The 70,589-nt window shown below is 34.6% G+C and overlaps 9 protein-coding genes and 1 non-coding gene across 10 annotated transcripts; 5 read left to right on the forward strand and 5 right to left on the reverse strand.

Moving 5' to 3' along the window:
- The first annotated feature begins 14,254 nt into the window (after positions 1–14,254).
- Positions 14,255–20,226, forward strand: LOC110726672 (calcium uniporter protein 6, mitochondrial-like). The gene is made up of 3 exons (XM_021906144.1): positions 14,255–14,931; positions 19,345–19,796; positions 19,892–20,226. Exons 1-2 carry the CDS (start codon positions 14,527–14,529, stop codon positions 19,792–19,794), a joined length of 855 nt encoding a protein of 284 aa, XP_021761836.1. The 5' UTR covers positions 14,255–14,526; the 3' UTR covers positions 19,795–19,796; positions 19,892–20,226.
- Positions 20,227–20,522: 296 nt separating this feature from the next.
- Positions 20,523–24,065, reverse strand: LOC110726606 (amino acid transporter AVT1A-like). Its single transcript, XM_021906081.1, has 12 exons — positions 23,861–24,065; positions 23,028–23,317; positions 22,733–22,947; positions 22,606–22,629; positions 22,352–22,532; positions 22,035–22,254; positions 21,803–21,938; positions 21,702–21,721; positions 21,461–21,606; positions 21,336–21,379; positions 21,195–21,254; positions 20,523–21,091 (listed from the first exon to the last, which is right to left on the reverse strand). Exons 1-12 carry the CDS (start codon positions 24,034–24,036, stop codon positions 20,999–21,001), a joined length of 1,605 nt encoding a protein of 534 aa, XP_021761773.1. The 5' UTR covers positions 24,037–24,065; the 3' UTR covers positions 20,523–20,998.
- Positions 24,066–27,488: 3,423 nt separating this feature from the next.
- On the forward strand, positions 27,489–28,319 carry LOC110726624. Its single transcript, XM_021906095.1, has 2 exons — positions 27,489–27,962; positions 28,188–28,319. The coding sequence occupies exons 1-2, from the start codon at positions 27,489–27,491 to the stop codon at positions 28,317–28,319; spliced, it is 606 nt and encodes a 201-aa protein (XP_021761787.1).
- A 23-nt stretch (positions 28,320–28,342) lies between these two features.
- LOC110726625 lies at positions 28,343–31,154 on the reverse strand. The gene is made up of 4 exons (XM_021906097.1): positions 29,949–31,154; positions 29,715–29,858; positions 28,662–29,543; positions 28,343–28,570 (listed from the first exon to the last, which is right to left on the reverse strand). Exons 1-4 carry the CDS (start codon positions 31,152–31,154, stop codon positions 28,343–28,345), a joined length of 2,460 nt encoding a protein of 819 aa, XP_021761789.1.
- LOC110726674 lies at positions 31,149–32,686 on the reverse strand. Its single transcript, XM_021906145.1, has 2 exons — positions 32,241–32,686; positions 31,149–31,899 (listed from the first exon to the last, which is right to left on the reverse strand). The coding sequence occupies exon 2, from the start codon at positions 31,889–31,891 to the stop codon at positions 31,190–31,192; it is 702 nt and encodes a 233-aa protein (XP_021761837.1). The 5' UTR covers positions 31,892–31,899; positions 32,241–32,686; the 3' UTR covers positions 31,149–31,189.
- Positions 32,687–32,778: 92 nt separating this feature from the next.
- LOC110726676 (pentatricopeptide repeat-containing protein At3g24000, mitochondrial-like) lies at positions 32,779–37,221 on the forward strand. The gene is made up of 3 exons (XM_021906147.1): positions 32,779–32,998; positions 33,527–36,115; positions 36,206–37,221. The coding sequence occupies exon 2, from the start codon at positions 33,633–33,635 to the stop codon at positions 35,631–35,633; it is 2,001 nt and encodes a 666-aa protein (XP_021761839.1). The 5' UTR covers positions 32,779–32,998; positions 33,527–33,632; the 3' UTR covers positions 35,634–36,115; positions 36,206–37,221.
- On the forward strand, positions 32,795–32,866 carry TRNAG-UCC. The gene has a single exon. It is a non-coding gene; the product is annotated as a tRNA-Gly (tRNA).
- Positions 37,222–37,354: 133 nt separating the features above from the next.
- Positions 37,355–47,032, forward strand: LOC110726675 (exocyst complex component EXO84B-like). The gene is made up of 7 exons (XM_021906146.1): positions 37,355–38,130; positions 40,591–40,688; positions 41,544–42,594; positions 44,192–44,680; positions 45,762–45,950; positions 46,254–46,390; positions 46,611–47,032. The coding sequence occupies exons 1-7, from the start codon at positions 37,978–37,980 to the stop codon at positions 46,771–46,773; spliced, it is 2,280 nt and encodes a 759-aa protein (XP_021761838.1). The 5' UTR covers positions 37,355–37,977; the 3' UTR covers positions 46,774–47,032.
- A 1,030-nt stretch (positions 47,033–48,062) lies between these two features.
- Positions 48,063–54,714, reverse strand: LOC110726677 (mitochondrial import receptor subunit TOM40-1-like). The gene is made up of 11 exons (XM_021906149.1): positions 54,383–54,714; positions 53,780–53,861; positions 53,557–53,656; positions 53,352–53,447; positions 53,193–53,243; positions 52,598–52,663; positions 52,269–52,370; positions 50,937–51,005; positions 50,768–50,851; positions 49,426–49,521; positions 48,063–48,531 (listed from the first exon to the last, which is right to left on the reverse strand). Exons 1-11 carry the CDS (start codon positions 54,513–54,515, stop codon positions 48,475–48,477), a joined length of 936 nt encoding a protein of 311 aa, XP_021761841.1. The 5' UTR covers positions 54,516–54,714; the 3' UTR covers positions 48,063–48,474.
- Positions 54,715–63,225: 8,511 nt separating this feature from the next.
- On the reverse strand, positions 63,226–67,002 carry LOC110726678 (tyrosine-sulfated glycopeptide receptor 1-like). The gene has a single exon (XM_021906150.1). The coding sequence runs from the start codon at positions 66,729–66,731 to the stop codon at positions 63,474–63,476; it is 3,258 nt and encodes a 1,085-aa protein (XP_021761842.1). The 5' UTR covers positions 66,732–67,002; the 3' UTR covers positions 63,226–63,473.
- Between the last annotated feature and the right edge of the window lie 3,587 nt (positions 67,003–70,589).

The following is a 70,589-nucleotide window of genomic DNA, read 5'->3' on the forward strand; positions in this document are numbered from 1 at the left end:
TTTGTAATAATTTTATTAATATGTGATTTTCACAATTTTTTTCATTACCAAATTAAAGATATTTAGTGATAAAAAACTGCAAATAAAACGATGATATGATATGAACTTATTTTTTCTGATATGATCTGATCTAATTTTTTTTTTCCAAAATAAGTAAATTTTTTTTTATTTTTTTTGAGAAAAAAATAAGTAAAAATAAAGTGAACTAAACAAGATTTTAAAAGGCAAAGGGTTAGTGTGGCTAAGGGTTTTTTTTTTCTTTTCAATAATTTTTTTTTTGTTGTTGAACAATTATAATAATACAGACAAGTTATACTTCAATTTTGTAAAAAAAATATTCACTAACATTAAGGATTATTTACAATGGCCTAAAACTAAGGCCTTTGTTTGTTGAGAGAATCTTGACCAAAAATGATTTATTTGACCAAATTATAGAGTTGACTTCATATAATTTGATGCTTTGGTCGTTAATTTGGTTTTAAAAAAAAGCTGATCTAGTTGTGCTTAACCTTTCAAACTTGTCTTAAATCTTATGTTCGTATTAGTATAGGTTATAACTTGTTTTATTATTATTATTATTATTATTTTTTTTATTTTTTTATTTTTTTTTTTTTTTTGGGGGGGGGGGGGGGTGGTGGGGAGGGGTTAAGGTTTGAAAGAGAACTTGTTTTATTACTTAATTATATGTGATTTCACATCTTCATATAACTAAATAAGTATATATGTTAAAGTTTACCAAATACTTTTGTCTAAATAATCACCAAGTCAAAGCATCTAACATGTACAATAATCTACTTAAAACTCAGCAAATTCTAGCTTATAATGGGCAACAGGTTTCAAGCCAAACTGAAACTTTAACTCAACAAACATACCAGAAACAAAATAATATTGACCCAACTCAAACCACCATACAAAATTGAATAACATGCTATGTCCGAATCAAATGACATGTTAGCTTCATTTATTTATAGATAGATAGAAGAGTAGAAAATTAAGAAAATGCAAAGTACAAATTGTAAACCTACTTCTAATAAATGTAAATAATATTATGGTGTAAAACAAAGTATCTTATAATAGTATAGTGTTGTATACCAAACAATCACATACACTAGCCGTCTCCCCGAGCAATGAGGATCTGGTTAACAAAGTGGACCCACCAACAACCCATATGATAGAGATTTGGGTTAGCCAAGGAAAGCAAATTGTTAAGAGTATAGACCACAAAATCAAATCACAAAAACAGTAGTTAGTTAGTCTGTTAATATATAGTATAACTCGATCAAACGTATTCTAAACAAATACAATACGTTAATATGAGATTGATGTTAAGTGTATGTAAATGGACCAAAATTAATACGACATAACACCCAAAAAAAATTATATCACGCAACTTTTATCCCTAGCTAAGTATCTAGTCCTCAAACCTTTTTCTTCCTCTTTAGCAAATTAACACATATAATTAAGGAACAATGTACCTTTATCGCTCCTCCCTCTTTAGCAAATTAACACATATAATTAAGGAACAATGTACCTTTATCGCTCCTCCCTCTTTAGCAAATTGTTAAGAGTATAGACCACAAAATCAAATCACAAAAACAGACCATACTATAACCAATAATACTCCCTATATTTTATGATATTAGACACGTTGATATGGTCATATTTTAGGAGTAACGTTAGTTCGTTATATATTTGTATATAAAAACTATATTGTAAAATTATAATATAAAGTATTGGGGATGGAAAAATTAAATGAAGGAGTTTCCCACCGACACCACAATATCACGTTCTGAAATTTGATAAGAAGGCGGCAACCCCAGCAAACGGTAGTTAGTTGCTCTCTCTATCTTATGTGAATGTGAGTAGTAGTGTGTGTGGTCTGTGGTGGGGGCTTTGCTAACTATAAACCTTTCATTCATATCTTTTCTCCCTATTCATTCAATTCCATGTGGGTGGATCCATCCTTCTTCATCTATTCACTTTCTTTTTCTTTATTATTTATACTTCTATGTCTTACTATTTACCCTGTAAGTCTGTAATTAACTGTTTAGAAGTACTCCGTATGTAGTAGTTAGTCTGTAATTAAGACATGACCCTCTTATAATAGTCAAACCAATTTTAAAATTTTATACTCATCGTATTATATTATTTATTGAGTATTACTTAACAACCTTAATGAAGGTATATATAATATATCTAATAATCTAATATACAGAATAGTAAAACTAATCATAAACGAACGCACAATTATTTTTTATTTATATGGTGTATATATTACTTCAGTTTCAATTTGTATGTGACTTTTATTTACAGATAGAGTGACTGATTAATATAGTCTATATTTATGGACAGTAAATTAATTAGTTATACAATGTATACAGGTTTCTTTTTCTAGATAATAATCAGCCCACCTTTATATGGAGTAATTATTATATACTCCTATGAAGGTAAAGAAAGGGAGGTTGGCCTTAGAAAGAATAAATGGCATGGCCGGAGTACGTGGTCACATATAGCATTTAACTCGATCGTATAGAGATAATTGCTTAATAGGATGTTTTTGCATGCATGATGTTAGAATGAATATGTGTGACAACCTAGAGTTAAACATCGAGCTGAGGTTGGACTTCATCATCAGTATACTTGGCCGTTCTTCTTTTGCCTCATTTTGTCCATCATTTATTCATGTGTTTGCTATATTGCCACATATACTTGTATAATATACAAATTATACACCAAATAATATCCTAAAAAGTAGTCACGTTTTACATGTATAAAGATACATATAGCACATTTATTGTAATGAATACTTTGTGTAATGAGGTTTAAGTTGTAATGATGAGTACATCAAACCGAATCAAATATATTTAGGTCAGATCGATCAAACTCAAATATTTTAATTTAAACGAGTATAACAAGTTCTTTCTAAATTTTGCGTCTTTTCTATTTCCAAAACAATTTTAAATGCTTTTTTGGTTGGGCATAAATGAATAGGAAAAAGAAAACTTTCTCAAAAGTAAAAGATTAAGGTGTTGTTTGGTTGAAAAAACCTAGTAAAAGTAAATTTAGTTCTAAAAGCGGTAGTCACTTCTCACGCCATAGAAGAAATTATTTACCTGATCTTGCACGTACTGCTCAAAAATCAAAACTTTTAGTAAGAACATCTTCTTCAATTTATGCAATCAACTTCCTTAAACTCAAGTCAATAATCTAAGTACATTGTTAGTGTGTCTGCATCTTTATTCTACTCCCCTAACAATATTCAATTGTAGTCGATCATATGATACATGCAATGCAACTAATGCAAGGCGACAAGGTTAATTACATAAGCTAATCAATGATTGAGCACACTAATTATAATTACATACAAACATTAATTAGTAAAGGTGGGTTTGCTAAACTAGTCAAATAAGTTAATGCAAAAAAAAATTTATAATATAAAAAATTGGCAACAAAAGAGTTTTGTAGAAAAAGTGAAAAGAATAAAGAGTGACACCCATGATTATAGTGAACTCTTTGCTCTCTTTTTGGTTTTACAGTTGGATCCACATTTTGTTTGCTTTTTTTTAGCTTCTACGAAGTACAACATACTACAAAGAGTTAATTTATGGTTTAGTCAGACTTAATTAATTAAGAGCTATTTTTTAATTAAATATATACACACATGCTCTTCTAAAATACTGTAGTTCTCTTCCCTCAAAAAAAAATTAAAAATTAAATATTCAATATATAAATAGATATATAAAAATTACAGAAAAAATTTGATTCTCTTAGCATCATAATTTGAAAAATCTCATCAAATGATTTGCTGGTCTGGACTTTCTTATAATACATGAACTATAAAATTGTGTAAGAGTTTGTCTTTTGCATGTTTTAGAGTTAATTGCACTTAGGCATGTCCATCTCCGTTTCATGATTTTCTATTTTTAAGTATCACGAAGAATACATTTCGATTCTTATAAAATGTACGAGCTGATATTTTTAATCTAGTTTGTTTTATGCTATACATAACAATTGATGATAGTGCGTTAGTTTAAGCTGTTCTTTCTTAAATCAAAACAAATTTTTGTAGGTCTAAATAAAGATCTAGTTGATTTATATTATAACCAAATATCAAAACAAATGTTAATGTGTTAGTTCAAGCAGCCCTTTCTTAAAGCAAAACAAATTTCGTTGGTTTTTTATTCCTATCAAATCAAAAAATTGAACTGATCATATAGTTATGACAAGTCAATCAAATAGTAAGCACGTCACATAAGTTATATATCTAATTAAACTATCTTGTTTAACCTTGAATAATCATTCATTAAAAGTTTGCAATTGATCTTATATTATTACCAACCATTCTATATTTTTTTAATATATAGAAATTATCAAATCAAACAATTTGAAAGAACAAATAATTCACCGAAAATTTCAATCACACTTCTTTTATCACTATAAAATTCAGATTCATACTCTATCTCGATACATGCCATAATTAACTCGTAACTCGTGATAAATATGTATATAGAGATACAATTTGTGGTATGAATTCCTTACTCTACACAAATGTCTAAGATGTTTAGATTTTTAAAATCCCCAATGGTCATACGGGGAGAGAAATGCTTCTTTCACTCCAACCAAAACACAACTTTTACTTGTCATAGAAAGTAGAACTAGTACAAGTACTAAACTTCCAAATCAATTAAATTAAAAAAAAAAATAAAAAATTGGTTATTAAATTTGTATAGGTATGTGCGTGGATTGGATCTTCGATCATGGTTAAAAATTGAATAGCTAGCCACTCAACAAAGGCGTTGACTTTTCTCAGCACCACATCAGTTATCAGTACATGTTTGATGTTTGTGCATCATTCTTTTTAACACCTGATTCCCTGACATTAATTACATACCTTGCTGGGAATTGGAATAGTGTATCCCAATAACAAGGCCATTTTTGCTAGTGGTCATTTCTTAATTTGGATCTTTAGATTTCCTTAATTATTCACTTTAATATTCCTAATTACAAAGTAATAAATAATGTACTAGATTCGTGCTAAAATCTTGAAACGAGCATGTTGAGGGGTGCATGCATTACAGTTTATTTTGTGATCGAGATTGGGTGACCTTTCCAGTTTCAGATTGTAAATTCGATTTACTTAAAACTTTTTGTATTTAAATTATGGAATAAGAATATTTATCAAGTGATCAATGCATGGATATTTGTATCATGTACTACATATTTTCCTCATGTATTTAATTAATTAATTATACGGGAAAAAAAAAGGAATAGAGTGACAGGTGATGGAACTTAATTGAATTTTATCACTTCAACCTAAAATTGGGAACTAGAAGGTCCCTATTTGTGAGGAAGACAAAATTAGCAAGCATGCACAAAATCAAATTATTTTATTTTGGACTATACATTACATATATGCATTATTACATTGTAATAGAAATATATAAGACAGTTTCCTATATTTGGCATGATTGTATTTAGCAGTTAGTGTAACAAGAAAAAAAATAGGGGTTGATTTTACAAATCAGTAGACTAATGGCACTAAAAGATTGTACGTACAATGGGGTCTATGAAAAATTAGATGTGTCAAAATCAAAGAAAAAACATATGCGGCAATATATTGCAACATGTAGCATGTTGCTGTGCATATACAGTTACATTTGTCCTGGCAAGTGGCAATTTTTATAGCAATGTAGTCATATAGATAGCCCCATCCATCACCAATTCGGTTGAACCTTCGCTATCGAGCTATCTCCATTGAGTTCGGGTTGATTATTCATATTTTCTCTGTCCCGTTATGTTTGTCCCACTTTTCTGTTTAGATAAATCCTGTTGTATTTGCCTCGTCATGATAAAGTAAGCACATGACAAAGGAGCGGCCTCACATGCAACGAATCCAACCATAATTTTGTATAAATGAAATTTAATTATGATCCGGGCAAACTTAAAAGGACGGATGATGGATGAAGGGGGCATTAGACGGAAATGGCATTAGAAGAACAACCCCTTTTCCTTTTATGCTTGGACCTTATATCATTGAATGAATTTGGACCTCAAATACTCCATATAACTTGAAGGGTTGAATTGGCCCGGCCGGCTCAGCCCAATTGATCAAACATATTTGGGTGGGTTTTGGGGGGAGCATCCGAGCATGGGAGGACAGATAGGTGTACCTTCAACCAAAACACCATTATTGGATAAGATTTTTTGTAGGATAAGAATAATGGAGCATGTTTAGAAGCAAGTATATATGAATATTAGTTGGAAATGAATTAGACCAAAAAAAAAATGGATAGTATTGGCACTGCTTTCAAGTCCTAACGTCAAGTTTGTCTAACATGTACATTAGTACATTACAATTATTTTGGAACTAACCAATGGCCATACTGGCCAATGGGTATGGTGTCCTTATCTATTTTCTATCAATTATCAACCGAACTTTTCTTGTCGCGATTTTAATTTTTCAAGTAAAAGACAATATATACTCCATGGAAACATTATTCGATAATTATTGGAAAAATGAGTGAGGTAAAAACTTTATAGAAACACGTAAATTTGAGTATTGAGTGTTTGAAGGATCATAGCTAAAAGTTATAAAGTACGAAATTCATGCTTTTACACTAACTCTGATATTTTTAGTTGCAATTTTGGGGTAATATTTAAGAGATATAAAATGTTTTAAAGTTACTACTAAAAAAAATTGGAGGTAATACTTTGAATCATTCCTGTGAAAGTAGTGAAAGTGAAAGTGTGAAACAAATTTGATAAAGTCCAAAATGGAAGGCAGATCTTGTGTCCAATATTTAACAGAAGTTGGGCTGGGCTCTGTTAAGGAAAGTTCTAATTGGGCTTCATTAAGTCACAAGCATTGAATTTCCTAATTGTGTAGTTGTGTCCATAAAAAACTTATGCTTGGTTTGTTGTGTAAAGGTCTGATCTCATTTGGGTCAGCTCTTTTGGTGGATTGGGGGGAACATGAATTGGGCCTGTGAAGGGCGTCTAAACAAGTCAAGTACCAGTAGTAAAACATTAAGTTTTTTTTTTAAAAAAAAAAAAAAAAAAAAAGTGGAAATTGTTGTTGGTAATCTAATATGCTTGCATAATTAGTTGATAAAATCATAAAATAAATAGAAATCTAAATAAATAGCCACTCACATATTTTATTCAAAGGTGGCATTAATATACAAGCAGTTGACAATCTTTTATCCAATCTTGAACTAATAAGGGAAATTTGAACACCTCAAATTCACTAATTGAACTTCATATTATGTAGAAATGTTAATACAAAATGTTAATACATATTGAATTTATTTAGGATAAACAATTTTTTTAAAAAAAAATATAATAATAATAATAATAATAATAATAATAATAATAATAATAATAATAATAATAATAATAATAATAATAATAATAAAAATATAAATAAAAAAAAAAAAAAAAAAAAACAATACTATGTTGAAACCAAATTCAAGCCCAACACATGGACCCAAATTGCTACTCTTAACATCTCATGAGTTTTTTCAAGGGCAAAATAAGGGGGTTGGGTTAAGCCATGACATCCCCATGGCTTGTGTGAAATACAACTAAACTAGCTTGATCTTATGGCTCTAGTTAAATTCTAAGTCTATTAATTTGAACTCTTCAAAGTGAATTTTCTATCTTGAACAAAACACTCTACTCTCTCCGTGTTTTTTTAAGTGTTACACTTTTCATTTTCGGCCGTGTTTTTATAAGTATTATATTTCCTTTTTTGGCAAAAAACTACATTAAAATATTATATCTCTATCCTCTCATGGTTCCCACCCAAACCCACTACTACTTTTTTTTACGAATTTTTCACCAAATACCACTAAGTTTAAGCTTAATTCACCGTATACCACCAAAAACTTTCTAATACACCATATAACCTTCAGTTTTATGAAAATGTCACAACATGCCATTAATGACTAACGGAGGTTCACACCGTTAGTCATTAAGGTTAATAATGCCACGTGGCACTCAGTAATTGGTCCAAATAAAAAAATTTAAAACAAAAACAAAAATATGTAAAAAAAATGAAAAAAACCCACCACCCACCCTCCAAGCCACCGCGAAACCCTAACCCTTACCCTAGGCCCACCTAAAACTGGTCGGCCGCCACCCTAAACCCTCGAAATCGGCCGGCCAGAACCCCCAAATACAAACAACCACCCCGCCGATCTAAGTCCAACTTCGAAATCACCCCTTGACCCAAATCCTACCCCCGAAACCACCATAACCACCACCCTTAAAACACCATCCAGCCTCGAAAAACCCCTCTAACCTTCGCAAATCACCGAAAACCTCCATCCCGGCCTCGATTAACCCCTCTAACCTTCACAAAATGGCCGAAAACCTCCATCCCATCCCCGATTAACCCCTCTAACCTTTACCACGAAACTTGCCGAAAACCACCACCACGAAACCCCAAAACTGTAACACCCCAATAATTCTCTCTTTAAACCTGTGAACCTGAAAAATATTCAAGAGAATTACTAGCGTGTTACCGCCACGTGTTCAAACGTTAAGGCTTTATCAGAAAATAGCAGCGGAAAAACTAAATCAGTTATAAATAAGTTTCAAAACCAACGAATGAAACCAAATTAAGTCATACAACTTGGAACCATTAAGGCCCTTATTCAAAACCCAATAAAAGTAGTAAGTGATTAAATTCAGTGTTCAAATAAATTCAAACCCAAAAGAAATAGTGTCGAATAAAATCGAATTAAAACAAATTCAAACTTGCAAAAGAAATAAAATGCAAACAACCAACTCTCTACTCAAGATCCCACAACCCTGATGAATGCTGCATGTGTAAGAACCTGTGGTAATTCTGCTCCCCAATATTACAAGTGTAAAAATTAGATCGTCACAGGGTCATTGAAAGGCGAAAGCCATGACCAAAGAAAGACACACAAAGCACGCAATCAGCAAAGCTGAGTACATACAAGCTACAAAATAAATTAAGAAATCCATAACATGCTACTAATAATCAATCATCATGCATCATTAAATTATAGACTCAACACACGACTCAACTATTTATATTACTAAGACTCCATTAATTAATAATAGGTAAATCATTATTTTTATTCATTGGATTACGCAATAGACAAGGTTGTCCAACCCATGCTCCATTTGGAACATCAATAAAAGAAAAACCCCATGCCTCCTTTTGGAAACATCAATAAACATCCAACGACCACGGGCGCGACTCCGTGACCGTAGTTAGTATGAGATCTCACCTAACTCCTAGTTTTGAAAAATATTTGAAATAAGAGACTCGTAGATCAGACGGCCTCGAGAAAAGTACACGGCTAATACCCCATGTACCCCAACCCCTGATTGTCATTACTCCAGAAGTGCACCAATCCAGAGTTTTATTGCTCATCCATCTTGCACTTTACGTGATTTACAGATTTAGACTTGGTGATGACTCATATGCATAACAATACAGTCAATCCAATATCAATTCAATCAAGTAAAACAACTTTTCAATTTCAATTCTTGATTTATTAGTGGCAAGCAACATTTATTATTTATTCCTTTACTACCTCAGTGTATAAACACCTTGAGTGCATAAGGCACCCCAAAACCTTAACCTCGTCTTAGAAGACTTAAATTCTTCCTTTACTCATCCTGCTTGCATAATCATGAATGAGTAATAAATTAATCATTACACCAATCATATACCTTTGCCTCTAAGCGCACCTTGCATAATTAGAGCACAAATAATACTTGCAATATAAAATAGTGCACGTCATACGAAATTCACAATGTATAACCAAACAATTTAACTCAGTCATCCCTATACATGATACTAAGTTCTCGATCCGTCGTCCTTAAACATGCACCTAAAAGAAAGGTTTCGTAACTTGTACGTACCTTGAGCAAACGAATTGGTATGTCACTTTACTAACTAGAAATCACCTTCAATAAACTCCTCTCCTAAGCCAAATAATAACATCTCAATCAATACCCAATCAATCAAATTTACAACAATACTAACTTACTTTAAAACCTTCAAAATCCAAATCAAACAACACTTTAAAACCTTCCCTTTAGATAAAATTAAAGGCTTATATATAGTTCTTTAAATTTTTCTTCATAAAAACCTTAAAATACACTCTTATACATGAAATTACAGCAAGTTCAAAGTCTAATAAAAATCTGAAAATTATATAAAAAAACCCCTAAAAATCTCCCTTTTTAATGGGTGATTAAACCCTCTTTATAAAACATCAAAAGTAGTACTTAGAAACTATTTCCAACACTTAAAAATTCAATAAAAACATATATTTATGCTTAATTAACTTTAAACATAATTAATTTTATTAATCAAACTCAAGGATAACATTTTAAGTATAAAAAAAACTTTGTTAAAATCAAAAACTGCCCGAAAATCATATTTAGAGGCTGAATTTGGCGGTGCTCACCACCAAAGGTAGTGAATCTTTCTTAAAACGTTGTTTTCACATGGAAAACACTACTTTTTCATCAAAATCGGATGAGTTCAGAATCTGATCGGGATTAAAACGGGATTAATATTAACGAACGAAAATCTAAAAATTAAAACACGAATCTACGTGTTCAAAATAATCTGGAATTAAGTTAAACTAATCAGTATTTATAATCACAAAAATTTCAAAACATCATTACTATAAAAGCCCTAAATCAATTGTTCATAAAAACCCTAAAATCATGATGTTCAATAAATTGAAACCCTAGGTTTATAATTCATAAAATATGAAATTTATAACATAAATATAATCTGAAATTTATAATCTTTATACCATTAAAATATAATTTGATACTAAAAATATAATCTTTATACTAAAATCAAAACCTAGAACAATTAAATTAACATTAAGCAAAATAATGAAACAAAGGAGGATGAAAATAAGACTAACCTTTTTGTGTGGGAAATTTTTTGGAGATTCATGAGGTATTTATAGGAGAGAATTATTGTAGGGTAAAAAGAAAGATTGGGCCTCATAAAAATAATGGTTCGATTAAGTAAACAAATGGGTTAGGCTTGTGTGATTGGACATAAATTGTAGAATAAAGGTGCATAAAATAATTTGTTCAAATAATTTTCGACCCAGATTAATAATTTGAAACTTTTGAAATTAAATTATGAAAAATAACAAATAAATATTATAAATAAAATAAATTTTCATTTATAAAATATTTAAAAATACGGGGGATTACAAAAACACCAAAATCGAAACCCTAAATTTTGGTTTTAGGGTTTCGGCATACGTGGTGGTTCAATGGGGTGGAGATGGCATCGGGACAAGGCGAATTCGTTCGCCGACGCGAGGGAGGGGGGTTTCAACGTCGGCCGGTGTTTAGGGGACGGTTTTTCGAGTGAGGGAAGAGTTTTTGAGGTGATTCAATGGGGTTTTCGAGGGAGGCACGACAGATCAGGGGAAGAGGAGGAGCGCCGGCGGAGGTCCTGGTCGGATTCCGCACCGACGAGGGGGTTCGTTGGTGGTGGCTGACAGGGGGTGTCGTTGGTGGTGGCTTGCTGGGGAAACGTTGGTGGTGGTAGGTTTTTTTTTTCTTTTTTTTTATTTTTTCAATAATTAATTAAATAATTATTTTAAAATGAAATTATTTAGAAGGGAACACATCACAAGCTGCCACGTGGCATTATTAACCTTAATGACTAACGGTGTTAACCTCCGTTAGTCATTAATGGCATGTTGTGACATTTCCATAAAACTGAAGGTTATATGGTGTATTACAAAGTTTTTGGTGGTATACGATGAATTAAGCTTAAACTCAGTGGTATTTGATGAAAAATCCGTTTTTTTTTATTATGGCTTTGATTGGTAGTTAGCTTATTGGGGGTATATTAGCTTATTTGACTAACTTTTGCTGATTGACTAGTCAAACAAGCTAATACAAGTGTTTGGTAGTAAGCTTATTGAAAGAGCTTATTCCACTAAATAAGCTCTTTTTGAAAAAGCTCATTTTATGAGTTTTTTCAATTAACTTATTCATGAACATCATTTTTGAAAAAGCTCTTTTTGAAAAAGTGAATAAGCTCTTTTTCAATTAACTTTTTCATGACAAGAGCTTGGCATGAACATGACAGTCTGGCCCATATGAATAAGCTAATTGAAAAAGCTCTTTTTGAAAAAGTGAATAAGCTTTTTCAATTAACTTATTCATGACAAGAGCTTGGCATGAACATGACAGTCTGGCCCATATGTTAACCCACTTTTTATAACCAATCCTAGTAATTACTACGGTGCCTGTTACCTTGGCACTTGTGCTGTTTTAAAATAATTGACACAATTTCTATAGACTCAATTTTTACATGACCCATTTGAACATGAGATACATTGACATAGCCAAACCATGCTCATCTTTATTATAAAGGAAATGTTTAAGACTAAAATATTAAAAACTTCTTTTAACACATTATTGATGAAGATTTCATTTATTATATAATGATTATAATCCATATAAAATACAATCATAAACTATATGATTGAGTTATTTTTGAACTATGTACAAACTCACTATTATGGCATCCAAATTACTACTCTTAACATTCCATGAGTTTTATTTAGGGGCGAAACTAGGAGGTTGGATTAAGCTATGACATCCCCATGGTTTATGCTAAATACAATTGGACTAGCTTGATCTTGATCTTGATCTTGAGCTTTGTGTCTCCAGTTAAATTTTGAAAGTCTTTTAATTTGTGAACTCTTCAAAGTGGATTTTGTATCTTGAACAAAATAATGTATTTTATTTAGAGGTGAACATGAGTCGGGCTATTCTAAAAATGACCCAACCCGATGCAAACCTACCTCAAGTTCATCATAACTATGCTAGTGGCCCATGGACGACGGTGCATGAACATCATTTTCAAAAGTTGGCATGAGCTTGACATGAACATGACAGGCTGACCCATTTGTTAACCCACTCTTTAAAACCAATTTCCTAGTGATTAATGTAGGCGCATTTTTTACATGACCCATTGAAGCACGAAGTACAGACATAACCAAACTCCCGAACCCATGCCCATCTTTATTATTAAGGAAATGTTTAAGAGTAAAATATTAAAAGGAAATATTAAATGTACATTGACACATTATTGATGAAGATTTAATTGATTATATAATCTACATAAAATACAATTATAAACTATAAGACCGTTATTTTTAAACTATTTACAAATTCACTATTATCACGTCCAAATTCAACTCATTTATAACCATAGCTTCAAAATTTACTACTCTTATTATTCATTTACAATATTCAATTATATTTAATTAACAACAGACAATTGACGAAACACGTTTACAATCTGTCCAATCGATCCAAAAGGCAATCTATATGAAAAGATTGAAAACCAAGCATTTGATCATTAAACAACTTAATTAACAAGATTATTGGGCCACCACTCCTTTAAACAATAATGATTACGAGTAATCAGATATCAGAGTACTCAGTTTTCAGACTAATGACCCTCTCACCCACTAGGCCACTTCTTCTTCATGTGCTATCCTTCATTCCTTCCTTTGACTTTTGTTATTTTGTACAGTAGTTGGGCTGAGTTCTTTGACTATCGAAACTTCCATTTCTTTTTCTTTTTTTTCAAAGTTGGTTGTGTTGTGGACCTTATAGTGATATATTTTTTTTTTCAATAAAGCTCATAAAGGAAAACAACAATTCAATCAAATGAAATTTTCTTTGTGCAGGGTGTATGGAGTATAGTAATGAACATGTAGTTGTTTTGTGATGAAAATATAATTATTTCGTAAAGAATATATAGCTGTTTTATAAAGAATAATTTCATCAATCCAACTTTGAACCAATATGCCCCAAATCTCTTTTATTAATGGGTGTGTTTCCATTCATTATTTTTTATGGCTAATTAGAGTTTGTCATGTCTAATCTGGTAAAAAAACTTTACGGCTAATGAGAGTTGACCATATATGTCCAATCGGGTGTACATATACATATACTCCGTATTTCGTATAATATAAGATTAGATTTAATAAATTCAGGGGATGAAAACACATCTTTTAATTTTTTTAAAAACTATAATTCTCCATAACTTCTCATGCTTATTTCTTTTGTAAATTTGTTATGTCCCAAGATTTGGCATAGTGTATATTTTTTTCCCTTTAGTCTTTTTCGACCCGGAGACCTTGCCTTTTTTTACTCTTAACTTTCCAAACTAAAATAAATATTCCATAAAATTTAGCTAAATTAAATTAATAAACAAATTAATCAATCATAAAAATATAATATTATAAAAAAATAAATAAAAAGCTTTACTTTCCTTATAAAGAAATAATCAAAAAAATATAACCCCACTCATTAAAACATACATTCTCCCAACTTCTCCACATCTTCCTCATCAACTTCAATAATAATCATCCAACCACCATTTCCAATACCAAGCTACCTTCAATGGCAGATTGAAGATAACCTAAACATAGGAGAGAGAAAGTAAAAGAGAAGAGGAGAGAGAAAGTGATTACAATGTGGAGGTCGTATTTTCGAAGAAGTTTAACAATGGCGGCGACTCATCGGAGTCGTCAAACGCTGTACACTCCGGCGCGTTTTCCGGCGGTTTTTTCGGCGTCGAGAGACGATAATCGAGAAGAAAAGAGGTTTATGGCGACGGCGAGTGGCGGAGCAGAGAGAGAAGCGGCGGTTTCGTTGGGAGAAGTGAAGAAATTGATGAGATTAGTGAATGTTGAAGCGTTGAAGACGAAGCTTGGAGAAGATGGTAAAGAAGTGATTGGATATTCAGAGCTTTTGAAAACTTGTGAAAGTATGGGAGTTACGAGATCTGTTGATGAAGCTGCTGCTTTCGCGAAAGTTCTTGATGAAGCTGGTGTTGTTTTGCTCTTTCGTGATAAAGTTTATCTTCATCCTGATAAGGTATAAATTTTGAAACCGATTTTGATGTGTTTTTTTTGGAATTTTGATTTGTTCTTTAATTTGTGTTTATTTTTGCTGGAAATTTGAGTGATTGTTTGTGGTTGATGATTATATATTGAAGAAATGTGTGTATTGGTGTGTTGATTTGTGATGTTGTATTGTTTATTTGTTTTGTGTGTGGAGAGGAATCTTGTTTTTTGGAATTATGTGTAAATATCAATTTTGAATGGATATGGAGAAATTGGATAGGTATGATTGAGTTTGAGATGATTTTAAGCATATGGAAGATTGTTGTCGATTTCGGAAGATTTGGTTAGAGGTCTGAGGGTTGATTATGGGTGTGAATCAAAGGGTTGGCACAATAAGAGTCTTGTCTTTGATTTCGAGAGTTGAAATTACCATTGCTATGGTACAAAAATGGTGAAGATGTTGGCAATTGAGAATTTGGTTGATACCAAAGTCATGTGAGTACATGATGGCAAGCTAAGTTGGGGAAAAGAAGAAAAAAGAATGTCCAAATGATGGTAATGAAATATAGGAACCAATACAACTCAATTGAGGATGCAAGGCATGCCAAATATATGATCGGCTGCACAATCTAATATACTGTGAGGTCGTGAGGGTGCTTTCATATTTAGAAATTTCAATATTTTTCCCTATCAAATTGACATAGCCAATTCTGTTTAAAAAAATTTCAACTCCCAAGCTTGAATAAAAGTAAGCCCTGCTTGTTAAGGCTACTTTAGCCATTCATATGCCTCATATTAGGGGTTCTTTTTGTAGCCTACCTATGTTGGCATCTTCTTTCACACATAGCCTGCAGGATTACACAATTGCACCCAAGGAAAGGGAGGTTAGCGTGTGTTGTAAAATGCAGTATTCATCTTTGTGTATCTGAAGTCACCATTTCAAAGATCCAGTTATTTGTCTGTATTGCTTAGCACAGGATGAAAAGGTTTTCAGGAGCAATGCTTTTTCGAACCTCTTTCTCAGAACCTTTTGAAAGACTTAAGTTAAGTTTAGAGCGTACCTCATCTTGATTGAAAATTTTCCAACTTGACATACTGAATCTTAGGACATAGGACTAATAGGAGCCAGTAGGCTACAATTGATGTTATCCCTGTATTACAGAATATTTTTTGACCAATAAGCAATCTAAAGCCTAATATGTACTCCGTGCTTAAAACTTTGTCAACTTGAAAGCGAGGCGTATATATATCTTAGGCATGAGGAAATGAATTTAGAGCTTCTCTATCTATGTGCTAAGTAGCAAGCCCGTGGGAGGGTTTCAAGTAAGACTGAAAATCCAGGTGAATTTCTAGATACTGTTTGAGTAGAATTCTTATTAAGTTGTTTGGTCATTTGTAATTTTTTTTTGATGATTAGTCCCGATTCTTGTGTAGCATTTAAATAATTTGAGGCGATTATCTGTTATGCTGTATACTGGATCTTCACCCTTTCAAATATTACAGAGATAAGTCAGAGCGGTATAAAGGAATAAGGAATGCAGCCTTTTCCATTTATTGCTTGTACGTTCAACATGTATTTTGGATCTTTTTATTGGGGGTGACGCAGGGGTTTTTTTTTTTTTTTTTTTTTTTTGGGGGGGGGGGAGGGTGGTGGAGTGGGGTCATCAAATAGAGTTTGAAGGTGCTGTTGACAGTTAGAATATGGATGATTTCTAACTAACTGTTTTTTGCTTGACATAGTGATGGTGACTGATAGGTGGTGTGTTACATGATCTTGTTAAGGTTTTATGCTACTGCTAATTAAAGAGGGAATGAAAAAGGGAGTCTAAAGTTGACTTTACTGAAGCACTTTTAAGCTAAATCAGATGGGTATACTCTTTCTTAAAATCTTTTTGAAGAGGTATCAGATTCCCATTTCTAATTAAGAATCTTGGATTTTACTATGTCATTCTTAGGTGTTATAACTTAGTGCTGTTAAATAAGGTAGGTGGGCTTTTTTTGGGGGGGAAGGGGGGGGGGGGTGTGGCAGAAGTTATAAAGTGACTTTAGTTCATCACTTTTGAGCAGCAACACATGTGAAAACTTTTGGTTTGGATCCTTCTGCAGGGGAATCAGATTCAGCTGTGTAATTTAGATTTTCATTTCGTGGTTAGTATTTTTAACTTCTTCCTAACAAATATTCATTAAATAATCTTTGCTTTGTAATTTATACAGGGTTTTCTTTTTGAAATATTTAATATAGTGATAGGGTCATAGGAAAAATGCAGCACTTCGGGTATTGGAGTTGTTTGCTTATTTGAGGGGATATCTGACAATGATAGTGCATACAAATTCTTCTTGTCTTTTTAATTCGTATATTTCAGTCAATGTCTTCACATTAGTAAAGGGTAGGATATGGAGATAGAAAGGTATATGTTCTTAGATATAGTGAATCAAATAAAGCATTTGGTTTATCTTTTGCCTTTTCAAATCCCATTTTATTTAATGTTTGTGATCATGAGTTTTTGTTATTTATAGGTAGGGAGAGATTTGTATACCAAGATTTGACAGCTTTCTCTAAATGTCATTTCTTTCTTGATGGATCTGATCCTCCTATTGTCCGGTATTGTATACCAAGATGTAAACAGCCTTCTTTATCACTGCCTTACCTTTGGTTGACACCAGAAGCTGAAAGTGAAATACAATCAGGATGCCAAGCAGTGTCAGCAGGAGTTGCCTGCTTTAGAGATTTCATACTCTTCCTTTCTAGAAAGTTTTCTCACTCCTAGGAATTTCTTCTCACCTACGCGTTTATATGATTTATTTCGTCCGTTTATGACTGTAAAAACATCAATGGTGTGCAAAAAGGCTGAGACTATATACATACAAATCCCTTTGTTTTCCTCTTATAAAATATATTTCTCGTTTAGAATCACATCTTAAGTGAAGTTGCTAAAGGGGCATATATTGCTACATAGGCAAATTTATGACGCTATAGTCCAGTAAAGCATATGTAAATTTTATGTAGTTTCTTGAACTTGGATGTATCCATGAGTCCATGACTCCATGTTTTTCACTTAACTCAAAGAGAGATCAGTTTATGAATATTCTAATACTTGGCATTGTCTCTAAAACAATGTATGTCTAATGGCTTGTACTGCTAAATTCTGACATGGCTTGGACCGAATTAAAAGGAAGAAGATGGTTGTTTTTGTGTATAATTGAGAATTACAGATTATAACAAGATGATACAAGCATTTTAGGCTTGTTCTCTACCTCTCTTCCAGAAAATGTAAAATTATCATGTCCTCTCTCTCTTGGCATTTACTTAACTAGCCTACTATCTTAGCTAAATAATATTTCTACTCCCAACGTGTCTCTGACCCCCTTATATTGGTTCTTTCGCCGTGCTTAAAGGGTTATGAACTCGCAAAATCCTTAAAGCCCCTAATAATCACTGATGGCAATTTTGTATTTTTAGCTTGTGTTTTTGGGGATTTTATTTCTATGTCCATTGAGTCCCATCAGTGAGTAAATTAGGACCCAAATGCACTCTTGTTACGTTACAAGAATGTGAAGCTTAATAACATTGAAGCTGTTCTCTTCAAATTTGTACCTAGGGGCCTAAGGTTCTAACTTCTAACTTTTGCGTATTTCAGAGTGGTTATGGGAAATCAAATATGCCATCTGTGTTCATATAATTTTTTATCTGAGCTGGAAGTTGGATCCATATGGTTTGAAACTTAAAGTAATTGATGGAAATATATTCTAAATTAGGATTGGGATATCTGGAATTCTGGATTATACGGCTTAGAAAATAGGGCCCCAAAGATTATTATTAATTCACCAATGTCAAGATTTTTTAATTTTCCGTATGTCATATTAGTGCTTTAGAGATGATGCTTTCAACAAATTTTATAGGCTGATGCCGCTGATCAGCAGAAGCTATGACACTAGTGTTCTTGCTGTTACATACCGTTTTCCTTAACAAACAACTCTCAATTTTCCTTGATCACAGATTCTCCTTTGCATTTGATGGACCTAAAATTACAAACGAATATGTTAATCCTGTCCCTTCTGCTTTTATAATATTCCCTCTGAGAATTCCTGTGTAGAACTTAATTGGGAGATGAGATGGAGTCTTGAGATTTAAGAAGATGCATTTTTGTATTTCAACTTTGTCTCACCCTTCCAATATACCGTATTGATAGTTGCTATACTATAATTCTTAGGTTTGTGGGTGTTACTTATTTCAATTATTTCCTTTGTACTCCATAAACACTGATGTTTGATGCTTTATAAGTACTAAATCCACTCTGATGTTTTGGCACTGTTATAGTTTTATAGATATATGATTTGTAGTCTACAAGAAAAAGACTAATTTGTCAAGCAGCAAATTTGATTCTCATCTGCTTGCTTTTACTGCATCCCTCTCCCCCTCCCCCCTCTTTTTTCTTGAATCCAGGTGGTTGAACTAGTTAGGAGATCAGTCCCACTTGCCTTAACTCCGGAAGATGATCCTAGGAGGGAGGAGCTGCAGAGGTTGCAAGAAAGGAAGGAAGAGATTGACAGGAAGGCTCACAGGCAGGTTCGTTTAATGCTGTGGTCAGGCCTTGGTGTTGCTATATTGCAGGTTGGGCTTTTCTTTCGCCTTACTTTCTGGGAATTCTCGTGGGATGTGATGGAGCCAATCGCATTCTTTACAACAGCAACCGGCTTAGTGATCGGTTATGGCTACTTTATGATCACCTCAAAAGATCCCACGTACCAAGACCTGATGAAGACACTCTTCCTTTCAAGGCAGCGGAAACTGTTCAAGAAGTACCAATTTGATATTGACAGATTTATAGAGCTGAGAGATAAGTGCAAAAATCCTCTCGACAAAAAGCAGATCAACGAGAAGTTAGTACTGTAAAGGTATTCAGTTTCTCTTAACCTGTCTATGTAGCCGGAAGTACTTTCAAGACCTGATTTTGTCTGTCTCATTAATTAAATTTTTGCTGAATTCTCAGATTGATCAATATCTTCTACGGCAGAAGAGGATTGTGGACATATTGATGCCAAGATACTTTTTCGCCAAGTAAAGAAGCCCGTAACTAATATTGCAATTCTTATTTGACCTGTCTATCATCCTTGATAGCAGCTAATCATATTGCGCCATCAGCAAGAAAGCTTTTGCTCTTCTGTCCTATTTTTTCCCTTAGGCAAAGGACTGAGCCTCAAAAAATTTGTAATGGCTTACCCTGTTGTTCCTATTGATAGAGGAGTCTAGTATCTTTCCTGTAGTGGTGTACACTTGCTAACATTAACAGATTTATCTTCAATGAAAGCTACCATTTTGATATCATGTCTGGCTGTTTTTCAAATGATCAATCGCGCCAACAATTTGTGTGGTATAATTTGTTTATCACAAATACCCATGAGTAAAACTTGTGATCTAAAACAGCTAAATTCTGATTGACAATGAAATTCTACCTTTTTTGTGATCTACAATATTCAGGCTAAATTCTGTTTATTTGCTCATTAAAAAATTAAACATCAACTATTGATGCAAATAGTAATATCTCTGCTGTAAAAGCTCCGTTGTAATGTTAAAATTATAAAGTATCAAAGTGCAACTAATAGAAAGCATAGAGAGATGAAAATAATAATAGCCGTTCATAGATCTTGAGAAGGAAAGAACACATTTTTTGCCTTCAATTTCAAAAAATATTTGAAGTTATTCAACTATCTCGTTCATCACTACAGCAGCCCGTAGGCTACCAATACTACTTCCAAAATTCGTACTCAGGAGATTCAAAGATGTTCAACAAAGGGAGCAATGTTCAAAACTCGCTCTCTAATACCACCACAAAAAAAAAAGGTCCTGAGATGCTAGTCTCCAAATTCGGAATGAAAGTTGTAGTTGCGAACTTTACATGGATAATGTTTTCCTTTGCAACAGGGTGCTTGAGCCTTGCAGCCCTGTTGTGGCTTTAGACAAAGAAACTCTCCTTGAATTCTAGTCCTAAGTCATTCACTTCGTAGACAGAATTAATTGGAAAAATATACACACTTGATAATTACATTTGTTCTGGTTAAATTATGGAAATATCATCAGGTGAATATTCTTCAGTCTATCAATAGCTGTTGATAATGTTGTAGATTGAAGAATACGTTCCAAGTACTGCCACGGCGAGTCCCATCACCACGACTGCATAACACATAATAATCTGGAACACACAAAAATTAAGTCAAGATTTTCATTATTTTCTCTTACGTAATTTGTACTTGGATCAAAAAACATTTTGTACATCAGAAATATTAGTTATATACCTGTATAAATGACAGGTTGTTGGCAACTTTTATGTAGCCGAGAGCTGGAACTACAATAGACTGCATTTACAATCAAATAGTATAAGATCGGAAATTTATTAAGATATTAAGCAAATTTAAAAGGTATAATCATCACCCTACCGTTAGTAAGCACAGTAGTGATCCAGTAAAGGCCATCACATAACCTGAAATTCATGTTGTTAGTAAAGGGATATTTATATGTGTTGGTTAGTTGCTAAAATGATTATGGCTTTTCAATAACATACCGAAAAAGGGAACCAGAAACGCTACACAAACACTTGAAACGACAAGAGTAGTTCTTAGAGGAATTATGCACCAGCAACTGTTGGATAAATTTGGTGGCAGCAACTCTTCTAGACTCCTGGCCAATGGATTTAGCAACAAAGGATACATACGCAATTGTTAAGAGAAAACAATTTTACATTTCTTAAGAGAGGAACATCACAATTCATAAATTTATAAGCAAGTCAAAACTCGAAAGGATATTTGAAGAAGGGGCTCAGAACCTGAAATAAGGATAACAAGTAATAAGTTGTAAGAAAAACAAACATTTCTACACATTAATGAGATCATAAGTCGAATCATACAGTAGTCCACAGGGCAATTGTGGTGGCAGGAGAGTTTGCTGGTAGGTTAAGGGTGACTTGAGAGTCAGTGTCCTTGCCAAACATGAGAAACCCCGATACAGCCACAAGAAGATATACTGAGATAGACAATGCAAAACTGCATTGGAAAATCATAGAAATAATTTAGACTTGTTAAGAAGTGAAGTGCAGAAAGCACCAACACATTCAGCATATATATACAAACCAACCATACATTATTGTCAGTGCCTTTTGAAATTTCTTCTTGTCTGTCATTGAATGATACAGGTTTGGAAGGACAGAATGCCCAGAGTAGCAAAATCCGAACACACCAAAAGCATAAGGAATGCCATTCCACTTCACTAAAGGCCCAGTTTGATGAAATCCAATGTTTTCTGTAGTACCAACTAAAAGCAATGACAGTGCTATGCAGACTACTCCAAATACACCACCAACTGCAAAATGTTGAAAATACATTTCTTAAGGATGAGAATATACATTGATTGTTGCAAAGAAATAAAATTTTGTTTACGATTTTTTATGTTAGTGTACCAGAAACAAAGGAAATTTTCCGAAAGTCCCTGAGATAGCAAATTGGTAGAACAATTAGAGCAGAAATTATTCCAAGAGAGTGAACCGGGCCAAGGTAAAGATCACCCCAATGCAAGGATACATTTGGGAATAATTTAGCAAGATTAGCTGCTTCCAACATTATGAATTCCACACAACTGAACTGCATCCACAAAACAATCAGTAAAGCAGAACATCCCAAAAAAACCTTGCAAGAATGCAAAATTCATACTTACATATAACTCGATATAGAAGATGATCTGCAAATTGCATTCATAAAAAAAGTTAGTCAGATCAGAAGAGCATAAGAAACATAATAGATTTTAAAACAGATACATCTAGATAGATGATTGTGAAACTCACTGATACAAATATGCGGCCAAAGTTTCCAAATGCTGCTGCTCCTAGGTCAGGAAAAGTGATGATTTCTCTGTTGATCTCCATGCATCTCCTCAAGAGATAACCTGTGAAATAGCTAAGTCCAGCATACAGAAGTAATAATCCTACACTCGCCCAACCTCCTTCTTGTATCGTTGATGGCACTGACAGAAGTCCAATGCCAACAAATACACTGAACCCTGATAAATATATGAACCAATCTCTTCATTTGACCAAGTTCAATCAAACAGATAAAAGGAACAGAATTTTTGGTAATTACCATTAAAGACAGTTTGTGTGACATTGCAGCCGTAAGTAATCTGCTCACCAGAAGGATGAAAGAAGGATGATTTGCCTACAGATGACCATGTTAAAGTACTGGAGTATTTGTCAAACTGCTCTTTCGACGTATCATTAGGAGTAAGAAAAGGCGCCTTAACACCAAGATCTTGATTGCTTTGACTTATATTGGTTATGCTTTGTGTTATACTTTGAGTTATGTCTTGTGCTTGTCTAAGAATGCTAAGGCCATTAGGCGATGCAGCAATGGAGAGCGAGTCTGTGGTTTCTCTGCATCATATCAACAAAACAACAGATTTTCCAAATATAAGATTATAAGTGAATCTACAATCAACCAGCCTTAGAAATTTATCATCCTTTTGATAAATTACATTTATTCAAGTACCAATATCATGATAAATTCAAATGCACCTTTTAATATTCTTGACATATAAAATCATACAGGAACATTTCAAGGTTTGCACAACCAGGGGACATTTTCGAGGAAAAATAACTTGATATTGGATGCTTTTGTTCATCTCTAAGACGGAAAAACTACATATATATGGTATCGATTTGCATAATGTAGACACTTGTAATCATATTTAATCAGCTTATAATTAACTAGACATCATAACATTTTCTACAATTATATTGGTCCAAATTCCAAAATAATCAGCATACAATGTACTGTAAAATCACAACACATGATACAATCATTAATAATGAACAACATTTATGCTGTTGTACAAAAAAAAAAAGTAAAAAATGAACAACATTTATAATAAATATGTAAAATTAAAAAAACACATGAGAAAAAATTGCACGATGTACCTATAACTCCGAGGCCATTGATCCAAATAAGAATGATCACCTCCTGCATAATAGTTTGTATTATCTCCATCGTTGATGCTCGAGGAAAAATCATGATCATCATTTAAATCACTCATCATTTCATCATTATTATCAAATTCTTCATTATCATCTACTTTAAAAATAAATTCACTCATTATTTCCAAAATAATGTGAATTTATTTTGATTACTAAATTGGACTAGAAGTCTAGCACACAATCTGCAAAAACGGAAAAAATTGTATATATTGTCAACTAATATTGTTAATGGGGTACAAGAATGTAGGATTGTTTCAACAAAAAGAAACATTCAAGATCAATAAAATAAATATAATTATGCATTGTAAAATATTCTATTTGACCACTTACGTTTGTTGTGGCTCTGCCTTTGATTTTGCTGACGTATGATGGTAGGGTTTAACGAGGTTTAGATGTATGCATTTTTATTTTTATTTTTACAGAAAATATTTGCATTGGATAAATATAAACCTGTTTCATATTTTGTTTTTAACGAGTATATCATTTTCCATCTAAGGAATTTTTATTTCTGTTTCGGAAAATAAACTTTTAAGAGTGAATATAAATACCCGGTGCACCCAAGTGTATAAATAGTTTCACACAACGAACATAAGCAGTATCCCGTATAATTTTTGGTATTAAATCAAAGAATTTCAAGAATTCATGACTATCACAATAATCCATGGGTTGTATAGGCATATTTTATCTCTCAATTCTCAATAAAAAATACTCTTCTAATTGTACCCTAACAAAAAAACCTACCTATATACGAAGTATGAGTATAAAATATTGGACACAAAATCTTACATTTTAATTTGAGTATGTGACAATTATCTTTTATAACCACTTTTATCTTTCTTCGAACAAAATGTGTGGTTTTTTGCTTAAGCCGTGATTTTGATGGCTAAATATTATTCTTGATGGTTAGCTTAAAATGAAATCTGGAGCAACAGCTAATTCCCAGCTTAACTCCACCTTTGATATATTAGTGGGTAGCCATTGTTGTAGTAGCTTGGTAAAAGGTACACTAATTAAACTTATTTAATAATTTGTATAATTATAAGGTCTTTATTCTACTACGTAAGTCAAATACAAGAAAATGAACTAAATTATGAAGAAAATGTATACATATTAATTATTAATCCTTAATATTGATTTCCAAGTTAAATATCTTACTCAAACCCTTGTGTTATTATTCATCAATATTGCGTCATCTATCATGAACAATTTTTTTCTTATTTTCATCAAATTTAGAATACTAGTCATAGATGTGTCACAGTTCATCCTCGACTTATTATTGTTGTTGTGTACTCGTATATCTTACCTTACCAAAGGAACAAAAGAAATATACGCTTTGTTTGGATAGCAAAGAAGGAAGGAAAAGAAGGGGAGGGAAAATGAAGGAAGGGAAGGGAAAAGAAAGGGAGGGGGAGGTGAGCTCCATTTTCCCTCCAAATCTCTCCAATTTTGGAGAGATTATGGTTATTAAAGAGAGAGGGAAAATTGATCCCTCCCTCTCCTTCCTCCAATCTTTTACCCAAACAAGAGATTTTGTCTCCCTCTATTTATCTTCTCTTCTTTTCCTTCTATTTTTTCCTATCCAAACAAGGTGATAATAATTTGATATTTGGAGGGTTATCAAAATGATTAATGTGGGTGCTATTTGTAAATAAGTAGAATTATAAATCACTATCAATTAGGGATGTAAAAGGGGCGGGCCGGATATTGGTTTTTCCATTCCCTTCCCCACCTAAAATTTTCATCCCCATTCCCATCCGCGCGGCGGATCCAATAGTCCATCCTCATCCTCGTTCCGACGGGTACAATTCCAGAACCACCCTCACCCCACCCCCAATTGGATATCCATCTCCACTTAAGCCCTAGCTAATTCCCGTCTCCCAATACACAATCCAACATAATTAATATAGGGAAATTTTGATTTTTAACACCACAAAAAAACGAAAAAATGGTTTTTAATACTACAAAAAAAAACTTTTATTTTAACACCACATAATTTTTTAAAAATTGGCTTTTACCACCACTTAACCGATTTAGGGATGAAAATCGTTAGTGGGGCCGCAATGCCTACATGTCAGCATATTATTGGTCTAAAATAATAATAATAATAATAATAAAGAAAATCCTAATTAAAACTACCCACCCACCCCAAATCCTAATAATAATAAACCGTTAAGTGGAGCCAATTTTTTAAAACTTTTGTGGTGTTAAATTAAAAGTTTTTTTAGTGTTAAAAACCATTTCTTCGTTTTTTTGTGGTGTTAAAAATCAAAATTTCCTTAATATAGATTACAAAAAAAAAATATAATTTTGTTTTTAAAAATATATAACTGTGGGAGTTTGGTTGGGATGAGGCGGGTACGAAGTGTGGCAGGTGGAGTGGGGTGGGGGTGGTTCCCATCACCCATGGCAGATATTATTTTTATATCCCATCCCCACCCCACCACCCATCAAATCAAGACCCATCCCCCGCCATAGTGGCGAGCTGAGTCTCCTACTTGACCCGTCCCACTGACATCCCTACCATCACGCCCACCAGTGTCATTAAGGTCTAAAAACAAGTTAGACCAATGCATGTCGTAGGTCAATAATAGGCGAGCCATTAAATCTTCTTTTAAATTAGGCAAATATTTCCCCCTATATTGACCCTACACGGTCCATCTTGTCCATTAAAGATCCTATAATCTTGTTATTGCCCCTGTTATCATTGGTCTACCCTACTTAATAATTAGATTTATCTAGTTAGATCATCGGTTTAATTGAATAGAAACTACTGCCTTAGTATTGGAGTACTCGTATAGTCATATATTATTATATGGATATATAGCGTGTTCTATTCACCTAATATTCACTTATCTGGACTTATTAGACTTCATTAAAATTTATTTTAGTTGTAAATTGAACTTGATTAATCCTTAGTATGTAGATTTATTTTTCCTAAAATGAACTTATTAAACTTGAAATAAATGAAAGGCTAAATTAGAAAAAAACACCTGTTAAAAGACCTAATTTTGTTTTTAACACCTTAAGATTTCGAAGTTTAATTATAACACCTGTTAAAAAATAAAAATTTTGCTTTCACCACCTAAATTGGAACAACGTTAGAGGATCTGTTAGCTGGGCCCACAATAACGGCTATTTTTTCCAAACTGCTTTATATAGTTACGACATCCTTCACTAATGTAGAATTGTTGAGCTGATTACACAAAATTGCTTCACATTTTGCGAATTCTGACTAACAAATTGGCGAAATTGTTTGATTTTACCATCATTGTTTGGGGGACGTAGATATCAAATCAGGTAATTGCGTCAATAGCACTTTAGAAACCCTAATTTATCTTTCAAAAATAAGGCGTAAATTAATCTATATGTTGTTGACTTAAATGCATAATTCAGGTCGTATCTGGCAATAGTCATGTAATTCGTAAATAGTTAGGGTTCATTGTGTGTTAATTGTGCTGTAATTTGCGAGAAAATGAAATTAGGGTTCATTGTAGAAATAATTTGGGGATTTTGATTTGTAGGAGTGACTGTTTAATTCCCTTGGTTCAATTGTATTTTTTTCATAGTACGAATGGTTTTGCTTATTATGGATGGCAAATTGGTGCAGGAAATGTCTTCTACAAGTTTCTCACCTTCAAAGGAGAAGAAGTGCAAATGTGGTGTTCCCTTTGCAAAGCTTACCAGTTGGACAAGGGAGAACCCTGGTCGTAAGTTCAGAACATGCAAGTTCTACGATCCTGTAACTGAGAGCAGAGGTTGTAAAGCATTTGAATGGGTGGATGAACAAGATGGGACAGCCTGGCAAACAGAGGTGATCAACAATTTGTTGCTAGATAAGAAAATGTTGAAGGGGGAAATTAGTGATTACAAGAGGGAAGTTGATGATCTTGGTGGACAGTTGAGGTGTTTGCTGAATGAAGTGGACAGACTGAAAATGAAATGCAAGGCTTTAAACTCTGACAGGAACAAGATGAACAGAGAGATGCATGGAAGGAATGCTAGATCAGATCACTCTGTTCTTAGTCTTGCTGTTGGGATTAGTTTGGTCATATTAGTGATCCTTCTTATTAGGGGGTTTATAATGCATTAAGTATAACTTGTAATGCTAGTAATTGCATGAAACAGTAATATGGTAATGTAATGATTTATAAGTGGCAGTGAACCACTATTGCAAGCAAACTAATGTACACAATTATGAAAGCAAAGAATTAAGTAAGTACCTAAGTAGTTGATATTGCATTTAAGTTGTTGATCAAATTTGTTGTTGCAGTGCCTAACAAAATTGGCTGGTAAAGCCTTAAAGCAAAGTATTAATTTAACAAAACAGGATCCTTGTCCTATACCCAAAAGTAAAGCTACAAATATTGCAACTGATTGTTCAGAAAATACAACCAACAACTAAAGTTCAGAAAAACAATTCAAACATCATTGTGTCAGCCCTCCTTGTCTGGAAGTCAGCAGCTTAGCCCTCCTTGTCTGCACTCCAGTAGCATTGGGTTCAGGTTGGCTGGAAGAGAGGGTGGTGTGATGCTTGGCTTGTGGCTGCCCTTGTTGACTGTGTGAACCTTTCCTCTTACTCAATGGTTCACAGCCAGGTTGCTCTTGGGGAAAAGTCCTATTCCCAATGCTGTTTGGACCAGCCCCTATTGCACTCTGTTTATTAAACACAAATACCAATAAACAAGTATCAACATCCAATTTCATCACAAATTTTAAAAGAAAAGTTACAAATCCAACATCATACCTTCTTAGCAGCTTTGATCTCCCTCTTCTTCCTTTGCTCAACTACCCAAGGTGAATTTAAAGGAGGCCTTCCTGCAGTTCTCTGCTCAGTTGGTTCAGGTTCATGTGGGCCCTTGCAAGTCTTGGGATAGTGGCCAAATCCACCACAAATCCTACAATGACTTTTCCTCCTCTTTCTTCCCTGCTCCCCTCCTATTGCAGATGTTCCCTCCCCAGGTTCCAGCTTCCTCTTCTTCTGTTTAGGTCTTCCAGGCTGCTGTTTGAATGCTGGTGGATGAGGCTCTCTCATGTTCACTCTCTCCCAATGCTTTAGGCCTGGCATAAGTTGAATTGCAGGCTCATATGCTGCTCTGTAAGTGTCCATAGTGTAATAGGGGTGGACAAACTGCTCAGCATCAACCCTCTGATCCATTATGCATGCAAATGCATGAATACATGGGATGCATGTTAATTGCCAGTGATTGCAGGAACAAGACCAATTTGGCAAGTCAACTAGAACCTGGTCATCATTCAGCTGCACTTCATAAGTGTCATCCCTGGCAGCTTCAATTATGCAATTCCTAGCCACATAGCTCATCCTCTGAAATAGCTTATGCACATATGGAGTGATGTTGGTTGTGATTTCCTTGGAGTCCTCCCACTTCTCATTATTTCTCCTCATCATGTACCTCCTCATCCATTCCATTTGGGTGAGGATAGGTTTGTCTCTTGCATCTCTGATAACAGAGTTGAAAGTCTCACACATGTTGTTTAGTAACATGTTGGACCTGCAACTGTCACTGAATGCATGTCTGCACCAGTGATGAGTGGGGATGTTCTCCAAATAATTGTAAGCATCCTCATCAAGCTCCCTAATCTGTTGCATGGCTATCTGAAACTCAACCTACAACCACAACAGGAACATTATCATGAAAGAATAACATACACAACTGTTGTTGCTCTTATTTTGCTTTTATACACAACAGGAACATTATTACATGAAGTAGGTACATGAACAGGAACAATATCATGCATTTACTTATTCAAAATAATTTAAGGTCACCTAGAGACTTACAAATGTTGTTGCTCTTGCAGCACTCCAAAAGAGCTCTTTGAAAACTGATCCAGTGAACTTCAACTTGAAATTTGCCCAAATGTGCCTAACACAGAACCTAGTCTCTGCATTAGGCACAACTTCAGACAGAGCTTCAACCAGTCCCTGTTTAACATCATCAACAATTACTTGTCACACTTCAAACAATAAAGAACAGGACAGAAAATAAGACTACAATAATCAAAACAATATTACCTTCTGCCTGTCTGACATGAAGGTGAAGCCTGCCCCATCTGCACTTCCAATGCATTGCATCAAGGATTCCAGAAACCAGACCCAAGTCTCCCTGTTTTCAACCTCACAAGTTGCCCAAGCAATGGGGTAAATGCTGTTGTTCCCATCCTTGGAGACTGCAACTAAAATTTGGCCTGGATAACCTCCTTTCAAGTGGCAGCCATCCACCCCTATAATTGGCCTACAACCCTTCAAGAACCCATCCTTCAAAGGCCTTAAACAAATAAACATCCTCATAAACAAGGGAGGCTCAGGCTTTTCAATGCCATCAATCACAACATTACAACCAGACCCAGGGTTGTATTTCATTACAGCCTTCCCATAATCCCATACCCTAGCATATTGCTCTCTTGCTGAACCAAAAATGATCAACTTAGCTCTACATCTTGCCATCCAAGCCCTGTAGTAGGTCACTTCTACCCCCAAGTCATGAAGCACCCTATCCTTGATTTGCTTAACCTTCCATGATGGGTTAGTTCTGAAATCCTCAAGATACATCTCAGCAATGAACTCTGCTGTGACCTTCTTGTTCTCCCTGCTTCTCACACATTTATGCTCCAACTTCATGGTTTTTATTTGCCAAGTCTGTTGTCTTTTTAACTTAGTAGCATGGATCTTGAAACTACACTTCACTCCACCCCTGCATATACACAAAGGCATCCTACTTGTCTTTGTGTCAAACTTGCACCCACACCTATTCCTACACTGAATAGTAATCCTAGTACTATCATTGTGTAAAAAATAGTACTCATACCTATTCTGTATGACATGCACTCTTAAAGCTTTCCTCAACACTGTAGCATTGCTAAACCTAAGCCTATGAACAAGTACAACAGGCTTTGAGAAGTCAGATTTGTCATTAAACCATGGACTTTTGTCCTCTTCATCAGATGAACCATCCAAGCTCCTTAGGTCATCTGATTCTCCCTCAATTTCTTCTTGTAGTTGTACCTCATTCACATCCAAGTTATCTGTCAACCTTGCCTTTGGATCCTTGGAAACCCCCTCATCATATACATCAAACTGCTTCCCAAGACTTCTTGTTACCTTAGCTAAAATTTCTTCAGAATTCTGCACAAACCACCTCTCATCCCCACTGTCATACTCCTCCTCTCCAGGCTCCCAAGTTATGTCAATCTCACTCCCATCACTTGAAAGAAAAATCATCTTCCCTCCCAGTCTCACTGCCCTCACTACTATCCTCAAAAATCAATCCTTTGCCTACAGATTTTTTTTCCCTTTCCCTTATCCAACACCTTCACACTGCCAGCACCCCTTTCAAGCTTAGCTTTACCCTTTTGTTTCCCCTTACTCAACAACTTCCCTTTACCAGGAACCCCCTTAATCTCAGCAGAAACCCCTTCAACCCTTTCTATCCCCTGTCTAGATCTAGGTTTAGGAGATTCTTCACCCTCCCTCACCTTAGGCTCATTTTTGTTAATTCTTGGGCTCTTCCTAACTACAGCAGGCTTACCTGAACTTTTCTTCCCCTTTCTCTCAGCCTTTACTGGAGTGGACTGGGCCTGGATCTCATGTATGGGCCTTAATGTTTCATTAGCAGTCACAAATACTTCAACATACCCTTCCCCATTCACTGTCTCCAGCAGCCCCTTCACTTCCTCTTCATTTACTAACTCCCTTCTCCCTGTGTTAAAGGTCCTACCTCTTTCTTTATACCAAAGTCTGTAGTTAGGTGGGACATGGACATTAAAGTTCACAAACCCATGCACAGCAGCTACCCTCAAATAATGCAAATCTATCTTATCCACTACCACATCCCTCCTCCAATAACATAACCCACCACACCAACAAAGCAAATGCTTTGATTTTGACACTTGTTTAGTAACAAAAGCACCCCCTACTCTAAATACTATATCAATTAATCCATCTTCGTTGTCGGCCATTTTTCTACCTAATAAACAAATGCAAAGCAAATCAATAAAACCCAACATAGCTAAACCCATTACACAGTCAACCGCAATACTTTAATCAACAAAATCAAACATATTTAAACCAACACAATGACAAACCAGTCAACAGTCAATAAAATCAATGATTTAAACTAAATAATTCACACATTACACTAAATCATACTTAATTTAATCAAATTCAACTTTAATTACAAATTAACCCATTTTACTGTTCTTAGGGTTCCTAAGTTTTTTTCCCAAATTACCCTACTACACCCACACAAATGGCATAATGCAGCACACAGTACTTGTTGAAAACTACCTTAAAGGGTTCGAAAGGTACCTGTATTGGAATCTTACTCCTGTTGCTGTCAGAATCCACGAAAAAGTCCAAGCTTTTTGGATGTTGGAAATGGCTGACGGAATCTCGCTGACTTGTTTCGCTCCAATATTGACACCTCCTCTTCCAACTCAATTTCTCAATCACAATAATCAGTATAGGGTTTGAATGTTCGCAGTAATTTTGGTTGTTCAAGATTTGCAGACGAAATTCAATGAAGCAAAATTAGTTGGGTGGTAATAAATGACAGAGAAGATAAATTCGAATTGAAGGGGATGGAATTTGGAGGGTAAACGACTATGTGGGCCCCACCAAAAAATTCCGTCACAGTTTCTGTTATCTGGTGGTGAAAGCAAAATTTTTATTTTTTAACAGGTGTTATAATTAAACTTCGAAATCTTAAGGTGTTAAAAACAAAATTAGGTCTTTTAACAGGTGTTATTTTCTAATTTAGCCTAAATGAAAATAAGGTCTATGAAAGCGTTATTGGAGGCATTGTAGTCTTTGTCGTGTATTATATACGATTAAATTGATAAGAATTGCTAATTAACCAATAAGCGTTTGTAGTCCAACGGTTAGGATAATTGCCTTCCAAGCAATAGACCCGGGTTCGACTCCCGGCAAACGCATTTTATTTTAATTTTTTTTTTTAAAAAAGGGCATCCAAATAAACCATCCTTGTGTTCTACTGAATCTGCTTTAGATCCAAATGATTTGCCTAATTGCTCAGCAAGGGGAAACTCAGCAGCTAATCATGAAAAGTAAGTTCTTTTTGTTTACTTTTTTTTAATAAATTTAGGTTCTTTATATATCCTTGCTTAACTTTTAATTTACCAATATTGGATTTCACTGAAATTATTGTTCTTTCAATTTATCTTTTCAGTTGTGGGTGTCTGAAATTTAGTTCATTTGGTGCTTATTTAATGTATTTATAGCTAATTTGTTCATATATCTGGAAAATTTTCTGGGGTTGTTGCTGTTCACTCTTAAAACTTCGATTTTGCTCAATTTGATTGATTATACTTGCTGAAAAATTGGTTTGGTATTGCTCAAATTTCCCAGTAATGTATCTGCCAAACATGGGTGTGATAGTTTTAGCTTAGAAAATGTTGTGCAAAATGCAAATGCTGCGTAAAATTCGCACATAATTTTGTTAAAAGGGTCCTATATTGCGCCGGTTGCACTTAAAAGTTTTAATGTTGCAGTTTGTGGGGGTTTAGGGTTTTGGGTTTTGTAGTAGTAACTCTGGATTTTTTATCCCTGATTTCCTGCATCATTTATGCTTGCAGGGTGAATGAGGATGTCAGAGCTAGCTTGCTGTCTGTAAGATGTAGTGTGTAGTATCTAGCTGTTTACTGGTTTTTCTTTCCTTTAATATTATCGTCGTTGTGATACATGAGAAGATGTGCATTGTTTTGTTTGGGGAGATTATCATATAACCATCTAAGAGGATTTGTCCCCGTGAGGGAGTGCCATGAGCAATTTTCGGGTTCCTTTGGAGCTCAGGCCGTGTTCCTGTCAACTGAGTCTAATGTTTTGGGATGTGAAGAAGGAAGGCATGTTGATGTGTCTCAAAGAACACATCATAGAGACCTTCTCCTTAAGAGTAGTGATGTTAGGACAAGCCGACAAGCACTTGAGCTTGTTGAACGAGGTTGCCTTCAACCTGACCCCCTGTTCTATAACAGATTGCTGAAGAAATGTGTGGAGTTGGGTGACCTAAGAGAAGGCAAAATTATTCATGCTCATGTCCTTGCTTCTGAGTTTAAGGATGATATGTTTATCCTTAATAACATTATCAACATGTATTCTAAGTTTGGCAATTTAGGGGAGGCTAGAAAATGTTTTGATGAGATGCCAGCTAAGGACACTTTCTCTTGGACTACTATGATTGTTGCTTATACGCAAAATGGTAGGCCTGAGGCAGGCCTTTCGTTGATTCCCAAGATGCTTCATCTTGGCTTGAAACCAAACAATTTTACATTTTCTATCCTTCTAAAGGCCTCTGGGGCAATATCTAGTGCTAAGCATGGCATGCATATACACACCCTTTGTGTCAAATATGGTTGTGATTCAAATGTCTATGTTGGAACTTCTTTGGTGGATATGTATGCAAGGTGTGGCCTTATGGATGAAGCGCAATCAATATTTGATGGACTTGTGAGCAAAAATGAGGTCTCTTGGAATGCTTTAATTGCTGGTCATGCTAGAAAGGACAGAGGAGAAGAATCGCTTAATTTGTTCCAACGAATGAAAAGGGAAGATTTTTATCCTAGTGATTTTACATATTCCTCTGTACTCAATGCATGTGCTAGCGCTGGAGTTTTGGAGCAAGGTAAGTGGATACATGCTCATGTGATAAAATGTGGGGTAAAGCTTAGTGATTTTGTTGGGCACACTCTTCTTCATATGTATGCAAAGTGTGGGAGCATTGAAGATGCAGAAAAGGCCTTCACTAGATTGGTGGAGCGAGATGTTGTTTCATGGAACTCAATCCTAACCGGATATGCCCAACATGGTTTGGGGCACAAGTCATTGGAGCAATTTAACATCATGCTAAAGACTGGAATGCAACCAAATGCAATAACATTTCTTTGCTTGCTCACTTCTTGTAGCCATGCTGGATTTGTGGAACAAGGACAGTATTACTTTGAGATGATGAAAACATATGGTTTAGAGCCGAAAATTGAGCATTATGTCACAATTGTTGATTTACTAGGCCGGGCAGGCAAACTTGATCAGGCACTGAGATTTATTAGGGATATGCCTATTAAACCTGTTGCAGAGATATGGAAATGTCTTCTGGGTGCATGTAGGATGCATAAGAACATGGAGCTAGGTGTTTATGCAGCTGAACAAACTTTTGAGCTTGACCCTTATGATTCTGGCCCTTATGTGATACTTGCCAATATGTATGCTTTGGCTGGTAAAAGAAACGATGTTGCTAAGGTGAGAAAAATGATGAAGGATAGTAGGGTAAGGAAGGAACCTGCTTGTAGCTGGGTGGAGATTGAAAATGCAGTCCATGTGTTTGTTGCTGATGATGATACTCATCCTCAGAGCAAAGAGATTTATGACATGTGGGAGAGCATAAGTGCAAAGATCAAAGCAATTGGATATGTACCAGACACAAGTCAGGTTCTCTTGTTTGTGGAGGAGCATGAAAGAGAAGCAAAATTGCAGCACCACAGCGAAAAGATTGCCTTGGCATTTGCTTGTCTGAATACACCACCTAAATCCACCATCCGAATTAAAAAGAACATACGAGTTTGTGCTGATTGTCATTTAGCATTTAAGTTCGCATCAACTGTAATTGAAAGAGAAATTATTGTGAGGGATACTAATCGTTTCCATCATTTTCGAAATGGTTCTTGTTCTTGTGGGGATTACTGGTAGTACTGAAGTCACACAACAGTACTGAATTTCTTAGGGACTATTTCAGATTTTTAGATTGCTAAGAATCATGTACTTGCCAATTTCAGGATTGCTGTGGCCTGTGGGTAGAATACCGTGCATAGGGCTACCAATTAAAGACACTCCTTTGGTTTTCTACAGTTCAATCTGAAGTCTTAAACAGATGAAAGAGCATTCTCACTAACACATGGGAGAAAGTGAAGATAGGGTTAAAATTGTAATCTTGGTAAAGTCTCTTCCTGTTGGAACTTGCAGTGTTGTAACTGAGCCAATGTATCCTGTAAAGAACTTTAGTAACACAGATTCTAGCTTTACGATTTTTATGAAGAAGCTGAAATTATGTCATTAGTGCAATAATCTGCTAAAAAATGACTGCTTGATTTTTCAAAAGACCTTTTTAAGACGCTTTTGTTTTATTGGAGATATAGCTGTTCTTTGCAGAAAGCTGAAACTGTACGTGCCAGGTATATTGGAATCTATCTTCTTTATATTATTTACCAGCAATCATCCTTGGACATCTTTGATATTCATTTTTTTTATTTTTTGTGCTTCAGGTCTGTCCTGGTTGTTTTCATGTTCTGTATGTTTGTTCAAGAAATCAAGGGATCACGTTATTTTGTCAATAATTGCAGCTGTTAGGAAACACCTGAAGGCTTGCTCTTGTTTTATTAAACAATAGCTGCATAAGTGCTTTCTTTAAGACGATTAAGGGATAGAGTCACTCTGAACTAGAGAATACGGTCAAGCTTCCTCAGCACTTGTCATTGGAACTTCTCATGCCGTCATGCATTCATCTATCTTCTTCCTTTATCCTTATTATTCCTTCTATTGTTGATGGGGGAAGAGTGAAAAAAGAATAAAGAAACTATGTTGGTATTGCCTTGATGAATTATGCTTGAATCTTCTTTAAATTTTCTGATTGTTTTCGGTCTTCCTGCCAACAGCTTTGTTTCCCAATGAATAAGCTGTCTCAACTTATGCTGGTCCAAAGTTGCCGATCTGTTTTACGAGCTGATGAAAATTTGTTTCCCAGCACCTGTACAGCAAGGCTCAGATCATGCTCTACTTTGTTATCTGAGAGGTTTGAGTTGTGAAGTTACTATTTTATGATATAGAAGAATATTGAGTCCATTGCCTGACATGTGAAGCATGATAGAATAATATCCTATGTAGATGCCAAATCTATTGTCTATACTCTATAGGTTTTGCACTTATAATAATGTCACTTAGACAGCCTATTATAATTTATGGAGTCCTAATCGTCTTTGTGGCATGTTCATATATATATTGTGTCTATATGTAGATAAACTTGTCACTTGTATACAATAGGTCACATGTTCAAATCCTCTCTACTATTTGTAATTTGTAATATTTGGACCAAAAAAATCTATCATGACGATTTAATACTACATGCAATTGTGCATAGATTCACCGGTTAAATAAAGGTGAATCATGTTGGTTTATTACTTTATATCTCATGTGATTGTTGCAAATTCATGTTTTTATCCTTCATCATATTAGAACACCTAAATGACACAAGAAAATCAAAAGGAAAGGGGAAAAAAAAAAATCAAATCCTTCTTCCTCCCATTGTCCCCCTACATGCATTTATGATCGTCAATTTACCTCCCACAAGAAACCCTTTCCACATTCTTGGATGTCAAAAGTGAAGAGGGAAAGTTAGTTATCTTTTACTCCTTTGAATTTCATGTAGGAGCTTTGAATTCGATCCTCAATTCCTCATCAAACATAATTTGGGAGGACTTTTCTTATTCTTCATATACCCATTTCCCATACCTCAACAAAGTTCGTATATTATAAATTTTATTCATTGGTGTAAAAAAAAAAAGAGATCGAACATGACTATTATTTAATAAACCATAAATACAAAACAATTCAACACAAAAATAATTTAAAAAAACGTTTGTAACTAATTACACAATTTTATAATCCATATTTCTTAATCAAAATAATAACAATAAATAGATTTACAGTATTTTTTAAAAAAATCAGATAAAAAAGAAAAGAATGTCCGAAATGAAATAATTGATGAAGAAATGAATGAAATCATACTCTTCCTGCCTGACTGACCTGTCTTTCTCCACCAAACCAACCAACTCCACCACCTCCTTTTAGAGAGAGAAAATCGCCGCCGATTCTCTCTCCTCCATTTCTCTGCTACTTTCTCTCTCCTCTTTCCTCCATTTCTCTGCTACTTTTTCTCTCTCTTTCAATCCGATCATCATCATCATCTAGTCTAAACCCTAATTTCCGACGAATTTCACCTTAATTTGGGGGATCCGATCTGAAGGAAGCTTCAATTTCAATGGCGGCGGTGAAGGTTCCGAGGTCTCGAGGTCACTCCGGTGCTCCGGCGAAAGAGAATTTGCCCAAACTTGAAGAGAGTTTAAACGCGTTTCGGAATGATAGGTTTGATCCTCAGTCGTATGTTCAGTCCAAATGCTCTCTTAATGAGAAGGTAATTTGATTTTTGTGCTTAATTTGTGTTTAAGTTCTTTAATTTTGTTCTTAATTTGTGTTCATTTCTGTTGAAATTAAAATTTCGAGTTTGTCAGAAATTGTGATTTTCTTGTTTTTATTTATTGTTGATTATTTGAAATGAGAAGAAATGATAGAATGATGATTGATGGATAGTCTAAAGAGAGGAATTTTAATTTGTTTTTAATTAATTTTTAATTGATAATGAAGGATGAACAAATGATAGAATGATGATTGATGGATAGTCTAAATATAGGAGGAGTGCCGAATTGCCGAATTTAGTAGGCTTATTGCTGAGATTATTGGATGGGAAGGGGAGGGCGTGTCTGCATTTGAAGGACAATCATGATGAAATGATTCTAAAGGGCGGTACAAGAAACCAAAACAGTTCTAATTTAGGAATTTTAGTACACAGCAAAGGTGATGATTCATCTTAAGGGAAAGAGAGGGTGTCTAAATTTGAGGGACAATCATGATAAATTTTGAGGACTGCACAATAACCCAAGGTAGTTTTATGTTTGGAATTTTAATAGACAGCAAGGTGAGGATTCCTTTCTTATTTCGGCATGTATGGTTATGATCTTTTTGCTGTATGTAGAAAGACATTTGGGGATGGAAGTAAACTGATGGGATGTGTAATTCATTTTAGGATATATATGAAGGTGCTAATTGTCTATTTTGGGAATTGATACAAACAATCATTTTGATTCCATGAAACAGTAAGCTGGTTACTAAGGATGATGTCAAATTTGTGAGTGTACTGTAGTTTCTTGGTAAAACCTTACTAGGTGGCATGTTATTTCACCCAAATTTATCATTAGTTTCATTCTTGTAGGATGCCATTCGGCCATTCCTCATCAAGCTAACTAAGGGTGCGTTTGGTTCGCTGGTTTCAGGAAAGGGAATGGGAATCATTCCCTTTCAACCTGTTTGTTTGCCACTTTTTCCCTCAATCATTCCCCCATTTCATTTTTCAAAATACCCCAAAACCCCTCTTCCCCATTCCCCACCCCCCCCCCACTTTCCCATTCCATTCCCCACCCACCCTAACCCTAACACTAACACCCATATACGTCGGTGGTGGTCGGACGGCGACTGTCGGCGAGCACCGGGGAGTGGTCGGGGAGGCTCGGCGAGCACCGGGGAGTGGTCGGCGATGTGGTGCTGTGGTGGAGGAGGGAGATCGAGCGTTGGGGAGGGGGCCTGGAGCATCGGGGAGGGAGTTCGAGGTGGTGCTGTGGTCGGTGGTGGTCAGCGACCGTCGGCGAGGGGGGCTGGAGGGTCGGCGAGGGGTCAGCGACCATCGGCGAGGGGGGCGCGACTGTCGGCGAGGGAGTTCGAGCATCGGGGAGGGGGGCTGGAGCATCGGGGAGGGAGTTCGACGGTCGGCGATGGGGGCTGGATAGTCGGCGACGGTCGTCGACGGTCGGGGATGGGTCGGCGACGGTTGGCGGAGTTCTGTGAGGGTTCGGCGGCGGTCGGAGCTGCGCTGTGGTGCGCTGTGGTGGTGGTGCTGTGGTGGAGGGAATGATTCCCTGGTTTTTGTAACAAACAACCTTCCAAATTTTCCACTTTGCCATTCCATTCCATTTCATTCACGTTGTTCATTTCATTCCGATTCTCTTCTGTAAACCAAACGGCCCCTAAATATGATAAAAAATTGTTCTTGAACCCCCATAAAGAATGAGTTAATTATTGGGGCTTTGATCACTAGAGTTAGACAACTTCAACAGCTAGGTTTGGTCATTGATAAGCTGGGAATGACAGGAGTAACAAGTTCATTCGATGTGAAGCTGTAGAAGGTACTGACAGCAATAGAAAAAGAGAGCAAGGGAGGGGTTTGTATCCTCCACACTCCAATTGAAACACTTCCTTTGTTCTTTTATAAGTGCTAAACAGGAGACAATTTGTAAGGCTCCTAAGACTAGGAGAAAAATAAAACTAGGGACCTATGTGTGTTTGTGTGTGTGTGTGTGTGAGAGAGAGAGAGAGAGAGATGCAAATAAGGTAATGTTGCAAAATATTCTTGGGGCTTATTCAAAGGAAAGCGTGTCAAGTTAAGTGAGAAATATGAAAGAAAATTTGTTCTCGAACCCCATTAAGAACGAGTCAAACTTTCCCTTTTATGGACTTCTCGAGATGGAGCTAGGCTATGTTTCTAAGGATCTCTTTGCTGAGTTCCTTTTAGCTAGAAGTAAATTTTCCATTGTGAAGAAAGGAATTTTCTAAAATTGGCTTTTGATTGGTAGCACTTACCAGTATCATATAAGTTACATAATCATAGGTCATTGGAAAAGTTATGTGAAAAGTAGATTGTTTAGAGATTTAGACTATACTGTTAGTTATTAGACTTGAAGTTTGTGTTAGCATGTTGCCTTTCTAGTAACTACAATATAATATCATCGTGATGTAACGACCTTATTCTGTGCTTTTAATACAGGAAATAAAGCACTTATGCTCATATCTGATGGATCTAAAAAAGGCATCTGCTGAGGAAATGCGAAGAAGCGTTTATGCAAACTATACAGCTTTTATTCGGTGAAGACTCTATCTACTGAATATTGAACTGCTGTCTGCTTTAACTTTTATTTTACACCACTCTCTGGCATTGTCTGTTAATCTGAGCGATGTGATTTTAAAAATTAGTTGTCTAATTACCAATGAAGTTGACAGTTGACTTTACATTTGTACAACTGCTAAAATATTTTCACTTTTACAGTTGAATTTTAGTAACCAGAATTTGATAGTGTGTCTATGGTTCTGTGCTTGTATAACCATTTTTGACCCCCAACCATGCACGAGCTCTTCTGGGTTGTATTTTTGGTGGATGAACATGTTCACCCTGCATTCCTTCCCAAATGAAGGAGAAGAAAGAGGAACAGAAAAGTGGGAAGAGCATGTTGATGTGTTTTTCACTTTGGTGGTCTTAAATTTTCTGTATATCATCCTCCTTTTTCATTAGATGATTGTTTGGTACGGGGAACTGGTTTCCATATGCTATAATTCCTATCACAACAAAAAAATTGTTGGCTGTTGCTGTTGGACTAATTGTGATTGTCCTGAGTTTTTTTTTTTAAAAAAAAAAAATATAAAGATTTTATTTAGTTCAAGGAATCTCACAATGTTTAGTTAGTGCGATATAGGTTCTGAGACACGAGCAAGGAAGGCCTCTTTCTCTATTAATTATCTCTTTTCTATGTTTTCTTTCTATAAATTGCTATTTTTCTTGGATGGAGAGCTTCCTGAAAAATCTTTTAGCATTATTTTTTAGCATGACATACATACTAGCACAGCTTTAACCCTTGTGGCTTTTAATATTTGATGAGATAAGTTCTGTAAATTTAATTCTCCAGTTTGTCCTGGTAAATTTAACGGTCAGGGTTTATAATGCAGTACATCAAAAGAAATTTCAGATCTAGAAGGGGAGCTTCTTTCTATCAGAAACCTTCTAACCACTCAAGCAACTCTTATACATGGGCTAGCTGAAGGAGTCCACATGGAATCATCAGCAGTATCTAGTTCTGAAGGACATGTAATGAATGGTATCAGTAACAGTGAAGAAAGGGAACCTTCGGATCTGGAAAAATGGCTGGTTGAATTCCCTGATCACCTTGACGTATTATTAGCTGAAAGAAGAGTTAATGAAGCTTTGACGGCCCTCAATGAAGGAGAGCGTGTTGCCTCTGAAGCCAAGGAAACTAAAACACTCAGCCCAGACGTGATCACTTCCCTTGAATATGCTATTAAAGAACGTAGGCAGAAATTTGCTGATCAGCTAGTTGAAGCTGCTTGCCAACCTACTACTCGTGGTACTGAGCTACGTGCTTCTGTATTGGCTCTTAAAAAACTTGGCGATGGTCCTCGTGCTCATACATTACTTCTCAGTGCACATTTACAACGATACCAGTATAACATGCAAAGTATACGTCCATCAAGTAGCTCGTATGGAGGAGCCTACACAGCTGCTCTTTCCCAGCTGGTCTTTTCTGCCATTGCTCAGGCAGCCAGTGATTCTTTGACCATCTTTGGTAGCGAACCTGCCTACACTTCTGAGTTGGTAACATGGGCTACCCAGCAAATAGAAGCATTTGCTCACATTGTGAAAAGGCATGCATTAGCTTCATCAGCAGCTGCAGGAGGTCTAAGAGCAGCTGCCGAGTGTGTTCAGATAGCTTTAGGCCATTGTTCACTATTGGAAGGCCGTGGTCTTTCACTATGTCCAACTCTGGTGAAACTCTTCAGGCCTAGTGTTGAACAAGCAGTGGATGCTAATTTTAAAAGGATAGAGGAGAGTACTGCTGCCTTAGCTGCGGCTGATGATTGGATTTTGACGTATCCACCAACCGTTGCACGTCAGTCTGGAAGGCCTTTGAGCACAGCTAACATGGCAGGATACCAGTACAAGCTTACAAGTAGTGCTCATCGGTTCATCTCGATGGTCCAGGTGAGTGATTTCTGGTTCTTGAATTTTATTTGAAATTAGCCTAATGAATATTATAGTTCTTCTATTTCACTACCTCAGCAATAGCCAGCTGTGTTGTTGGAGCCTCTCATGTGGAATTTAGCACCCCTTGGTTTTTCATTCGTCAATGTATGATTGAAGGAATGTTAGGGAGTGATCTTGGCAAAAAGTTTGTGACATTAGGATCATATCTTAACTTCAGTGTTCATGTTTAAGAGTGGCAACATTCTATTAGAGTCAATTTGTGCAACTCTATGTAGAAACACGGAAATGTGGAAACACGGAAATGTATGTAGAAAAGTAAATATTCCTATTAATAGGAAAAGGGGAAATATTAATTTTAATTACAAGAATTTGTCAGTTATCTTTTTAGGAATATTGGAGGCAGTAATTGTTGTCTAGATTTAACTTAGAATATTAAAAGCAGAAAGAAAAGGATGATGTTGATGATTCAATCTTGAACAACATTAATTTATACTTCCTTCGTTTTTTTGTAGTTGACATGTATTCCTTTTTAGGAAAGTTCTTTTAGTTGACATGTTTCTCTTTTTAGTAAGTTTCAAAATGTCTAATTCCTATTTTACCCTTAAATAATTTTAGATTGGTGTACAGTTTTGTGGGTAAGGGGTGTTATTGTATTGTAGCATCATTTGACACAGCTCCTTTAAATGTTTACCTAAATGTAGTGTGAACTTATAAGAATTGGAGGAATTATTACACAAAGAACTACCGTGCCAGACTTCTAGTATTTACCCTCTCCACCTCCTTGGGGTCTTTGGTATTTTCTTACCATACCACTCTCCATCAGTGAAAAAGTGTTTTTTTTTTTATCACAGTACTAACTTTTTCTGGATGATTATGGAGGTCTTATATCCTGTTTTCCATGTTGTTTGGTAGTTGTTTGAATTGACAAGATATAATGAATTGAAGCGTACTGCATTAGTTATTAAGAATGGATGCTTGAAATTTTACTACGTAGTTTGTGTTATCTTCCATCCAGCGAGTCATCTAACTTATTTCTCTAGCTAAGAAGAAAAAAAGAGAGAGTCTTCTTCAACTGGAGTAAATGTTTGCATGTTGTTCAGATTGTGGTAGGCTGTAAGCAATGAATTAAGATTGAGGTGTCAAACCTTTGTGTTGACGTGAACTTTCGGGATTATATGTGAAAATTGTATCTAGAATGACTTGTAAAGTGGAAACTTGTCTACACCTAAATTTTTTATCCTTATGGGATTATCCAAAAAAATTATAGATAGAGGCGATAATTAGTTCTCAATCTTTTCCTTAAGCTTGGTACTAAAATTGATGATGAAAGAATTTGATTTACCTGAATCCCTGTGCCCTGAAAACTAGAAATTAAAAGATGTGTATTGTGGTTCCTTCTTCATGAAAGGTTTAACCAATGTGTCTTCTCAACATCTGCTTTAAAGTTTGTATTGTTTTTACTGTTACCTTGGACTGGATCTCTATTGGGTTGTTGTAATCTTGCTGAATCCTTCTCTTGTCGCTATCTAAGATGTTTCTGCTGTTTACAACAAATAATTTAGCTTCTGACAACTCTGAATGCTACAACTTGCAGGACTTCTTTGAGGATGTGGGACCACTTCAGAGCATGCAGTTGGGAAGTAAAACATTAGAAGGTGTTTATCAGGTATTTAACTCGTATGTAAATATGCTTATAAAAGCACTGCCAAACTCCCTAGAAGAAGAAGCAAATTTTGAAGGATCTGGAAGTAAAATTGTTAGAATGGCTGAGAATGAAGCCCAGCAAATTGCTTTACTTGCAAATGCATCACTATTAGCCGATGAGCTACTTCCTCGTGCTGCCATGAAATTTTCTCAAAATAATCAATCTGATTATGATAAGCAAAATCGCCATCCTGAGCTCAGAGAATGGAAGAGAAGACTTGTAAGTTTAGTTGATAGGCTAAAAAATAGTTTCTGTCAGTTCCATGCTCTGGATCTTATTTTTACAGAAGAGGGTGACAGCAATCTTACTGCTGATATGTACTTGAGTATGGATGGAAGTGCAGAAGATATAGAATGGTTTCCGTCTCCAATATTCCGGGTAATTTTATTTTTTTTTTTCTTTCAATTGCAGCTGTCTTGTGGCTCCTGTTTATGTTTCATATATCTGATGTTACAGACACAACGGTAATTCAATGTGCCTCTTTATCTTCTTATTTCTCCATTCGTCTGATAGTGTTTGGGGACTGTGTTCTTAGGTTTTTGACAAGTGTTTTAGTGTTTGGGGACTGTGTTCTTAGGTTTTTGACAAGTGTTTTAGTGGCCACATGTCATAGGCATTTTGGTTGCTACGTGTTATGAAATGCTTAAAGATTCTTTAAAGATTCTTTTATTCATATTTTTGTATAAGTTTCGCTAAAGCAACATAACCTCTCCCACCCCTTCTCTTAGGATTCTTCTTATTATGCTAGTGATAATTGTGTTTGTGGAATAAGATTGCCGATAACCTGGTGTGGTCAACATTTATTGGTGATAACGAAAGTAGAGAACATGACTGGATTCAATTGTCTGCATTTGGTGCTACAATTGTACAAATGCAATCATGATGTATATACCCCTTCTACCTGAATATGACGATTGACCTACAAGGTTCAATATATTTTATCTGCCACAAATATATTACTAAAAAGTATTAATATCAGTAGCTTATCACTTTTTACAGAAAACCTTTTCATTGCCAAATTTGTATGCATATAATGTGGAACATTTTCTTATTTGTAAAGTAGTCCGGAGTCTTCCATCTTGGCACCTTTTTCTTTCGATGTATCTAATATGGTTCATTCAGAAGCACCTTTTTAGGAAGTTGATGTTGTTTGTCTGAACATACATTCTACATTTCCAGATGAATTGGTTATCTGCATTTGCATCTTGTAAGTTGTCAATTGATGTTGCCCTTTAGCTTCTAATCTAGTACATGAGTCTAGATTTTATCTGTTGAGTTGTACGAATGGTTTTGAATAATTGTGATATCGCTTGCTATTTTATTGCTTTGGGGCCACAAGCCAAAAGGAATTTTAAAGAGTGATTTGGCAAAGCTTGTTTGCATTTAATTAGCTTTTCTGTGGAAAATTTTAAACAAGAGATGTGTTAATTTTACTTACCCTGATTTAAATGTTTTATAGGAACTTTTCTTCAAACTCAATAATATGGCTAGTATTGCGGCGGAGATGTTTGCGGGCAAAGAAAGATTTGCTACATTGCTGATGATGAAACTAACTGAGACTGTCATCTTATGGTTTTCTCAAGACCAGAGCTTCTGGGATGATATTGAGGATGGTCCTAAGCCTTTAGGCCCTCTTGCCCTTCAACAGGTACAGAAGCTCAATTCTGAAGCTTCTTCCCTTTAAGATCTCGTGTTCTCATCTTTCTAATGTCTCGAATCGAATTATATCCTGAAATATTACCACAGTAGGCTTGGTATCCTTTTGCTGCCTTTTGAAAGATCTTGTTAAATCTGTAATATGATATTTGTTCTGGGACAAGGAGAGTTGCTTCTCACTTGTTTTTATTTTCTTTGTAAAGTTTTTAATTTAGTTGTCTTATGCCTTCTGCAACTTTTATTCCCTTTGTTTTCAGAAGATAAACGTGACATATTTTCCCTTTGAACATTGCAGCTCTACTTGGATATGAAATTTGTCATCTGCTTTGCTTCCCAAGGTCGTTACTTGTCTCGTAATTTAGTCCGTGTTATCAATGAGATAATATCCAAAGCTATAGCAGCCTTTCAAGCAACTGGCAGAGATCCATATAGGTAAGTTCTTTGTGATGACTTTTTTATGTTTTGGTGTTTTCAGTCTCTTTACCTACCCTATGTATCCTGTCCCTCTTGCTAAAAGAAATAGGCAGATAGATATTTACTTTCTAAACCACTAGCTTGTGCATCTACCTCTGAGTCCCAATCGCTTTATTTGTTAGACATGTCAATTCAGTAACATTGATTTATTTATATTCCTCTTAATTATTATGTTCAGTGTACTGCCTGAAGACAATTGGTTTAATGACATCTGTCAAGATGCAATTGAGCTACTGAGTGGGAAGCCGCGAGAAATCAATGGAGAACGCGATCTGAATAGCCCAACTGCTTCTGTCTCTGCTCAGTCTGTTTCATCGTTCAGATCTCATGGGAGTTCTTAGCAGCAGAATGTTGCTCATTTGTACATTAGACTTGAAATGGGAGCTTCCAAACTTTACCAGCAAATATTTGTTCATAGTATGGTTGAAAATCTTGTGTCCCCCCTTTCCTTCTCATTTTTTTTCCACATTATTTTGGCATGATGACTCGTAATTTTGTAGATCAATACCCACAGTAGCCTCCAGGTTAGAATTTCTGTCTTCTGGAAACATGTAATTACATGCAATTTGATTATAAATCTAGTCCTATTCTTTTAATGCATTTTTTAAATGAAAGGTACACTTCGTCTGTTTCCAACAATATGTTTGTAATCTTTAGTGTACTAACTCAAGTTGCACGAGACCTTGGCACCTTGTAAGGCTGACTCCAAAAACGAACACAATCCACGGGCAATATGCCGCAATAATCAGCCAATTGTTCTCATCTTCGGCAAATCTTTTTACAATCATCCAATCATCTTTTGTAGATCTTAGTTCCATCTGTTCCATTATTTTGAAACTCTTTCATCTATTTATATTTGAAAGCTCAATATTGCTCTTCACTAGGTGGTTAGCACAAGGCTGGTAGCATATCTTAATTTACTACTTATTAGTCAGAAAGTGCAAATTTGTCTACTCTTTAGGTTTAGAGTAATAACTGGGCATTTGAATTGAACTTTGACACTAATTTTCTTTTAAAGAACTTGTCTTTATATGTAACAGATCTTATTCTAGGATTATATGCAAGAAATCCAAAAGACACAACATACAGATTAGGGAGTGGGGGGTAGTCATTAGTTTGATCCCCAGCCAACACGGGGACGTGCATAATACGCTCTGGCAGGCCAATCTGTAGCTAGATATATAATTTCCATTACTTCTTAAGCCTTGAAAACCAGTCCAACCAAGCTTGGCTTTTGGATGACATTACATAACTTGTGTTATTGTGTTACTGCTAACTGGTAGGCCTAGTAGCATTTGATTCATCTTTGATATGAGGTAGGATTATAAACCACCGTTATACTTAGTATTATATCCAACCATTTTTTTTTAGCTAACTATGGTATTAGCCTATTAGGGATTAGGCTAGTCCAAACCCATACCAAATACACAGTGCCAAATTGTGTTAAACTGTCAAAGGTTATTGTACCAATCCTAGTCCGACTATGATTTAAAAGTAATTTAAAAAATAGTCCCTAAATTGTTAATTTATTGCCTTAATCTGATTTATTGTAATTTTACAAATGCTGTTGAAAAAACGCTATTAACCTGGTTTTGGTGGAAGAAACTTGGGGTAAGGGATGAGCACAATGTTAATAATAAATGCATCTGCATTTCTTTAAAAGGGAAAGAAAGAATAAATTATGAAATTGTACAGGTTGATGAAAAAAACTAGCCTCGACTCCGCAAGTGGTTTATTAGCCAACATCACTGGAACTTCAATTGTTTGCAATGATGATGAAGGCCATGGGAGAGAGAATCTTTGACTATATGGAATTCTAAGACAACTCTACTCGAAAAACTAGAAGAGTACTTATGAAACAGTATTCTCGGCCCCAAAAGGTGTAAAATGAGACGAATATAATGCCCTATGAATCAGTATCTTTGAATATAAGAGTACAGAACTGATTTCGACCAAGAAAACAGAACAAAAAAATCCATCCTCCAAAACTGGATATTGCTCCTAGTAGTAAACTTTGAAAGTTGGAATTGGACCTCCATGTTTTACTCCCCAACTGTAAAACCAAAACCAAATTTGTAATCTTTCTTCTTGTGATCGAGCTGCAAGAAAGTAGGTCACAGTCAAAAACCTTGCAAGAGGGTCAAGCTAAAAAATGCATCTCCCGAATTTTAGTGCGACTAAATAGATGAAATGGAGTTGAAAATCCAAAGCACTTCGATAGAAAGCACCCGATCACAGAAAATCTAATGCTTCATACAAATATGTAGTCACATGCTAAAACCGTTCCTTTTTTCACATCTATGGTGAAGATACACAAAATTAGGAGAATAGAAGAGTGTGTGGGTAGTGTAAGAAATAAGTAGGCAACAGAGTATTGTAAAGTAGTGATTATGTAAGAAAAAGTAGAAAAGAAAGTGCTGAAAGTAGAGTTTGTGTCAAAACATAAGAGAGTGTTGCTAGTGGGGTAGAATGGGAAAAAAAATCCCAAAATAGGAATAAGTGACCAAACAAATAGGAACAGATATAGCATACTATTTTTAATTCCAGAAAAATTCACACATTTCCTGGAGTATTAACAGATTATAATTATACTTCGAACATACTACAACTACTGTTCAAATAGGAACAGATATAGCATACTATTTTGATTCCAGAAAAATTCACACATTCCCTGGAGTATTAACAGATTATGATTATACTTCGAAACATACTACAACTACTGTTCAAATTGAGGAGGAAATTATTATGAAGAGTATATTAGTGAAGTTTTGGTGAAACCTTAATCATAGGGGGGTGGGAAAATTATTAGTTCCAATGGGAGGTAAAAAGTTCAAAGCAGTGGCAGTATTTCCTTGTAATTCAAAACCACACAGATAACAATGACACTAAGTTTTCCAAACCATTCTGAAGGACATCGGTTTCAACTTAAAACAGATTTACCAAGGATGCAGACCTAACATGTGATAATCTGGCATTTAAATTTAAGATCTCACCTCTGCAGAAAGTAAAAAGGTTAGACCCAGATTGAGTCTCTCCTCAAGAAAACCAGTAACACAACCGTTGGAGTCTATCTTCCCTCTAACACGTGCCTGCAGAGAAAATATAGCAAAATATGTAGTAAGTTATACCTTCCAGTTCAGAATTAACACGGATTAACAAGATAAATTACAATCCTTGTAGTTATTATTATCATAATCTCGAATGTCTTTAACAAAGATCAAGCCTAGGACAATGAGCTGAGAGGGTTCGAACATACAAAAGCATTTACAGTGTGATCAAACAGTTTTTTGCCACTATAATTTACAGTTCAGCTAGTTGTTTGATTTTGGCTATTATACGCTAATGGCACTAAATAGCTAGTTCGAAATCTTTTCTATAAATCCTTTCTAAAAAACACACCTAATAAAGGGGCAATGCAAACACATTTTATTTTAGCTTACATCCATAAAAATTAGTTATAGCAAAGCAAAGGAAGAATACACTTGTCTTCAAATATCTCACTCAGATTTATTTTTTTTTGTTTAAAGAAGCTTCCCATTAATTTTGTCATTAATCCATATAAGTGTTTACACACATCATACTTTTAGTCAATGATAAAATGAGTCAAAACCCTCTATTATATTCACAGTCAGCTTGATGGCTTGACTGCTTCTCTATTCTTAAGGGAATATCTATTCATTCTGTGTCATTTGTTTTTTACCTTCTGCTTTTGTATTAAAGTCTGCCAGTATCTCCTAAGACACATCTTTAACCTTTTCTCTTTAGCCATACCTGATGGCAATCTTCTACATAGATTTATACTAATATGTATCAACAAAAAATCCTTCAATACTTCATTTAATAAGGGCATTAGGGGAGATAATATAATTTATGACTACGTATTATTTCCGATATCTATAAACGAGAATCAATGTATTAAATTAAACTATGGCATGCATGAAGAAGGTTTATGGTGATTGGATCCTACTCTGATCTTACACAGTGATCAGCTGCTTCATCAATACAATGTGTAGCTCTTCTATAATGAAATGACATTCAATTAGTGGTCACAAGAACAAGACACCAAAAGAACAGTGACAACAATTAAGACCACAAGGCTCTAGCTTCTACTCTGTACGATAGAAGTTTGAGGATAGTTAACTATAAATGTTTATACAGATTCCCACTAATTTCATTAATGAAACAAAACAATCTGTAATCAGATCAATGGCAAAGTCCAATAACAGGAAAAAGAACGAGAACTTTATGTGTTGATGATAACGTATGTAATGCATTTTTGTTCAGATAATGCTATTGGAGAAGCACTAGATCAAGACACTGAGATTATAATATTACCTGGCGTAGCACTGCATCATAACCTACTGTAGCTGTAACATCCTTTGACATATGGTTGTATGAAAATTCAGTTGCAAAAGAAAGCTGTATCATACAAATGGCGTCAGGCTTCAAAAACTTGTTATAAGTGTCTCTAAAGATGACACAACAGCTGGACCAAATTTCTTACCTTTTCGGATACCTTCTGGACATAACTAAGTGCAACCATTCCTGTGCTAGCCACTTGTCCAGTAGCAACCTGAATGGTAGGAAAAAAACATTAGCTCTAATACATCATGTACAGTCGATTCTTAATGAAGGTGATAGGTACACTGTATCTGCAAATTGACAGGAATGAAGATAGGAACAGAAAAGGCCCACCGAGGACATAAACAAGCAAACTCTGTTCTTACAGTGCAGACTCATGTGGCAAATTTTACATCCAATTTTTACAGCCACCTTAATTTTAATATGTTGTATTAAAATGTGTGCACCAACAAAAGGTCCATTAATAGATGGAAAACCTGAAATTGTCCCACAATCCCTCCCCCCCCCCCCAGGTCTGAGGCCCTGGCTATCCTACTATTTAGTGCAACTTTTTTCCAATCAATAATTATTACTACGTATTAAAGAGTGTTCACAATTACATGTTTGTTACCTATGTTAACCTAACATTTAGAGTACCCATCGGACATGGGTAAAATGTAAGTGTCAAAACTTGACTATCCTATTCTGTTCACCTTATTTCTACTTATTTCATGGTTAACAAGTTCAGATAAGATAAGTTCAGATAAGTTGTGATAAGGGTTAATAAGGGTCACCCCAAGTTTAATTTATAATTTAAATAAGTTCTAATAAGTTTAGATAAGTTCACATAAGTTAAGATAAGTTAAGATAAGATCATATAAGTTCAGATAAATTCATATTATAAAATCAGGTGAATAGAATGCACCCTATATTTACACCTAAAACGATAATCAAAAATAGAAAATTCATGCTATTTGGTCCAAAATCAAGTGTCATGTGTAATACAGCTACAGTGATATCCAAGTTTTTGAGGATTGGAGTATATGTCATGATAACGGAAGGGGAAATACAAACTCCTAGAAACATTATTTGTCATAAGCCATTTTTCTTTTTCTTTTTCTTCTTTTTTTTAATGCAAAATCTTATGCTCATCTCTAGGTTGGACAATAGCTCTATCTTCGCAAACACGCTTGCCAATCTAACCAAAAAAAAAATCAAACGGAACAGCACATTACATAAACTTGGAAGTTGGACCTCTTAGACAATAAAAGTTTATGGACAAATTCATCATATGCAGACTCCTGAATATGAGAGTAACATACTTCCTGAATCCCAACTTAAGTTATGAGAATTCTATGTGGATTTGAACATAACTGAAGAGGTTGAAGGCAAGGTGGAGTACCAAAACATAAATTCATAACATAGACCCAAAAGTTTTATGGCCAAGATACAAAACTGAACATGTAAAAATTCATGAAAGTCAAAGTCAAATTACCGTCTTGTCATTATTGTATCGAGCAGCATAACCAACACCAGATTTTCTATGCTGACCAGTCCAGAAAATTTCACCACCTAGAGAGATATTTGGGGTCACACTCTGCATCCCACCAGTCGAAGGAAAAGAAATTATCAAAATACCACTTCACCCATATAAATAATTTTAAAAGAGAAGAAAAAAATTGTTAAGCAAAGTAAAGGTAAATGCACGACTCAAGCAGCAAACACTTTGATACAACAGATAAATCCAATTTTGAAACATGATATCAATTCAGTACAGAGGACAAGAATATTGCAAGTATGTTTATTACAGCTCAACTTATTTACCTGTATGTAATTTGCCCCAATAAGTGTACCACTGCCTAGTTGAAGCTGAGCCCTGTAATCATTTCCCTGCCATTGAAAATCATGTCCAGAAAACAAAGAAATGAGCATTATTCATGGCATACATGATAGAAACTTATTCAAATTGCTTAGCTCAAAGTTAGCAATAAGAATTGAAAACCAAAAGTAGAGAAGAATCAATATCCTGCACATTTAGCTTCAATTTCACATGAATATAGGACAGAATATGATTCAAATAGAGGAAGTGACTGCCACAGAAGACAAATGGCCTGTTATGTGTAATGTGGGAGGTAAAAGAAAATTGTGGATCAATATGAGGGCTTCATGGAAATGCAATCAAGCACAAATACACTGTCAACAAAAGATACTTGCCTAAAAGAGCTTGTTATGTTGTAAATACCCAGACAAACAATCTCTCTGAAAAATAGCATGCACAAATAGGCTTCATAGTATCAAATTGCTTTCCCAAAGAAGATCCATATGGTATATTGTAGGGAAAACCTTTTTCCTATAGAGGATAGGTTGATATATCTATTACTACATAGTAAAATAAATTTGGAAAGTATATAGGCCTTACCTTGTAATCAAAAGTACCCATCCCTTGAGACTGGTGAGGCTCGCTTGACAGCTGGAAAAAGATTACCAAACCTTATTCATCAATCTCAAAAACTTATCAGCTGTCCATATGAAGGTTTATGGGAACCATATACTAGAATAACATAATATGGAAAATTACCATAGCATTTCCCTTCAAAGTTAAATTATCTGTCAAATCACACTTAAGCCTTGCATTTAGTCTACCGTCGTGTGAAACCCTTCCAATAAGCATCAACTGTAAGAAACCATCAATTAAACAAGTTATTGCAAGGGCATAAAAGAAGACATTGGTGCTAAATCATATATTCCATCCTCTTAAACCTTTATGATTGATTTTAGCTAACCTTTGGGTCTAGAAAGTTAGCACCAAACTCGTAGTTGGCAGTCGGGATTTTAATAGGCTCTGGGTTTTGAGAGGGAACTTCTATCGGCCCCATCGTCACACTGCAAAAAAAAGTAACAAGCAAGACATTAAACCGCCGGAGTTGTAACAACCTAAGAAACCTATCAGCACTAGCAGAGGGGCATTGATAAAAGTAAGCATAACAGAAAACCAGCTTGAAGTACCAGTGACTAAGAAAAAATTTCGGGCTAAGGGCTTTAGTAAAGTCAAAGCGCATCCCTTCAAAGACTTCTGGCTTCAGAGACACTGTAAACAACCAAAGAACACAAATTTATGATTGTTAGCCAACCAGCTCCTTCACCGCATATCAATTACAACACTGAATCTCTAAACACATTGAACATCAAGCAACTACACTGTCTCAATCAATCATCATTAACTCGATTCGCCAATATGGGAGATCAGCAATAAGATTCAACCCGCATTCAAAATTAGAAGATAATCATATAATAAACACCCAATTCAGCTGAAGAACAAGTATCAAATTACAATGAGCACAACATACAGTGAAATCAAACAAACACCCACACTCCTACTAAAATTGAACAACAATGTCAAAACAAGATTCAAAATCCTGACTAACATTCTTAATACAATACTTCATTAGTTAATGTATTCTAAAACACCCAGAGAAATCCCAGAAAAACCCAGAAATAATACATCATCAAAAAAACGAAAAATTATAATTACCCAGTAAAATTAACCTAATAATGAAATTAAAAAACAAAACTAGGGCTCATTGAAATGGGTAAGTCGAGAATACAAACTCAAAGATTCACGATGAATTTCTTCATAAGGCAGAGGACAAGGGAGATTGCCATAATCAACAACTTCTTCAGTCTTAGGAAGTTCAGTAGGATTGGCCGCCATTGCTGGACCTGTTGGAGGAACTCCTGCCATTTCTAGTATAATGAAATCAAATCTTCACAATATTATTCCTGATTAATTCAAATTTATTGTTGAATCAACAAATCAGCAATCAAAAACTCCTCTATCTCCTCTCTATGAAATAGAGATCAAAACATGGGTCGTAGAAGAGGGTTCAGGGAAGAGAGAGAAAGAGAGAGAAGATTGGGAAGAAAGAAAAAGGGTTATGGAGACGAAGAAGGGCTTTAGGAGGGTTTTGGGTCTCATTTTTCAGGGTTCGGGTTGATCCAATGATTCGGGCTATTCATTTTGTGGGTCGAATTACCATTTTTGCATATACACTATACTTCTTCCATTTCTTTTTAGTTGACACGTTTCTTTAGTCACGTTTGTCAATGCACATATTCAACCGTTATTCACTTTAATTACCGATTTTTTAAAAAATTTAAAGGTTGATATTTTGAAAATATACCTCGTGACGAATCTAACAAGACTCCACACGATTATATTTTTCATTACGTTTAAATCACAAAATACGGTCAAAGGAAAGTGTGTGAATAGTGCTAAAGTCAAAGTGTGTCAACTAAAAAAACGGAGGTAATAAAATTTAACTTTTTTTCATCATTTTTCATGAGACATTTTGATTTTTAACTTCATGAATAAAATACGTTAATTACAAATTATGATAAATGCTTGGTCGTATTGTGTAGTAAGCCATAATAGGAGTTACTGGTACTTTGTCAGTGTTATAGCCTATAAGGGTTACCAAGTCAGTGTTGAGTGAATACTTCGTTAGTTTTATGTAAGTTAGTCGATTAGTGTTACATGGGTTACTCAATCAATGTTTTAGAGGTTAGTTTGTTCTTTTACTAATAGTATGTAACACCCTAGAAATTCCTTTCCTTTAAATACACACTTTACTCTTTTTAAAATACGTTTTAGGAATATCTAAGACATTACCGCCACCGTGAAAATGGCTAAGGCAACTATCAAAGATACACAGCGGAAGACTTGAAAACCAAAACTATTTAAATAATACAATTTAAAAACCAAACCAACGAAAGTAAAGTTGAAAATCAACAAAACCAAAGTCAAATAAAATCCACTACAACTTGGAACCATTGAAGACCCTTATTCAAAACCGAAATAACCAAACTTTTGCGTTAGTCCATAAAGTAATATAATAAAATATTCAATGCATAAAACACATCATATCCTAATGGAAGCTAGCATGATTCTCTCTTCACTCATGCCCCGTCAAGAACATGCTTCAATACCTGAAAACTGTATCTCTACTTGCCCCCACTACTCTCCATTAAAATGGATCATCATAGGGCCAAGATAAAGACATGGTCAGACACAAACAACACATACAATCAGCAAAGCTGAGTACATAAGCGTAATTAAACACACTAACATGCATTCTCCTATCATCATACACACTTACCTCATTGCACATGTTTACAAGCACACACAACAATCAACAAGACACTCTAACTAGACACTAAATAATTCATTTTACGTTGATTACGCATCGAACGGGTTTCCAACTATACCTATCCCAATAAATTGGGGTTAACTGACACGGGAGCTAACCGTGCCAGCAACAAACCTGTGCCACACATAGGTGGCGGAATTCTAGCGCATAATAATAAAAAGGAATATACAGCGTCCTGTACTCCGTTAGAAGTTATGATCAAATGTAAAGTCACATAACTCCCCTCATATGTTCATACTCAAGGTATATACATTCCAAGAGTTTTGGTGCGTAATCTCTTTCACTTTACGTTATTTACATATTATTAGGGTTGGTGATGACCCTCAAAGCATAACAATTCAATCATCAATAATAACTCAATCACTCAAACATACCAATTTAATTCTTGAATATTTAGTGACCACATAATATTTAATGTTGAACCCTTTTTAATTCTACCTCAGTGTCAAAGACACCTTAAACGCATAAAGCGCCAAAAATCCTATTCCTCGGTGTTAAAAACACCTTAAGTGCATAAAGGCACCAACATACAATTTATTCCTTGTGTACATAGACACTTATATAGCTCCTTTCTCATGCTTAAAGCATCAATAAAAATTATATGAACCATAATAAAATTTCTTTTCAATATTCCAAACATAATTAAACAATTAGTTTAATTAAACATGCTCTCTATCATGCCATAAATAAATATGTAGTCCATATAATCATGCCAAAAATATAATTTTCCAATCCATAAACCATCACAAATAATTCATGCTTCACAATTCAATCACCAACACCAATAATTCACAATTCAATACATAAACCTTAGCATGATACTACTTGTAATTGATTGAAATTAAACCTAGCATGATTCTACATCATAAAAATATGCTAAGTACGCGAACGTACATTGAATACGATCTTAAAATCGTCACGACTAGTAAAAATTGCTCACTTCGAAGTCTCCTACACATTAAAATTATAATAGAGCATTAAAACCCACTCTAAACAAATTTCCAGCAATATATACTATTCTAAAACCCCTCTTAAAATAATTAGAATAAGCTGAAATTATAATTAAAACACCCTAATTAAGTCCCACTTAATGGGTAATTTAAATTTCCTTCAAAAGCATAATATTAAGTGCTCTACATAAAATTCCAGCACTTTATTTCTAATTAAAACTTGCTGTAATTTAGTCTTAAAACACTTAAATTGAAGATCTAAACATTAATACCTCATATACTTTCATAATTTTCATAAATCAAGGACCTAGGGTTTCAAAAATTGGGGCTTTTTAATTAAAAACCAAATCTGAAAATTAATTCATACAATTACAATTATCAAACATCAAAATTAAACCCCCAAACTCATAATTTATATTTAGATCCAAGAATAGATTAAATTAAAACAAGAAAGCTTAGTTTTTTTTTTTATTTTTTTTATACATAGTTCGAAAAAGGGGGAAAAAGGGGAGGAAGAACGGCAGCCACCACCGGCTGCCGGCTGCCTGCTGCCGGCGGCCAGCAGCTGCCGGTGGCTGGCAGCGGTGGTGAGGGAGGAAGGCAGCCGAAAAAAAAATAAGGGGAAGGGGAAAAAAGAAAAAGAAAGAAAAATAAGGAGGAGAGAGAGAGAGAGAAGTTTACCTTGGGTTTTCTCCACTCTAGGCAAAGTTTGATTTGCCTCATAAGTGGGATATTTATACCCCTTCTCTACTAACCCTCTTCCAGGTTTTCCTAATTCCTTCCCTAATAAACTTGTTGAAAAATTAAACTTTCCTAAAATAAAACCCGAACTTTTAAATACAATAATTAAATAAACTTTCCTTTAATAATAATATTAATTAAAATACTTTAATTAAAATAATTACAACTATTTAAATACTTTATAAAATACATACTTTAAATAAAATACGTATAAAATACGGGGTATTACATAGTAACACAATGTGGTAAGCCGCACACAAAGCGTGATGTATATAAATAGGCGCGAAAATGTTTTTTAACATTTAATAAATAAAAACTTTTAAATTAGCACTATAACATATTTTAAAAATTGATTTTACCACAATTAAACCGTTTTCATGTAAAATTCCATGAAGTGGGGTCCATATACCACAGTGCCACGTGTTACCATGTTACTAGTTGAATAAACTTAGGAAAAAAAATAAAGATCGTAAAACTAACCCGACCATCTCATCACCACCGCCACCCATTCCCCACCTAACTTGGGCGACCACCGGCCTGCCACTGCTGCCTGACCTTTGGCACACCCCCTCCTATCAAAATCGATGCCGAGGAAAGGTGGTGGGTCGTCTTGAGGGGGATGAGGTGGGCCGCCGGTTAGGGTGGGGGTGGTGGTCGTCGCCGGTCAGGGTGGTGGTGTTAAGGTGTTAGTGATTAGTAGCAAGAGGAAAAATAGTGGTGAAATAATAAGAGCATAATTATCCATTCATACAAAATATTGGCAGTTTTAATCATTTTTTATGACGGTTTTTTCGTTTTTAAAACCCCTTTGGGTAATTTCCTAATCTATATCTATCTATATATTATACTAAAAGACAAGCGTCTCAATGTGAGGATGACAAATGTTACTCTCTCATTGGCTTATCTTATGTATAAAATATATCTATATAATTACTGTTTACATATTCAAGCATAATTATTTTTGTAAAACTTCAAACAATAAAAACAAGTTTCTATACATGCATAAGATTTTCATGATTTCCTAACATAAATATTGATTTAATTTTTTTTATAACAAATATATATTTTCCAGTGCTACAAATAATCCATAAAGTCTTTCCAATCTTTATTTATAGTCAAGTTAAAGAATAATAATTAATTTGAAGCAATATAATTAAAGTGGCATAATTAAGGAAACAAATATTTCGTTTGTTGTACTCCTTGACAAATACTGAATGCTGAGCTGAAATGTTGTCTTGGAAAAAAAATACATAATCTTGAACATAAATTTAATTTTAATCGGCCTTTCATTTTCTATACAATGTCTTTTACAATGACCTTTTGTTTTTCTTGCATGAAAAAAAAACTGAACCAATAACCAATCTAAACAAGAAAAATAAAAGTTAAATTGAATAAGACATTTGACGAAAAAGGGATAGATATAAACTATATTATAACTATTACTCGTGTTTTAAATTGTAATATTCGTATTAACATTGCTATTACTTATGATTTTTTTTTTTTAGAAAAACTAACATTTTGATTTAAAAATCGTGCATTGCTCATGTACTATACTAGATATACAACAATCATGTGAAATAATTTATGTTGTTTTATACATAATAATACTTTTAACTATAATAGTATGTGTATATAATATAATATTTTTTATAATATAAAAAAGTATATTTATATAATATAATATTTTATGACACCTGTCCTCCATACCAAGTGTAATCTCAATCACCACTACACCAACAACCAATAGGTGTAGTCTCAATCACCACTACACCAACAACCAATTGGACCAATTGGTGTAGTGGTGATTGAAACTACACTAGGTAGAGAAGACTTGTGTTCGCTCCCCTGCAACAACAATCGGAAGGGGAATGAAACCTAATAACCTAGAACTGATCCTCAAATCTGGATTAGCACAAAGGGTGAACCGGATAGAACACCCAAAACTCAATGCATATATGATGGGAATTAACTTATCCTTTATCTATCTTATACAAAACTCCAAAATCTATTTTTTTTTTCAAAATATAATAATAACATTTGTAAATTTTTGTTAATATGAAAGATATAAACCTATCAAAATGTATATATAGTTAAATTGTTTAATAACTTATATCGAATGCATAGTTTTATTAAAATTATTTGCATGTAATCATTAAATGTGTTGGATGTGTAAATTTTTGTTAATATGAAAGATATAAACCTATCAAAATGTATATATAGTTAAATTGTTTAATAACTTATATCGAATGCATAGTTTTATTAAAATTATTTGCATGTAATCATTAAATGTGTTGGATGTGTAAATTTTTGTTAATATGAAAGATATAAACCTATCAAAATGTATATATAGTTAAATTGTTTAATAACTTATATCGAATGCATAGTTTTATTAAAATTATTTGCATGTAATCATTAAATGTGTTGAATGTTGTATAGCTATGCAATGTCCAAAACTTTAGTTGAGCGACTTTGATTTAGTGATTGTACGGTAAAAAGATATTGACTTCGATCTTGAAACCTAAAAGTCTAATAAATTCTAAATAGAAAAATTAAAACAAAACGAAATGAAAAATAGTAAATGGCTTTAAATATTGAAATAAACATAACCTTTTAAATCAATTTAGCGAATTCAATAGACAATTTAAAGGCTTTTAAAGTTAAATGGGGGAAAATATATGTAAAAAGAACATTTTTGGATATATAAATGTCCATGCACTATTATATGAGTTTTGTTAACCTTTTTATAATTAAGGTAGGGATAAATCTTAGTAATATATACTCTGTATATTTTATTTATATAAAATTATCACTATCCATACCTATATACGAAGTATTTGTGTTGTATACTATATTTAATCAGCTGTTGGTTATATATGTGACTATTATATAATATATAGTTTTTGGCACAATGGTTAACTTAGGAAAATATATGTTCTGGTAGGTCAAATATAAGGTTATTATTGTGTCTATAGATTTAATGAGTGCGAAGGGTAAATAAAACATGTATATATTAGATTGATTGTAGCTACTGATGCGGATGGTATGATAAGAAAATTTTATTTTTTTCTCAACGGGAGATATAAATAAATTAGTCCACTTCTTATATAGCTATGTGGAGTATTATTCAATTATTTTCAATTAATAAAATAACATTATAAAAAATTAAAAAGAAATTCAAATAACATAAAATACTATTCAAATAACGTTTCTTTAATTTTTTTTTATTGACCAATAGTAACCAAGTCCTTTAATAGTAAATAAATTACTTTTTTTTATTTTTATTTTTTCTACGAGTTTAATAATTTGATTTATAAACCGTGCATCAGACGGGCTCTATCCTAATTGGTGATCCATTTCCAACTCTACATCAAGAGGCCCAGATAATTGCAAATTTGCAACACTTTCTCATCTCGGTCGATGCTCGCGCCTTTTCTTCTGAATGCCAGTATGTTGTCTCTCTTTCAAACGCATTCAAATTCATACTATTTCTGCTTCATTCATGCTTAATCATGGCTGCATTCAATCTATCATTGCACTTCATCACTTTTAACATCGCTTTCTGTTGCTGGTTTTCTAGAATTTTACTTCAAATTTACAATTTATATGTTAGTTTAATCTTCTGAGTTTTGACGCATTCTATTTGATAGTCAAATAAGTTTGATAGGGTTTAATTTGCTAGTTTTTGATGTGAATTTTTGCTGTTTATTTTGTTTTCCTTGGAATTGTACATCTAGATTTTGAAATTTCGTAAATTTGATTGAGTATAATTAATTTGTTCTGCAAATTTAGGGCTCGCACTTGTACTTACTAGTTTTAACACTTATTAGGTTATACTGTTATAATACCTTAGAATTGCAATTCCTTCAGATTATATTGGCCTTAGAATTGTTTTTTTTTTTTTTTTTTTTTTTTTTTGAAAAATAGCAATGAAGGGTTTGAGAGCTTAAATTGTGTGCAATCATACCTTTAAATCATATGATAAAGAATATATGCAAACTATCTTTCTCATGGTATGTTTTGTGAAACCAGACCTTTAAATCATGTGATAATGAACATAAAACGTCGTATACAAATATACCAATGAGAACGGTAACTATGTTTACTAGAGTACCATACACATAAGTATGAAGTAAGACAGAAAAGAGATAAGATAGTGATTCTCGTATTTATGGTGAACGGTTTGAATCCTAACTAACAACCGAATTCTAATAAGGATTTAACAAGTTTTCAAAAAGCCGTATTGTGCCTTACCAGTTAAAATTTTTGTTCAAAGTTTTCTTAGGCTTAATCTTTCCTAATACTTCTTTCGTAATACTTACACCTCTTAACCAAGGCATTTAAATGCTTCTCAGATTTTTTTAAAGAGCATTGCTCCCACCTTATCTCTGTACTTGTTAATATTATGTCTTCTTGTATGATTGAACACCCAACTGAGCATCCTCATTTACCTAGCATAATATTACGGGCTTTAGGCCACTAAATTGGCTAACACTTTGAAGGATAGCTGACCTCGTTTCTACACAATATGATTTCCCCTTAAATTTTAATGGAATATTCTTAGCTGACATAGTTCTTTAGACACTGCTCCATTTAATTAAATCAACATGGACATCGCAAGCAATGCCTTTATCAGTCTTGTCGTTACCTTGAATGATTGTCCCTAAATATCTGAAATTCTATTCTTTTGGTGTAGCATCTCATTCAATCTTAATCTGAAGTTCTATGGTATCTCACCTTTTTCCTGAATTTACACTTCAAGTACTCTTTTAGTTCTTCTCACATGGAAATTTTTGACTTATCAACAAAGTTCTAGTTATCCGCCTTGATGGGTCTTGCATGGTAGGACACTTGATGGTTGTAAGTTTTTGTATGAGGTATCCAGTATCTTTGACTTTGGGTTAAAATATCTAACTTACAAATTCAAGTTTGGAGAGTCAGAGTCTAAATAGCTTCCTGTTAGTCTCTGTCTCTGACCTCACTTTGAATCCATTCATGGTCAGCTTGATTCTTTCAGGATAATTTCCAAGTAGGATGGATTATTGGCTTTGCTGCTTTCAATTGCTGAAACTTATTGCACCATTTACCCGCACTTTTTAGGAAGCACGAATATGGTTTCTTAGCTCGAAAGTTGAAACTATTAGAGCTTCACAGACTCTAAATTTTGTTTGTGCTAATTTTATAGTTGATGGAAGATATATTAGTTGTTTATAGAGGTGAAAGGTAGGAGGCCCTATTGATTGTTTAAGGTCCTCCCTTTTGGTCCAGTAATCAGTACGGCGACTGTACTCAAACATGAAGCATTTAGTTATGCATCCTTATAATCTGCTCAAAACTGTCTTAGCCTTAGATATGGGAATACTTGCATTTTGTTTGCCTGTGAAGAGATATCTTGTCCTGTAGTGGCTTATATTGTGGAGTGGCTTATATTGTGAAGTGGCTTATATTGTCCTGGAGGGGCTTATATTGTGAAGTGGCATATATTGTCCTGGGGTAGCTTATATTGTGAATTATCAAATGTATATGTATATATGACATGTAAAAATTTTCTAGAGGATACTTGCAAAACTCTGTGATTTATTTTTCTACATAATGTGCATCTCTGCATTTGAACAATGTGTTTGAGAGTTTCTGATTGTATACAATTTTTACTCACAAGAAATAGACTTTGTAGTTTGTACAAAGAGATTTCTGGCTTCTGGCACAATCAGCCAGTATGCTTCCCTATCAAGCGTAGCAAAAATCTTGCATAACATTTTAAAGTAATATAAAACCAGATGGTCCGCTGCAAAGCACTGAGAATTGTCACCTCATTTCTACTGGACAATCTTGCTCAGACCTGGGTGCCTGTGGATAGGACTTTACATTCTTGAGCTGATCGACAACTTCGTTGATTGTTGGCCGTACCTGAGGGTTCTGGTTAACACACTTACAGGCCACTTCAAGCACCTGTAGCATTTCTTGCTCATATCCTTTGCCTCTCAGGACAGAATCATATATTTCTTCATGTTTTCCTTCATTTTTCAATTGTTGCACCCATACAACTATTTCTCTTGATGCCTTTGATTTGGATACCTCTACAGGCCTCTTCCCCGTGAGCAGTTCAAGCATTACAACACCAAAACTGTATATGTCGCCTCTTAATGTGGCTACCCAAGCCTGTCCATACTCTGGTGGAATGTACCCAAGGGTTCCAACGAGCTCGGTTGTAACATGAGTTGCATAAGGGAGAATGAGCCTGGATAATCCAAAATCAGCAACATGTGCTTCAAAGTTCTCATCAAGAAGGATGTTACTTGACTTTATATCACGGTGCACAATGTGTGGTTCACAGATTTGGTGCATGTAAGCCAGCCCCTTACCTGCTCCAAGAGCTATTTTCAACCGCAGTGGCCAATCAAGTTGGGATGGGCCATTGGGGTTCTCATGCAACCAGTAGTCAAGGCTTCCATTTTGCATGTAGGAGTACATCAGTAGCCGAAGACCATCATGGACACAATATCCTAGCAGAGAAACCAGGTTTTCGTGTTGGGCCATTGATAAAGCTTCCACCTCTGCTTTGAATTCTCGTTCAATCAGACACATATCTCCTGAAAGCTTTTTGATAGCAAGCTTAGCTCCATTGTTTAAGGTTGCTTTATAAACCAAACCGAATCCTCCGCAGCCAATGATGTTTTCCTGGTTGAAATTGTTAGTGGCTTTCAGTATGTCCAGTATTGTCAGATCCTTGATCTCAGTGGTATAGCTTGGGAAGACCATTACTAGACTGGTATCTTTGCCTACCTCTCGGGAGCTGGAGTAACCGGAATTCATTTCTGTTTCAAACTTGTCATTGTCACCCCCTGGAAGGATCCTTCTCTTGGACATTATCCAATATACCAGAATCATGAACATGCATGAAAATCCTAAGCAGACACCAAGGGCAACCCCCAACAACAGTTTCTTGTTTAGGCCTTTGCCACGAAGAGACTGACGTGCAGTTCCTGCGATTGATGGGTCTGAACAAGGATGATGCTGTAAGACTCGACCACATAACCCTGGATTCCCTAGAAAGCTAGATTCTGTGAAAGTGTCAAACTGACCTCCTGTCGGTATTGAGCCCTCTAGGTTGTTGTTTGAGACATTGAACTTTGATAAGAAATTCAGGCTTTGCAATGATGCTGGGATTTCTCCAGTCAAATTATTCTGAGAGAGGTCTAGCTGTTCTAGGTTTGTAAGATTTGAAAACTCTGGTGGGATGCTGCCTGTGAATTGGTTTTCACTGAGATCCAGTACATGAAGATTCTGTAGCTGACTTATTTCAACTGGTATTTTACCACTGATTTTGTTGCCCTTGAGGTATATTGCTGGAGGCAGGTTTGCAAGCTGGTTGTATTGCTGTGTGCTTGCATTATTGGGGGCGACAAAGACTGGGAGCTCAAGGTAACTTCGATTCAACTTTTCAGCAACCTTCTCTGATAACAGCGCTGGCAGTCTGTTGAGTTGCTTCGGATATCCTCCTGTTAGAAGATTGTTCGACAAATCCAGGTAGAAAAAGTTTGGCAGAGTTCCAATCCAGTCCGGAATTGTGCCTGTGACTTTATTGAATGACAAGTCCAGAACCTCCAGACTCTTTATATGTACAAGCCACTCTGGAACTTTCCCCTTCAGCTCACATCCTCCAAAAGCGAGAACTTGCAGGTTTTTGAATTCATCTGCCCCTATGAAGCTCTTATCACTAGGCATAACTTCATTATAAAAGTTTTTGGACAGGATAAGGGTGGTGAGGCTCCTGCAACCCCCAAAAATCTTGATTGCATTCGACACATTGGTGAAGGTATTGTTAGAGAGTGAAAGGAAAGTTAAAGATGGTAAAGTCACGACATTAGGTGAAATCGGTCCTGTTAAGTGGTTGGTGGCTACTCTGACTGCCATCAGTGATTTGCATGAGAATAAGCTCTCTGGCAAATTTCCCGTGAACCTATTGTTACCAAGGTCAAGTATTTGGAGTTGGACTAGGCTTGAAAAATCAAGTGTAGAGATGTTACCTTGCAGGGAATTGACCCGTAAGATAAGCTTTACGAGTTTTGTGCAGTTCATCAAGGATGCTGGTATGGAACCACTGAAATTGTTTATGTGAAGGTGCAATTCCTCCAAGTTCGAGAGCTTCCCAACATCCAGAGGGATCATTCCAGAAAATTGGTTTGAGAACAACTCGACGACCTTGAGGTTGGTAAGGTTAAGCATACCTTCTCCAATGGTTCCGCGTATGCTATTCGCAGGCACGGACAATTCAAGCAGCGACTGCAAGCTGTAAATGTCATCAGGAAGTAATCCGATCAGAGAATTAAAACCTGCTCGGAAAACTTGGAGTCTGGTGCATCTGCCTAGTCCAACAGGAATATCTCCATCAAAATGGTTGTTGGAGAAATCAAGGGTTATAATCATAGGAGAAGTGGTACATATGGAAGAAGGAATCTGACCAGATATTCCATTATTGCTGGCATTAAAACTGGTCAAATTCGATCCCGAAAAAAACCAAGCAGGCTCAATCTTTCCATGAAATTGATTACTTGAAATATCAACAACCTGAATGGCAGAAGGGAAACTACCATTCAGCAAAAAAGATGCTGACAAGTTGCCATCAAAACGATTTGAGCTAACATCAATGATCTCAAGTCTATTCAACGAACTAAAAATCCCTCTAGGGAGGAACCCAGAAAGAGAATTATGAGAAACATTAAGGTAAGAAAGACTTGTAAGGCTCTCAAACGAAACCGATATATTGCCTGTCAATCCTCTCCTAGGTAACGACAGCCATACAACCCGGCCCTTATCATCGCAACGTATTCCTTCCCAGGAGGAGCAGCAATCAGAGACAGAACTCCAATTAAGTGGACCAAAAGAAGAGGATACCGAATGAGAGAATCTAAGCAGTGTTTGTTGATCGTTTCGATGACAAAGCTGCTGCTGCTGCTGATGGGAGAATGTGAAGAAATATAACAGTAAGATGAAGATAAGATGGTAACAAGAACAAGTACTAGTTTGGGAAAATGAAGGGTGATGAAGAAACTCAACAAGCATGGCTTAAAGAATGAAATTAAATTTTTGGTAAGTATGTAAGTTTGTTGTAAGTGTGATTAATTGAATGTTATTGTTGGTAGTAGGGGACAGTTTATTTTGGTATGGTTTAATTCAGCTGTGATTGATCAGAAAAACCAGAAGAAGAGGACGTGAAGATGGGTGCTTGGTCCAGTCATGTGGGCTTCCACTTCCCATGTTTGTATGCTTACCCATCTTCAACTCTTTGCTCTAAGGTCAGAGAATTTTAATCATATTATAAAATTTTTATAATATAATATGGAAATAAAATCAAATTAAATAATTTGATGTTGATGTGGATTTCTTTTATTTTTATGTTATATTTAAATAAATTTTTTTTTTTTTTGAAAAGATTAATTTTTTTTGTATTTGCCAAAAAGAAAAAAGGTTACAAGAAAGCGTTTACTTTTAGGGCGGCTATGTGGAGGAGAGTGGACTTTGATTAAAAAAGATGGGATTTTTTATTTTTATTTTTTTGGGGTTAAGATTAGGGGTGTATAAAATAAAAGCAGGGAAGATTTAGGAGAGAGAAATAGAGAGTTAATATGATGAGTAATGATATAGAATTAGTAGAGATAAAAATTGATTAGATTATGGATAGTGGGCATCAATTTGGAATTATTTAATACTTGTATATGGTTATTATAATAATAATAATGATGGTTATGATAACAAATGTCACACTATATAGTATAATTATTATTGATGATGAAAATGATATTTGGGGTATTGGCAATGACATAATACTTTGAAGAGAGAGTGCTCTTGTTAATAATATTCTTTTTGAAGTCTACCATCTTTGTTTGTTTCCCATTTTGGACCCCCCACTTCCCCTTTTTTTTTTTTTCACCCCCACCTTCAATAGCATCATACACACTAACACACGTTTTTGGTAGCTTGTGGGCAAAATCATAACCAATATTGACTCTCATATTGTTTTGTGAAAGCCTGAGAGTATCCTATATTCCTATATATATGTATGCTCTCCCCCTTACCTAGTCACTTTTTTTATCGGATTTTTATTTGGTATCAATCATATCATTGATGAATAACGAGGGTGTTAATTTCATGAAATTGAGAATTTACGACAGAATCAGGAGTTATTTGGTATATAAATAATTTATTCTTAATTATGCATATTTTCCATTTTTGCTTGACTTTTACTAGAAGAGTCTTTAAAGATTTATGAAGTCAATTTTAAATATAATTGCTTCTACCAACCCCTTTCTTTATAATCATGCAGATTAATCATCATAATACATCATGTTTTATCACACGCTTAATATTCTGTTGAGTACTCCTTTCACATATGTTAGAGAAAAAATTGAGGAGTTTGATAGATGAATCAGTATAAAATAGGTTATAAATTTTGGTGATTGGTTGAAAGGTAAAATTGGTTGTGTCATGTAAGCTATACAATAGTTTGTACTTGATTATGTTTGTAATTAGTGTTAGGCTTGTTTTTTCCCAAGGATTTTTTGTAAAAATAGAAATAAGTTCTTTGTGTTGAAATATACATGTATTGTATAGTCTATATTAGATTATTTTAGTTGATTATACCATACAGTTTGTCTTATAGTGTTCATAGCATAGATCTTGTGAATTGCAAAAATACTAAGATTTAGGGCTCCAATCAGTTCAGTTTAGCTCCAATCAATTCAGTTCAGTTCAGCTCTTAATTTTCCTCATAAAATATTCATTTCAGCTCAGCTCAGTTCAGCTTCAATCAGTTCAGTTCAGCTCCAACCAGTTTAGTTCAGCTCAGTTCGGTAAATGTGAACAGGCTCTTAGCTCAACCCAAAAAAAAAAGAGGAAAATTGTTCTGTGTACCCCTAAGGATTTGAAAAATACACCACGTACCCCTGAAAACTTCCAAATGCACTGTGCGCCCTTGAGGTTTGTGAAAAATGCACCAAATACCCTTATCATCTAACAAAAACACATATCATTGACTTATAAAACTAAAATCATAAATTAAGTTTATTTGATGATTAAATGTTTTAGTATTACAGTAGAATTATACTGTAATAATTTAATATAATTTGATGTTTAGGGGTCTCAATCTAACAAAATTTACATTTTTTACAAGTTTAGGGGTATTTGGTGTATATTCTTTCAAATATCGGGGGTATACTATGCATACGAAAGTTTACAGGGATACACGGTGTATTTTTCGAAATCTTAGGATACACGGAGCAATTTCCCAAAGAAAAACCATTATGGATATTTTATTTATCATCTATTAGTTTGTTTTAACATTTGTACTTTGTTGATTCCCCAAAGTTAAATTATTTATTTCGACCCTTTAAATTTTTATATAGAAAACCAGTTTGAAAAGAAATGTTACCAAAAAAATTGGTCATTGTTTACTTGAATTATCTAAAATAACAAATTAATAAGTTTGCCTTTTATGGCCAACCCTATCTTTGGTTGTGGTTCACTATTGAAATCCTTATCATAAATTAGAATGTGTTTAGTTTATTTTAGTCCTCTAGCGGTGTTTTGCTTTATTTATTTAATTACAAAACTTTTTCCTGGCCTATATTGGTTAGTTTAGATAGTTGGTCTTTCTTTTGGCACCACTTTGTTAGACATTTATTTGATATGCCTGTTGAAAATTTTGGCCACGGAATAATTGAGCACGTATAGGAATAAGTCTAATAACTTTTCCCTTTTAAGTTTTAACCTTATATTTTTAAAATAATAAAGGTTAATATTATGAAAATATACGTGTTGATGTGGTTCAAACAAGATTTTATATGAACTTAAATAATTGTAATTCACAAAAGTCTTTAAAAAGTAGAGTTTATGATAGTGTCAACAATAGTCATATTTGAGTTCTTAGAAGCAAATGAGAGTGATGAACAACAAGTTTGTCAACATTACTGATTTTAACTTGGCTCAACTAATAATTGAATTTATAGGATAAAATACAAGTTCAGCTCAGCTCCGCTCGAATCAGTTCAGTTCGTTCAGTTCAATTCCAATCAGTTCAGTTCAGCTCAGTTCAATAAATGTGGACATGCCCTATATCAACAATTTTTTTTTGTTAAATTGGGCCTCACAATTTAGTTATTTACAAATATGTCACACTGACTAGGCAATGGATGATTTATTATTATTTTGTTATTTAATAAACAAAATTTATTTACCAAGAAGATAAATTTGGAAACAAACTATGAAGTACGTATTAAATGCCTTTGGAACTCAATTGAATTCGAATAACATACATACTAATACTAACATACTTTTTCGGTTTTTTTTTTTTCTTAACATGTTACATTTATCAAGCTTTTCAACGTAGAACTTAAACAATCAATAACTATATTTCTGTAAAAATTAAAGTGGATGTATATTATATTACCGTAGTACTTATTGAGACGAATTCAATAAGATTTTAAAATTGACACGAGTATATAATTCACAAAAGATGGTCAAAGGAGAGATGATAAATAGTGTAAAAGTCAAAATGAGTCGAGTAAAAAAGAAGGAAGTAGTATTTTGTACTAAATAAATACTCGGACTTGACTCAACTCAACTAGATAGCTATATCCTTGTAATGCCTTTGACGCGGCAATTCTGAATTTATGATAAATCAACCCTCTGTTATTACAAAATCAACCCTCTGTTATTACTTATTTCTTCCTGATTTAGTCAAGAATTTAAGATCAAATGTCCTTTTTTTTTTTTAAGAAAAAATGCCCTCTATTATATAAAAAATCATAATTAAATACCCGAATTTTTTTATTTTTTTTAATTATAAAAAACATACAGTTGTGGAGAATTTAAGAAATTTCCTTGTTGGTTTCTTTCATTGAAGGATTTAAAATTTGACTAAAA

Source organism: Chenopodium quinoa, unplaced genomic scaffold (assembly GCF_001683475.1).
Source record: "Chenopodium quinoa cultivar QQ74 unplaced genomic scaffold, ASM168347v1, whole genome shotgun sequence".
NCBI classification, from domain to species: Eukaryota; Viridiplantae; Streptophyta; class Magnoliopsida; order Caryophyllales; family Amaranthaceae; genus Chenopodium; species Chenopodium quinoa.

What these genes read in the sequence shown, in the direction of transcription:
- LOC110726676 (XM_021906147.1), top strand. Translation starts at nt 33,633, where the DNA reads ATGAGAAGATGTGCATTGTTTTGTTTGGGGAGATTATCATATAACCAT.
- LOC110726677 (XM_021906149.1), bottom strand. Translation starts at nt 54,515, where the DNA reads ATGGCAGGAGTTCCTCCAACAGGTCCAGCAATGGCGGCCAATCCTACT. An exon ending in AAATTTTTTCTTAGTCACTG is followed by an intron (nt 53,657 to 53,779) that starts GTACTTCAAGCT and finishes TTTTTTTTGCAG; the next exon opens with TGTGACGATGGGGCCGATAG. An exon ending in ATGATGCAGTGCTACGCCAG is followed by an intron (nt 49,522 to 50,767) that starts GTAATATTATAA and finishes TTTTCTCTGCAG; the next exon opens with GCACGTGTTAGAGGGAAGAT.
- LOC110726678 (XM_021906150.1), bottom strand. Translation starts at nt 66,731, where the DNA reads ATGCTTGTTGAGTTTCTTCATCACCCTTCATTTTCCCAAACTAGTACT.
- LOC110726672 (XM_021906144.1), top strand. Translation starts at nt 14,527, where the DNA reads ATGTGGAGGTCGTATTTTCGAAGAAGTTTAACAATGGCGGCGACTCAT. An exon ending in TTTATCTTCATCCTGATAAG is followed by an intron (nt 14,932 to 19,344) that starts GTATAAATTTTG and finishes TCTTGAATCCAG; the next exon opens with GTGGTTGAACTAGTTAGGAG.
- LOC110726675 (XM_021906146.1), top strand. Translation starts at nt 37,978, where the DNA reads ATGGCGGCGGTGAAGGTTCCGAGGTCTCGAGGTCACTCCGGTGCTCCG. An exon ending in GGTTCATCTCGATGGTCCAG is followed by an intron (nt 42,595 to 44,191) that starts GTGAGTGATTTC and finishes TACAACTTGCAG; the next exon opens with GACTTCTTTGAGGATGTGGG. An exon ending in ACTGGCAGAGATCCATATAG is followed by an intron (nt 46,391 to 46,610) that starts GTAAGTTCTTTG and finishes TATTATGTTCAG; the next exon opens with TGTACTGCCTGAAGACAATT.
- LOC110726674 (XM_021906145.1), bottom strand. Translation starts at nt 31,891, where the DNA reads ATGGCCGACAACGAAGATGGATTAATTGATATAGTATTTAGAGTAGGG.
- LOC110726624 (XM_021906095.1), top strand. Translation starts at nt 27,489, where the DNA reads ATGGTTTTGCTTATTATGGATGGCAAATTGGTGCAGGAAATGTCTTCT. An exon ending in TTGCTGTTGGGATTAGTTTG is followed by an intron (nt 27,963 to 28,187) that starts GTCATATTAGTG and finishes TTGTTGTTGCAG; the next exon opens with TGCCTAACAAAATTGGCTGG.
- LOC110726606 (XM_021906081.1), bottom strand. Translation starts at nt 24,036, where the DNA reads ATGAGTGAATTTATTTTTAAAGTAGATGATAATGAAGAATTTGATAAT. An exon ending in CAATGGCCTCGGAGTTATAG is followed by an intron (nt 23,318 to 23,860) that starts GTACATCGTGCA and finishes GATATGATGCAG; the next exon opens with AGAAACCACAGACTCGCTCT. An exon ending in GTTTCTGGTTCCCTTTTTCG is followed by an intron (nt 21,380 to 21,460) that starts GTATGTTATTGA and finishes CATGAATTTCAG; the next exon opens with GTTATGTGATGGCCTTTACT.
- LOC110726625 (XM_021906097.1), bottom strand. Translation starts at nt 31,154, where the DNA reads ATGATTTTTCTTTCAAGTGATGGGAGTGAGATTGACATAACTTGGGAG. An exon ending in CTGCAAGAGCAACAACATTT is followed by an intron (nt 29,544 to 29,714) that starts GTAAGTCTCTAG and finishes TTGTGGTTGTAG; the next exon opens with GTTGAGTTTCAGATAGCCAT. An exon ending in AGATCAAAGCTGCTAAGAAG is followed by an intron (nt 28,571 to 28,661) that starts GTATGATGTTGG and finishes TTTAATAAACAG; the next exon opens with AGTGCAATAGGGGCTGGTCC.